Source organism: Anser anser, assembly GCF_964211835.1.
Source record: "Anser anser genome assembly, chromosome: W".
Taxonomy (NCBI): domain Eukaryota; kingdom Metazoa; phylum Chordata; class Aves; order Anseriformes; family Anatidae; genus Anser; species Anser anser.
Genome location: NC_139731.1, coordinates 8,043,707 through 8,115,562, shown reverse-complemented (window position 1 = coordinate 8,115,562; position 71,856 = coordinate 8,043,707). Strand labels below are relative to the sequence as shown.

The 71,856-nt window shown below is 45.7% G+C and overlaps 1 protein-coding gene across 4 annotated transcripts; it reads left to right on the top strand.

Moving 5' to 3' along the window:
* Positions 1-28,662: 28,662 nt before the first annotated feature.
* LOC310888736 (zinc finger protein 131-like) lies at positions 28,663-61,826 on the top strand. Of its 4 annotated transcripts, none has more exons than XM_083815724.1 (8): positions 28,663-28,802; positions 42,024-42,162; positions 43,742-43,843; positions 44,133-44,277; positions 49,352-49,715; positions 49,818-50,040; positions 54,399-54,529; positions 59,622-61,826. In XM_083815724.1, exons 2-8 carry the CDS (start codon positions 42,039-42,041, stop codon positions 60,228-60,230), a joined length of 1,698 nt encoding a protein of 565 aa, XP_083671850.1. In that variant the 5' UTR covers positions 28,663-28,802; positions 42,024-42,038; the 3' UTR covers positions 60,231-61,826. The 4 variants fall into 4 exon arrangements, with proteins under 4 accessions (XP_083671850.1, XP_083671847.1, XP_083671849.1 ...); XM_083815722.1 differs by lacking the exon at positions 28,663-28,802 and adding exons at positions 29,204-29,300; positions 29,512-29,646 and having other exon boundaries at positions 49,352-50,040; XM_083815721.1 differs by having other exon boundaries at positions 49,352-50,040.
* The last annotated feature ends 10,030 nt before the right edge of the window (positions 61,827-71,856 follow it).

The window sequence follows — 71,856 nt, the reverse complement described above, 5'->3', positions numbered from 1 at the left end:
TTGCATATTCATCAGGTCTCCGAAGAATCATTTACGTAGGTTCCCGCCCCTATTCGCATGCGTACTGGAGTCCTTGGGTGGTCGTCCGGCGTACTCTGGTGGTCTTTTGATGAAGGCCAGAAGTCTTCCTCGCTGCTAATCTTCTGGCCTTTCCTGTCTTTGACAGACTTCAGCAGTCAAGCCAGTTCTTGATGGTTCCATTATCTAAGCATACAGTCTTTTACTCCCTTATCTTTGGGGTCGTTAACACACAATTGTGCTAGCTAAGACCTAGGAATCAACATCCTTTATCTTGTTCCCTGTCTCGAGTCCCCCCTTTTCTTTATCCTAAGCAAATTCTTTTGCTTATAGCACTCCTTGATTCAAAGTTTTCATAAAATTCTTACCAGTTTCTACATGGTGCTTGATTCGGTTACACTTACAGGTTTCATAATCATCTAGTCCTTTCATACAGCACCAAAATGCACACTGTACTAATACACAGGTTAAGAATACTAGTAAAAGCAAGATCAGTATTCCTATAAACAATTGCTTAAGCCAAGAAAAGTTGGGTAACCAAGAGGTCAGTTTGTTCCATAATTCTCGAAAAACCCACAAGGTGTCATCTTGAACTACCTCATGTAAGATCTTGGTCTTTTCCAAAATTTTTTTTTTTTTTTGAGATCAGTCTCAATTTGTCTTGCCTCATTTACATACATTGTTTCGATACCTGTCTGACAATGGCATACAAATTAGGTCCTATCCATATTCTACTTAAAAACTGTTATAATATTTCAGCTCCCCAGCATGCTTTATTATGTTCTCCAATTACCATCTAATATAATATGGTATCACAATTCTCCCATCATTTATTTGTGTTAAACCTGTAGGTAACACTTTCCGTTTACATCTTCAATTAATTGCTTATCATCTTAGAACATTCTACTTCATTTTCTAAGGCTTTTGTTAATGCCTGTTTTCTGTTCCTGGTACTAGTGCCAAAAGTTTACTCTCAGATGCCCGTTCTGCCACCCCTTTGGCTTCTGCGTCAGCCAATCTATTTCCTCTTCCAATATCAGTATCCTCTGTCTGATGTCCTTTACAATGCATAATGGCAATTTCAGAAGGCAGATATACCGCTTGGAATTGATTTCCCTTGTGATGATAGGAGTCCTCTCTCCTTCCAAATTGCCCCGTGTGCATGCACCACACCAAAAGCATATTTTCAGTCTGTCCAAATGTTAACTCTTTTCCCTTTTGCCAGCTCAAGAGCTCTTATCAAGGCGATGATTTCTGCTTTTTGGGCTGGTGTTCCAAGGGAAAGAAGCTTTGCCTCAATTACCTTATTAAGTGTTGTTACTGCATACCCTGTGTGAGAAACACTCCGTAGCCAATAACTTAATACAAAAACTTCACTTTGCTACTATAATTTTCAATCCATTGTCGACAGTATCCTAACAACTCCAGCAGCTGCCTAACTAACTTGTCTTTTGCTTTTTGGCGCTTGTAGTGACAAAATCCCATTTACTCGTTCGGGGTCTAGTTTCTTAGTGCCCTTACTTAGCCAGTGTCCTAAATATTTCACCTCTTCCTCCGTAAACTGTAATTTTGACTTTGAGACTTTTAGTCCCTTTAAGCTCAAGAAGTTTAGTAGCTTGATACTTTCTGTTCTGACTGCCTCCTGACTCTCTCCTGCTAACAGCAAATCATCCACATATTGGACTAAGGTTACTTCAGGATTTGGTTCATAGTTCTCTAATACTTGTTCTAATGCCTGACCGAATAGATTTGGTGATTCCGTGAATCCTTGGGGAAGCACGGTCCATCTTAATTGTTGTTTCCGATGGGTTGCAGGATCTTCCCACTTGAGGGCGAAATAATCCCTGCATTCCCCTTTTAAAGGACATGCCCAAAACACATCTTTTAGGTCTATGACACTATACCATCTCTGCGCTGGGGACAGCTGGCTTAGCAAGGTATGTGGGTTAGCTACTACAGGAAATCTGGTTATTGTTCTTTTGTTGACCTCCCTCAAGTCTTGGACTAGTCGATAAGCGCCATCAGATTTCTTGATAGGTAATATAGGAGTGTTATGAGGTGACATGCAAGGCTCCAGTAATCCCTGTTGTAGTAGCCTCTCGATTACTGGTTGCAGCCCCTCCCTGCCTTCTTGAGACATTGGGTATTGTTTTACCCTGATAGGAGTCTCGGGATTCCTGATAGTGACTTCAAAGGGACTAATATCTAAACGGCCTACTGATTCGGGAGAATACCACACCTCAGGGTTTATTTTTGCCTCGTCCTCTACAGTGAGGGTGTATAATTTAACCTCAATTCCTTTATTTTTCACCTCTAAATTAATTTTTAGCTTAACCATTAAGTCTCTTCCCAACAGGTTATATTCAGCTTCTGGTACTAATAAAAAAGATCCTGTGCAACTTTGGGCTGGGGTCTCTATTTTCACCCCCTTTATTACTGAGACCCTAAAGGGCTCTCCTTTTGCTCCTATCACCTGTAATTTCTCCGAGGAAGGTTGACATCCCCGGGGTACCATTTGGACAGTCCATCTTTCTGCCCCAGAGTCCACAAGGAACTCCACTTCTTGATGCTGGGGACCTAACTTCAGTTTTATCAAGGGCTCCGTTATACCAGAAGTCCCCAGTAGATGGAGCCCCTGACTCCCCTAATCTTCTTTAAACATTCGCTCATCTTGTAAGCGTTTTCTGCAGTCCTTTTTCATGTGTCCCTTCTTTTGGCAATAAAAACATTCTATCTGTCTTAGATCCCTCTGATCACTCTGGCTCCTCGGAGGTCTTTTTCGTGGTAGCGGAACACCCTTCGGGCGAGGGGGGGGGCCCTTTTTGTCCTTCCCGGATCGCTGCCACTAGAATCCTGGCCTGCCTTTTATGAATCTCTTCTTCTCTTCGCACATATACCTTCTGAGCTTCTCTCAGCACTTCATCCATCCCTCTATCCTGCCAATCCTCTAATTTTTCTAATTTCCACCTGATATCCCCCCATGATTTTGCCACAAATTGCGTTTTTAACAAGGCCTGTCCCACTGGTGTACCGGGGTCCAGTCCCGAATAAAGCTGGAGGTTCTTCCTTAATCTCTCCAGCCATTCTGTGGGAGTTTCATCCTTCTTCTGATGTTCACTAAAGGCCTTATTTATATTTTGTCCTCTAGGGACTGACTCCCTTATACCTTGTACAATAATAGTCCTTAAATCCTGCATATGACCCCTATCTTGTTCATTTTGGTTATTCCAGTTAGGCCTCTGTAGGGGCCATTTAAGATCTCCCGCAGGACCCTGCTGGTGTTGCTGGTCCCAAATTCGCATTCCAGCCCTCCGGATCATGTTCCTTTCTTCTGCAGTGAATAATATACCTAAAATGGCCTGGAGTTCTTCCCAGGTGTAAACATTAGGCCCCAAGAACTGGTCTACTCGCTCAGAGACTCCAAGAGGATCTTCTAAGAGATTTCCCATTTCCTTCTTGAATTCTCTGACGTCTCCCGTATTTAGGGGGATGGAGACGTATCCCATACCGGATTGGGGCCCTCCCATTGCAACCTCTCTTAGGGGATATAGTCTACCCCCATCTTCTCGATTTCTAGTTTGGCTCCGAGTTACCCATCTAGTTCCCCGAGGGGTGTCTGTGGTCGAATCGGAGTCAGTATGGTAATTCGGAGCCGTGGGGGGGGGGTTGGAGGTTGCGGAGGAGGGGATATATAAGGGGGGGGGTGTAAGTGGGACTTCCTCCTCATTCCGTTCATTCCTTTTCCTCCCCCCTTTTTCTCTTAATGGGTATAAGTTGGCTCGGGTCTCAGATCCTATCCATAAGTGTGCATACTCACTCTCCTCTAGGCTGAAAGGCTCCTTTGAATTCACATAAAGGTTTAGAGCCTGACAGATCCATTCCTCAAAGGACCCAAACACGGGCCAGTATAATGGGTGAGCCCCTAATTTGCTTCCCACCCCAGACTTCCATACAATAATGTATCATCTTAACTTTATCCTTACCCCGCCTAGAGGGGTAATCGTTCCAATGTTTAATCATTAACCCTAACGGGCTCTCTGGTGGTATCGGAGGCAACCTAGCCTTGGGTTCCGACCCACCCATGGGACCAGAACACTTGCTCCTCTTCTGTCCCGTCTTCCAGAGTGCCTTCACACACACACACGGCCTTCACCTCCCGTTTGTGGCCCAGTCCCTCGCGGGAGGTGGGAACCGCACTACCAGGGAGTCCGCACTCGCTTCGTCCTCGATTGGACGTCTCACACAGGCACACTCTGGGCTTCCCAACCCCAACCGAATGGATAACCGGCCTATACTTACTCACTCCTGAGTCTTTGTTCGGAGCTTCATGCACAAAGATTAAGGGGTTACCGGTTATTTAATTACTCATCGCTGGAACTTTAGGTTCGTCGGTAGGGGTGCGTCGGCTTGGGGAACTCCAGACCGGGACCGCAGGATCAGCAGGGCGCGCCTCCCCTGGGAGGGATCCAGCCAAGCTACCACTATCCGAGTCACGGCACCAATTTGTTATAAATTAGTTCCGGTAGAAATCATTCCCGACACATTGTGGGTAAGGTAGATCGAATTTCAATTTATTTGAGCATTTTAGCAAGCAGCGATAAGTAAAACAGTGCTGGGCGGCCGGGGAGTCTCCTGCTCCGCCAACGGCGCGCTCCTAAGCCCACCAGAGTCTCGATTTATAGCCTAGTAGTTCCGGGTTTAGTGGCACATCCTGGTGTCTTCTACGACTGCACGGCCTGTTGCTAGGGGGTCTTCATCAGTCCTCTGGTGGTCGTGGGGATGAAGATCATCGTCTTCCTCTGCGTTGGGGTCATGACTTTGCTGCAGTATGTGTGTTCTCATGCGAGGGGGAATGCCATTTTGCCCTTATTTGGAGCTGGTTTCTACTGCAATTGTTAACTTAACAGGAAGTTCCCACACTTGTTTTTTTTCCTTCAACAGGATATTGGGGGTATAAGCAATCACCCGTTGAAACCTCCCATCAGCAACATTTAATGAACAAACAAGGCTTTACCCATTACAATATTTCTTACCTTGGTCTGCGCACAGAGTTACCGGATCAGTTCTTAAACCCGGAGTGCCTACCTTCTTCCCTTCCCCAGTACTTCATGCATCCTGCCTCTTTAATCAGTCTCGGGCCCTCTGTCAGCTCTCCTCAGAACCGCCACCGTCGATGCACAGGACCGCTGAAATCAGCAGGGCATGCCTTCCTGCTGCTGCAGTGGTGGGGCTCCCCAGTAGGTGACTGGATCCCGGACGAGCCCCCAAATTGTGAGAAGCACTCTGTAGCCAATAACATAGGCTCAGGCGAGGATCTCAGTGAAGTAGTAATTTATTCGCGATTGCAATGGCGGACGTCCCACAAGCAGGAGCGCACCTACTAGTCACACGGTACAGTTTATATACTTTCTTTCCTTGACGACCGGGACCCTCCCCTGTTTCCCCATTGACTGGGTAATCCAGGTTCACAACCTATCCGATGCTTCACAGACAATGCCTGGCCTTCAGTTGCCGGCCTGTTAAATTTCAGATTTCTTCTGACTTTTTTACTGTTTGAAGTGGTAATGTTTCTTCCCTTATCTGACTTGACTTGACACCGTGATTTTCACCTAATTGCTCTAAGGAGTCCGGTTGTCTGCATTTTACAAGGTTGTCTGCTAAGCTTTCTTATCACTGCAAGCATATCTCAGTACCATGTTCCTTCCCTCTAAACAATGCAACTCTGCAAAAACAACATTTTTATTCCCACACCTGCGAGGCAAACTCCCTGGCGGATGAAGCTGCTGCCATCTATATATCAATCCTCCACATCTTCTAGGGGTATATCCTTTAAATCTGGTCAGCTGGAGTATACCGTGTCCATAGTCTTGATGCAATCATGAATGGGTAATCTGGAAACTCTGTTACTAAGGAAAGAGGCTGGGTTCACAGTATTAGTGCCGGAAAAAAAAGTAAACTAATAGTCCATTCTACACATTCCTTTCCTTCTTCAGTAGCTATCAACAGGTCATTTACATATTGCAACAGTGTCTCCCTTTCCTGAAGGGGTTTTCCAAGCTTCAAGATCACAGGCTAGCTGGTTCCCGAATATGGTGGGTCTATTCTTGAACCCCTGTGGTAACACAGTCCAAGTAAGATGAGTTTTTCGTCCTGTATTGGGATTTTCCCATTCCAAGGCAAAGAGTTTCTGTCTTTCAGTCGCCACGGGCAGGCAGAAAAAGGCGTCCTTTAAATCTAGTACCGGGAACCAAACTTGACTGTTTTCTAATTTTGTCAAAAGGTTATAGGGGTTGGCTACTACAGGGTATAAATCTTTTGTGATACTATTGATGGCCATTAAAACCTGGACTATATGGTAGGTTCCATCTGCCTTTCTAACTGAGCCTATATAGAGTATTATAGTCTGACTCACATTCTACTAATAGTCCATATTTAAGAAAGTTATTGATTATTCCTTCCATTCCCCTTCTGTCTTCCACCTCTAGTGGGTATTGCTTTTGGCATACCTTGGGGAGCATTTTCCTTTAAACCATTTTTTTTTTCAGGTACTACATTCTTTGCTCTCCCAAGTATTCCTGTAGCCCAAACTCCCAGACGCTTGGTTCATAATTACATCCATTCAGGGAGTCCTGTCTGGAGCTTTCTCTGGACTCGCCAGGGATAGACTTAAGAGTTTAATATGTTACTTTTATTTCCATTTTCCCTTGTTCAAAAGAAATGTTTGCATCCAATTTTTCCAGCAAGTCCCTTTCTAATAAGGGCCTTGGCGAATTGGGTAAGTATAAAAATTGACGTATTCCAACCACTTGTCCCAATTTAAATTTCAAGGGTTGCAAAAAGAATGCCTTTTCTGTTGGCCAGTTGCTCCTATTACATTTACAGACTCAGCACTTTTCCAGAATCAATTCTTAGATTAACACAGAGAGAGAAGCTCCCATATCCAATAAAAAAATCCATGCCTCTCTCTTCATTCCCTAGCTTTATTTCAACCAGTGGATCTGCTAGGGTAGATGCCCCAGATTCCTGTCATTCCTGCTCTGACTGTTGCAAGTTTATCCTGAAACCTAAGGCAATCCTTTTTTTTTTTTTTCCTCAGTGTCCTTCTTTCTTGCAGTATGCACACTGTTTCTGTCCTAATGTTCCTCTAAACCCTCCTAAAGTCCTTTCTTTACCTTTTTCAATTCCCCCTTTGCCCCCCTCCTTCTCTCTTTGTGTTCTAGTGCAGCCACTGTTTGCCGTGGTTAATAACTTCTGTCCTTCGTGTCTTCCCCATTCCTAAATACTTTCCACGCTGCATTCAATAACCTTTCTGGGTCTCCCAAGTCCTGTCCCTCCAATTTCTGTAATTTCTTTCTGATATCAGGGGCCGATTGCCCTAGAAAGAGGCTAGCCAATTGCCTCTGTTTGTCTTCCGAAGCCAGGTCCAAATTGGTGTGTGTATATATATATATATATATATATATACACACACACTTTTTTTTTTCCCACTGCATTTCAAAGTTGGTCCAAAAATTCCGTAGGGGTTTCTTTTGGACCTTGTTGGAACAGATTCTCAATTCCCAATTTAACCGGATTTTGGTATTTACATAACCGTTCATAATTTCCGGGGTAATTAGGGTCTCGGTGGGGGTCGGTCAGGGGAATGCAATCGTCTACAGTTCCCTGAGCGGTCCCATTGGCAATCTGAGCTTGCACATGAACTCAGGTTGTTTTAAGAATTAGCTGCTTTTCTGTTTCCACGACAACTCTCTCGGGCTCATCATGATCCCTCTGCCCCAGAGGGCTCCCATCCATGATTTTGAAGTCTCTGCCTCAACCCTGGAACTACTAACATTCCTACAGCCTCTTTCCCTGCTCATTCAACTTCAACCATCTCTGTCAAATACTACATGCCACACCTTCAGTAACCCTTTTAACACTTCCTTTTATCTTTCTCCAGCCTGTAATGCCAGCACCAAAGGCTCAGTCAGGGGCCAACTTGATTCCCTACCATTTTCCCTCCAGGATGCTGCCTCAGTCTAAACAACATATCGGTATACAACATTTCATCCCATTTCCCTAACCTTCTCAAAAACAACATTAGTTGCAATAAAGTATTATAATTCAGTGTTCTATTAGGGGGCCACTTTTCCCCATCGTCCAATTTATAGAGGGGCCACCACTGATTACAATACTTCATTAAAATCTTCTTGTCCACTATCCCACCAGGTGCTCCTCCTATATCCTTGCAGTGAGCCAAAATACAGCCCAAGGGGCTCCTTTTCAGTATTCCACCTGCCTGTTTATTACCCATATTTATGTTTTCCTAATTAATAAGCAATTCCCGGTTAAGCTGACAACATTAAAACTTGACCCGTGGTAAATTATATAAGGGGGTGGTAGCTCCACAGCGAATATGCCAAAACTTCTGAACTGTTACTTAGATAATAGGCCCAGTCAGCATGGGTTTATGAAAGGCAGGTCCTGCTTGACGAACCTGATCTCCTTCTATGACAAAGTGACGCGCTTGGTGGATGAGGGAAAGGCTGTGGATGTGGTCTACCTTGACTTCAGTAAGGCTTTTGACACCGTTTCCCACAGCATTCTCCTGAAGAAACTGGCTGCTCATGGCTTGGACTGGCGTACGCTTTGTTGGGTTAAAATCTGGCTGGGTAGCCGGGCCCAAAGAGTCGTGGTGAATGGAGTCAAATCCAGTTGGAGGCCGGTCACTAGTGGAGTCCCCCAGGGCTCAGTACTGGGGCCAGTCCTCTTTAACATCTTTATCGATGATCTGGATGAGGGGATCGAGTGCACCCTCAGTAAGTTTGCAGATGACACCAAGTTAGGTGCATGTGTTGATCTGTTCAAGGGTAGGAAGGCTCTGCAGGAGGATCTGGATAGGCTGGACTGATGGGCTGAGGCCAACCGTATGAAGTTCAACAAGGCCAAGTGCCGGGTCCTGCACCTGGGGCACAACAACCCCAAGCAGAGCAACAGGCTGGGAGATGAGTGGTTGGAAAGCTGCCTGGCAGAGAAGGACCTGGGAGTATTGGTTGATAGTCGGCTGAATATGAGCCAGCAGTGTGCCCAGGTGGCCAAGAAGGCCAACAGCATCCTGGCTTGTATAAGAAGCAGCGTGGCCAGCAGGTCCAGGGAAGTGATTGTGCCCCTGTACTCAGCTCTGGTGAGGCCACACCTCGAGTATTGTGTTCACTTTTGGGCCCCTCACTACAAGAAGGACATGGAGGTGCTTGAGCGAGTCCAGAGAAGGGCGACGAAGCTGGTGAGGAGTCTGGAGAACAAGTCTTCTGAGGAGCGGCTGAGGGAGCTGGGATTGTTCAGCTTGGAAAAGAGGAGGCTCAGGGGCGACCTTATCGCTCTCTACAGGTACCTGAAAGGAGGCTGTAGCGAGGTGGGGGTTGGTCTATTCTCCCACGTGCCTGGTGATAGGACGAGGGGGAATGGGCTAAAGTTTTGCCAGGGGAGGTTTAGGTTGGATATTAGGAAGAACTTTTTTACTGAAAGGGTTGTTAGGCATTGGAATAGGCTGCCCAGGGAAGTGGTTGAGTTACCATCCCTGGAGGTCTTTAGAAGACGTTTAGATGTAGAGCTTAGTGATATGGTTTAGTGAAGGACTTGTTAGTGTTAGGTCAGAGGTTGGACTGGATGATCTTGGAGGTCTCTTCCAACCTAGATGTGAAGCCAGGGATAGAAGAATGGGGGCTTGCTTAATCGTATTAATGATTTCTAAATAAAACAATTGTAATTATTAAAGCCAGGAATGAAAGAATGGGGGCTTGCTTAATCGCTTTAAAATAGATGTTGCTGAGTGTCTTTGCTTACTACTGTGCAAATTAACCGAAACAAGGAGTCTCGGGGCCCCTCACAGAGGATGTTTCCTGACAAAAATGGGGAACCTGTCTCAAAAACCAGCTGAGACCGACCTTGTGGTTTGGACAAGAGCCAAGGAGCAGCTGAGTCTGTACAAAGGCAGGGGGTCAACCAGCGGTGATGAAGAGGAGTTATCGGACTTCATCCCCACGACCCCCGGAAGACCACCACCAGAAGGCACTGCGCAAGCACAGATGGGAGGAGTTTATGGAAATGACTTCTTGGAGCTAATTTTAATACAAAGCGGGGATAGGTTATGAATATGTATAGGCGTATTGGGAAACTTCATGCATATGTAACTTTTTACTGCATATAACCAAAGCAAGGTGCCGTGTTACGGCGTGCATGCCTTTGGGAGCTATCCCGCATGTGCCCGGCGCCGAAATAAACCACATACCTACTTTATAACTTATTTGCTTTGAGTTATAGAGTTCTTCCACGAATCAGATGATTCTGTGAATTCCAGAGACTGGGAAGCCCGCACAGCCCTTTATAAAGGTCCAGCAAGGGGTGTCTGAACCATACCTGCAGTTTACTGATTGGTTTCGCGATGCACTAGATAAGCAGATTGACCATCGGGAAGCAAAAGACGCCTTGCTACAAAGGCTAGCGGTAGAAAACGCAAACACCGACTGTAAAAAGGTGCTACAGACTCTGCCCGTGAATGCAGCAATAGTTCAGATGATAGAGGCGTGTAATCGAGTGGGTTCTATCGAGCATCATACCGAATCGCTAGCGTCCACTTTTGCAACAGCACTAACCATCAGTCAGGACCCCCAGGGTCAGAAAAAACGCTATCGGTGGGGAGACCCGAGCCACCTAATCTCCGCATGCCCCGGGCGGGGGGGCGGGGGGGGACAGCTCGCCCCCAGTCCCGCCCACTTTGTGTCCCGGATGTGGGAGGGGACGCCACTGGGCGAGTCAATGTCGCTCTAAATACAACGCGGAAAGACAGCCTCTGCCGCCGCGGCAGGGAAATGGGAGGAGGAGCGCGGGGCGGGGCCGCGCGACGACACAAGCACCCCCGCCTCCTGGTCAAAGGAGGAACCTCCCACAAGGGAGGGCTCCAAATGCAATGCTGACGCAGGGTCCAGCGCCACCTGCTGCCCCGTTGCCACGGTTACCACTGTGGACACCCTCTCAGCAAGAACCAGAGGGAGTGCCGGAGTGGATGTCTCCACAGTAACAGACGCCGCTTTGTGGGGTACTCACGTTCATAAAATTCCATTGAACGTCAAAGGACCAATTGGGAATGGCTGTAGTGCATTGCTGCTAGGACGATCAAGTACAACTTGACACCGTCTCCACCACTGTCAATACCAAAGGGAACTAGAATTGCTCAACTGACTCTTTTTCGAGCAGTAGTACCAATGGCTGTGGCTGCTATCAGGGGAGCAGCAGGATTCGGGTCAACCGGATTCCCCGAGATGTTTTGGGCTGCCGACATAGCCCAGCATCGGCCAATGCTTACTGTTACCCTTTGGAATAATTCTGAGCACCCACCCTCCAGTCAATGCAAGATGCCGGTGGACACTGGAGCGGACGTTACCGTCATTGCCATTGAAGACTGGCCCTCTGGGGCCCATGACTTGGCCCATGACAGCTCCCTCAGGCGGATTGGTTGGAGTGGGAGGAATGTCAAGCACCTTTCAGAGTGCCACGAAGCTTACTATAAAACCCCAAGAAGGTATTACGTGCACAGTACACCCTTACATTGCTAATATCCCCATCAGCCTGATGGGGCGAGATGTGATGGGACAATGTAAATTCACCATCTCCTCCCCTGAAAATTTTCAGTAGCGGCCATTGATGAGCGACCGACACTCTGTCTCACATGGAAAAGGGAATCACCGGTATGGGTGGATCAATGGCCGCTTACAAGAAATGAGGTCGCGGCACTGCAGGAGTTGGTTCAAGAACAACTCCAACAAGGACATATTGTTCCAACAAACAGCCCATGGAATTCACCAGTGTTTGTCATCAAGAAGAAGAGCGGGAAATGGAGATTACTGCATGATTTGCAACGAATCAACGCAGTGATCGAGGACATGGGCTCCTTGCAGCCAGGATTACCCTCACCTACAATGATACCCCGTAACTGGGACATCGTTGCTATGGACTTAAAAGACTGCTTTTTCACAATTCCTTTGCATCCTGACGACACTCCTCGTTTTGCCTTTTTGGTACCAAAGATCAGTAGGAAGGAGCCTATGGACCGATATCATTGGACCGTACTACCACTAGGCATGAAAAACTCCCCAACCATGTGCCAAACCTATATCGCAAAAGCTATCCAACCAGTATGCCAATGCTTTCCGGAGATATACATATACCACTACCTGGACGATATCCTACTAGCTGGATCTTCTAGTGATAAGGTCCAAGAGGCACTGCCTGCCTTAAAACAAGCGTTACAGACAGCAGGACTCCAAATTGCACCTGAAAAGGTGCAGACCCAAGCACCTTGGAAGTATCTGGGGTGGAAGATTTTACAGCAAACCATTCAACCACAGCAGATATCCATTAATGCAGATGTTAAGACACTGAACGATGTACAGAAATTACTAGGCAATATAAACTGGATTAGACTACAATGTGGGATAGACAATTCGATATTAGCGCCGCTCTTTGAGTTATTAAAGGGAGACACTGATATTAATGCCCCAAGGCGATGGACTGAGGAGGCTCATAAAGCATTGCAAATGGTTAATGAAAGAATCTCAGCACAGCAATGCCATCGTCGTAGTGAGAACCTCCCCCTTCAATTATATATTTGTAATCAAGAACAACAACCAGTGGCTATTATTGGGCAATGGGACCCCTCCTGTAAGGACCCCTTAGTGGTCCTGCAATGGGTCTTTTTACCCCATCAACCCTCAAAAACTATTGCAACGCGAGTGGAAATGTTTGCCGTCCTAATAAAGAAAGGACGTGAGAGAATAGTTGAATTAGCGGGAGAAGAGCCCAATCTGATTATAATTCCCGTAGTAAAAGACTATTTCACCTGGTGCTTGCAGAATAGCTTAGAGCTCCAAATAGCGTTGACGGGATTCGATGGACAGGTTGATACCCACCATCCACCTCATAAAATGTTCTCCTTTTATAATAATATAAAAATTGAAGAGCGGCCGTTGTGCCAACGGCAACCAGTGGATGGCCGGACGGTCTTTAGAGATGGGGCCAGAAAAACAGGCAAAGCTGTAGTAACTTGGGAAGGAGTTGGAAAGTGGCAACACCAGATTGAGCGGATCCAAGGTTCCCCACAGATAGTTGAATTACATGCTATTATAATGGCTTTTAAGTGCTGGCCAACAGTACCTTTGAATATTGTATCTGACTCACAATATGCTGTAGGTGTCACTCAGCGCATTGAGAGGGCACATTTGAGACATATCCCAAAGGAAAACTTGTTTCTAAAATTTAAGGAGCTGTTATTTTTGGTGGAGCAGCGAGCGCACCCATATTATATGCGGAGCCACGCCATGTTACCTGGTATATTTCCAGAGGGTAATGCACGCGCTGACCAGCTAACTAATATGACCCTGACTGCCCCGGTGCCTAAGGTGCTGGAGCAAGCACGGTTATCCCATGCCTTCTTCCATCAATCCGCCAAAGTCTTGGCGAAACAATTCGCTATATCGATCATTGATGCCAAATTGATTGTCCAAACATGTCCTGACTGTCAACAACATGTTTCAACCACGCCCTTAACGGTAAACCCTAGAGGTCTACGGTCCTTACAGTTATGGCAGACCGACGTAACAAATATTCCAGAATTTGGTCGCTTGAAATATGTTCACGTATCGGTAGACACTTTCTCTCATGCTACTTGGGCGACAGCCGTGGCGGGTAAAACTAGCCACCATATCCAGGCTCACTTCCGTGTCGCTTTCGCAGCGCTAGGCATTCCAAAGGAAATAAAAACCGGCAATGGCCCCGCCTATAGTAGTCACTCCCTTCAAACCTTTTTTCAAACTTGGGGTATCCGACACATCACAGGCATTCCTCATTCCCCCACGGGTCATGCCACTGCTGAGCGCACACATCGCACCTTGAAAGCACTGCTAAATAAACAGAAAGGGGGAGACACCCAGGAAACCTATCATTACCCTTTCCTCACAAAGAGGTACTGCCCATAGTAAAACATTACAAAAGTATGAATTCCGCGCTGTCACAGGTGCCACAATCAGAGCAGGCCTTAGTAATGGTAAAAAATTTAAATACAGGTCTTTGGGAGGGACCCCAGCCTCTAATAACCTGGGGTCGAGGGTATGCTTGTGTCTCCACAGGTCACGGACCAAGATGGGTACCAGCAAGGGGGGTAAGGCCATGGTTGGCCTCCTCCCCACAATCGCCGTTGTCATCGGTTATTGCCAGCCCTGGGTCTCCATCCAACCATGCCACAACATCTGGGTCACCCTCGCCAACATGACAGGACAAGAAGCGGTGTGCCTGTCCCTGGCTAGTGCTAACGACCTGTTCGCGACATGTTTGGTGGGGATCCCGGCAGATAACAAAGATTGGACTGTTTACTTGCCGCAAGCATCCCTAGAGCCACAGGAATTAGATATCCTGGGAAGTGTAACAGCAACTGCATGTGCAAGGTTCAATTGCTCGGGCAAAAACCAAACCATGAAACAAATGGTCAACGCCACACTTGCTCCTTATCGCAATGCATCTCTTTGGTGTAATTATACAAAACTATAATAGCATCCTTCCTTGCACCAGGAGCCGCTCTGCTCGGCTGTGGGATCGACTGTGGAGTGGACGCCCCTAGGTGCACCCCGAGCATTTTCCTCGGAGGGGCCTCCACTCTCAGCCGCTCACCGCGGGAGTAGACAAGGACCTCCTGAAGCCGCAGACACATTATTTTAAGTGATATTTTCTTGTGGTATGAATGAGAAGTGCAAGAGGCCTCTCTGCGTGATCGTGTGATTGTGCTGTGTGAGTGAGACGCAGCATCGCTGCGAAGCAACATCCCTAGCGCTTAGTGGCTTGTTGACTGATGTAGATTCTAGTAGGCATGCTACTTTACAATCGTAATTCTGCTTGTGATTTTCACCCTGTTGCTTGCTTATTGCAATGTCTGCGGTGCTTAGAAAAATCTATAGAAAGCGTTTGGTTGGTTGAAAATAAAAAAGAGGGAATTGTGGGAAAGGAATTTGCAGGTGGCTGGCTGGCTTGAAGCTCGTGTCTCTAACCAACTGTATGACTGATTCGGGTGCATGGACAGTGCATGGGGTTACAGGGAAAGTATATGTAGAGGAGAAAAAAGGGCAGTAAAGGCCTTCTGTTCAAGAGCCATCAGGAGTCCGTGTCTTTCATCCCTTCAGATACCTTTCCTTCACACCTGACAGGACACACCTCCAGAAGTTGAAGATTTGTGCTCCTTTTCCAATTGCTTTGTCAATGCCCCCTTCCCTACCGAGGGGTCCCAGCTGCCTGACTTCCCTGCCCTCTAATTCCAGACTACTGGCTCTGCTATCCCAGCATCGGAGCAACCAGCACCACATCTCTTCCCAACAAAGGGAGAGGACATTCAGGCATATATAAAAACTGGTGTGTCAAAACCTTCCCTCCCATCTCACAATCCATAGGCTGTAAAAAGGGTCTTAAAGTCCGTTTCCCGGTCACTCCTATAATTGGAACTTTTGTTTTACTTAAGGGTCCTTTGCAATCTGTTACTGCTGAATGAGTTGCTCCGCTATCTAAGAGAAAATCAATTATTTTCCCCCCAGCTTCACTGGAACCAGGGGATCTGTTGGGGAAATCAGAAATTCATCCCCTGGTCCCCTTCAGTCTGAGGCCTCTAGCATAATCAAAGACTGCTCTCGTTTCTCACTGCCTGCTGTTTTCTTTTTCTTCCTCGGTGGACATTCTTTCTTCCGGCACCCCTCCTTCTTGCAGGTAGCACACTGGTTGGGGCCCAAGAGAGTTGTTTGCTGTGCCTCCCTTGCCTTTTCTTGCCCTTGCCTCCCTGAAAATTCCTCTCGTTCACGCCTACTCCTACCTCCATCTCTCACAGCCACTGCTATCAGTGACTCCTGTACTTTCATTCTCTCCCTTTCTTTGCTTCCCGGTTGTTATAAACCTTATAGGCTTTGTCGATCAGCTGTGACATTGACATTCTTCCATCCGCCTCCTCTATCTTTTGCAGCTTTTTCCTAATGTCTGGGTGTCGCGTTAAGGAGTGTAGCCGATTAACCATTACGGGTCCGGTCGGATTCAGGGTACTGAACTATCACAATCACACATTCACCAATAACGCATTAACCGATATGGGTCTGGTTGGATTCAGAGCACTGAACTACCACGGTCACGGATTCACCAATAACGTATAACTGCCCTTACTCTAGTCGTGTTCAATGAGAACTATCATGGCTAGGAACAATGCAGTTAAGTGCAATTTATTACGGCAACAGGTACACAGGTTCTTTGGATTGCCGGTGATAGTTACTGTCTGCAAAAGCAAGCTAGCATGCATGAAATACACAGGTGCGCAGCCTGGAAATTAACGTGTTAAAAGGCACAAAGACTCTATAGAGATTTCTAAGTTTCCACGGAGACACACAGTATAACCAAGTGTTCAAATCTCACCCAAAGGCGTCCCAATGCGGGGGGGAAGAGAGGCTCAGCCCGTCGACTGATCCCAGGAGTCAGGAGGTCCTCGGGATGGTATATTCCCTCGTGATGGTATCTCCCCTGACGGTGGTATCTTAATGATAGTATCTTCCCCGACATTCCCTCTCTCTTAGGCCAATTTATATTATTTTCTATCTTTTAGGTGGAGCTTGAGTGACTCTAGTCAAGCATATCTTAGTTATGACTGATGAAAAGTTTTCCCGTCTCCATTTAAAGGAATAGGCTCCGAGAAATTCAGAGCGCGTGCTCAGTGAGGGGTGGTCGCACCTTGGAGGCGGGTAACTTTTGGGATGGAGGTGTGTTTTGGTATTATAATGAGATTATAATGAGCAAAAGTACACTAGAGTACAGCATTTGTCAAAACATGACAGGTCGTTGGCTCAGGGTAGCAAAAAGTGCGGCTTATCGGTCTCGGTGTGCACAAGAACAATCAAGTCCCCAGCCGGTCACAGAGCCTAGCCGTGGTGTCTCCACTCCACTCTACGTTCCGTAGCCAGCACACCAGGTTCCCCCAGCGCGATAGCATCTAAGGTTGGAAGCCTAGGGAACGCTCAGGTAATGCAGCTACACCCTACCCTGAAAGCCTCTTCAGTGCTGTACATCTTCTTTAAAATGTGAATATTAGTTTTATTTTCCTAGTTACTTTAGGCAATTGCACCACACTGGGTGCCCTATGAACTGATTGCCCTATGAACAGCATGGCAAACAGTCGATCATTCACCTGCTCATCTGGATCTAAATCTGTCCACTTTCTGGCTGTTTTACAGAGGAGTTCATAAAAAGCAGATGCATTCTCATCCAGGCCCTGGCGGACCTCGTATAATTTAGAGAGGTCTCTTGGTTTTGGTACTCTGTGTTGAATCCTATATAGGATTAATTGTCGCTATTGTTCTATTAATCGCTGACTCCTGCTAGTACTTGGGTCCCACTTAGGATCTTTCTTAACAGGTAACAATTCTTCTACATCCTCTCTTGGGTACAAGTTCTTCATTTCTGCCTGAGCTTTCTCTAAGACCATTCTCTTTTCTTCTACAGTCAACAATGTGTTTAACAGGGCTTGCATATCCCCCCAGTTAGGGTTATGGGAAATCATAATAATTTCTAACAACTGATGCATTTCTGCCAGATTCTCCCTATAAGGTCCAACAGAGAGTTTAACAAATCCGATGTTGTAAACAGAATATGAACAAAAATAGGTTCTCCTTCTGGTCCCACTGCCTGTCTCAACAGAGCCTGGATAACTGGCCCTACCCTTTGTCGGGTTGGAAGTGCTATTGGGCTATAATTAGAATCATCCTGGGCCTCAGGATGGGTCTTCGATGTCCCTACAGAAAAATCTGCAGGTCGAGCCTCAGGGGAGGACTCCGGTGTTTCCATAGGAATCTCTGCAGCCCGAGTCCCAGGAGTGATCTCTGTCCCTGTGGGGACCTCTACAGTCTGAGCCCCAGGAATGATTCCTGATGTCCCTGATGAAACGTCCGCCAAAATACCTGCTGCAGAAACACCCACAGACATGCCCGCAGAGATACTCGCATCCCGAGCTTCAGGAGAAACCTCTGTCCCTGCAGAAACCTCTGCAGAACCACCTAACCACCTGCAGTCTGAGTTTTGGGGAAGATTTCCGATGTCCTATTAGAGACCTCAGAAATCCAACTCCCAGGGGAAGTCTCTGGCGTCCCCACAGAAGTCCCAGAGGTAGGGGAAGCCTCTAGTCCATACTGCGGTGGTAGTGCTGAGGGTACCAAAAACTGAACTTATTCTTGTTCTAGACTTGGATAAATTTTAGTGGGTTTATCGTTCTCTTTTTTCCCTTTCTTTTCAGCGCATAACATAGCACGATCTTTCCACAATCCACACTCCATCTGATTTTGCAAGTCCCGATGCAGCAACATGAAAGGACCAACATACATCACGTCATCCCATTTTCCTTCCCACCAGCAAAATAACAGCAATTACCATATGGTATCATACTTAAAGGATCCAATTTCTGGCCATTGTTCTCCACCATCTAATTCGTACTGAGTCCACTCCTGATTACAGTAGTGCCTCATTCCTCATTTTATCCTTTATCAAATAATCACCACCAAATTTAGACCAATTTCTGAGGATGCATCCCAGGGGGAAGAATGGAGGGGGCGTTCTGGACTGACTGCTTCCCATTTCCTCTAGCACCTGGTCACACTTGGCTTTATCCTGGTAGCTCATGGGGCTATTTCCCGTTCTTGCTAAATCACAGTGTCTACATGTGAGGCTGACAATCTGCTCTCCATATACCCATAGGAAGATACAAATCGTACTCACCAGTCCAGTAACTTCCCCTTGATCCCCAGACATTTGGTGGATTCCTCAGAGCGTTGCGCGGTTGTACCACTGTGGTGGTTTTACTAGGGTGGGCAGCTGAGTTCCACCTCAGCCGCTCTCTCGCTCCCCCTCCTCAAAGAGGAACGGGGAGAAAATACGATGCAAAGGGCTCAAGGGTTGAGATAAGGATGGGGAGATCACTCAACAATTATCGTGACGGGCAAAACACTCAGCACAGGGAGATAGTAAGATTTATTGCCTATTACTAACAAGCTAGAGAAGTGAGAAACAAAGGAAAGAAACCAAAGACGCCTTCCCCCCATCCACCCTCTTCTACCTCCTCCCCCCGAGTGGCGCAGGGGAATGGGGGAATGGGGGTTGTGGTCAGTCTATAGCACTTCGTCTCCACCGCTCTTTCTCGGTCACTCTCTTCCCCTGCTCCAACGTGGGGTCCCTCCCACGGGATGCAGTCCTTCCCAAACTGATCCCACGTGGGCTTCCCGCAGGCAGAAGCTCTTCAAGAACTGCTCCAGATAGGGGTCCGTACCGTGGGGTCCATCCCTCAGGAGCACACTGCTCCAACATGGGTCCCCCACGGGCAGCAGCTCCTGCCAAGTCACCTGCTCCTGTGTGGTCTCCTCTTCATGGGCTACAGGTCTGGCCCGGAATCTGCTCCGGTGGGGGTCCTCCACAGGCCACAGCCTCCTTCAGCGCAGGTCCACCTGCTCCACCGTGGTCTCCTCCACAGGCTGTAGTGTGGAACCCTGCTCCACCGTGGTACACCATGGGCTGCAGGGGGACAGCCTGCTTCACCATGGTCCTCACCACAGGCAGCAGGGGACTTCTGCTCCAGTGCCTGGAGCACCTCTCCCCCTCCTTCTTCACTGACCTTGGTGTCTACAAGGCTATTTCTCACTCCTCTCTCTCTCCCAGCTGCTGTGTGGCAGCAGGTTTTTTTTTTTTCCCCTTTCTTTAATATGCTCTCACAGAGGCGCAAACATCACTTATTGGCTTGGCCCTGGCCAGCAGCGGGGCCCTTATCTAAAATGGGGCAGCTTCTAGATTCTTCTCACAGAATCCACCCCTATGGCCCCTGCTACCAAAACCTTGCCATGTAAACCCACTACAACCACTCGCAGGTCCCGGACTCTTGGAGGGTCGAGTCCAGACCCCAATAAAATCACCGGTGCGCGCTTGGTCTCTGGTGTGCTCCCCTCCGAAGCTGATGCCATTGAGATGGACCGGGTAAGGCTAATTTAAGGGTCCCATCTGGGTTGCCAAACTGTTGTCCGTAGGTTCGTGCCTGGTGCGCTGCGCCAATAAGCACACAGATTCGAAATCCACACAAAGGTCTTTTAATTAAATAATTAATTACATAACTCTGCAGAGTCAGGTGCTTGGCAATCTTTCACAAAGCAAGCACACCTCTGACTCGAGTCACCGTCATTTATACACAGCAAACTTGTGAAAACTATCTCTTTGGCTACTTTTGATTGGCTATTACAGCTCACCTAACTTATCTCTACTGAGTTTGCACATTACAGAGGAACCGCGGGGGGGGGGGGGGGGGGAGAGAACACCAAATCCCACATTAGCATACATTAGCATTTTGATGGGTGTAGATTTTAATATGTTAATGCCATTAATGAGCAAAAGGTTACTATAGGCCAGTCTGGAGCTGTTTTTCTCCTTCTTGTTTTTTACCTTTTATCCCTTATTTTCCTTGCTTCTGCTAGCTCAAGGCTACCTGTCTCTCTCTTTCCTTATTTTCTCAGCTAAAAGACTACACAAGCTATTGAAAGACTACACAAGCTACAGGCCTCCCTATTTTCTTCAAGGTTTCCTTGTTTTTTCCCAGCTTTGGGACTACAATTTCCCCCCTTTGAGACTATTCACCTCACTTTTAGGCTTCATAGTTCTCACTACATAGTTCTTGTCCATTTCTGCTAACTTGAAGAAATACTCTATATTACCTATATCTTGTTTCACTAACATTACTTGGTGAGGTTTGCGTTTGCAAAGCGGGTTAAATTTAAAGCTAACTGAACTATAGAGTTCTGTGTCCAAGCATCGGAACTATAAGTCAACCCTGTTAAGGAAATTCTAATCAGAACAGAAATCATTTTGTCCTTTTAAACAGCAATTTCAAGTCCTCGGTCGGTTCTACTTGCCACAAAGTCTCTTTTGCTTCTTTTGATGGTAGGTCTTGCTTCTCCTCTTCTGGTGGTGGTGCTGCCTTCACACGAGTGTAGAGAATCCACGATTTGATCCCTTCCACCTTGATTGCAGTGTAGGTATGGAGCAAGACGGTGTAGGGTCCTTTCCACTTCTCCTTTAGAGGCTCGTCTTTCCAGATTTGAATCAGTACCTGATGTCCAGGTCAGAATGGGTGTACCGGAACATCCAATGGAACTGGTAATCGCTCCTGTACATATCTATGGAGAGAAGACAACATGGCAGACAAAGACAGCAAATATTGTCTGACCTAACCCTCCCCCCCGACATGCATTTGACTCCCTTCTGTCACCAATCGTGACAGGGCCGTATCGTACCAGGGCCGGACCTGTAGCCTGTGGAGAGGAGACCATGCAGGAGCAGGTGACCTGGCAGGAGCTGCTGCCCGTGGGGGACCCATGTTGAAGCAGTGTGCTCCTGAGGGATGGACCCCACGGTACGGACCCCTATCTGGAGCAGTTCTTGAAGAGCTTCTGCCTGTGGGAAGCCCACACGGGATCAGTTCGGGAAGGACTGCATCCCGTGGGAGGGACCCCACGTTGGAGCAGGGGAAGAGAGTGACTGAGAAAGAGCGGTGGAGACGAAGTGCTATAGACTGACCGCAACCCCCATTCACCCATTCCCCTGCACCGCTTGGGGGGAGGACGTGGAAGAGGGTGGATGGGGGGAAGGCGTCTTTGGTTTCTTTCCTTTGTTTCTCACTTCTCTAGCTCTTAGTATTAGGCAATAAATCTTACTGTCTCCCTACTCTGAGTCTGTTTTGCCTGTCACGATAATTGTTGAGTGATCTCCCCGTCCTTATCTCAACCCTTGAGCCCTTTGCATCGTATTTTCTCTCCCTTCCCCTTTGAGGAGGGGGAGTGAGAGAGCGGTTGTGCTGGAGCTTGGCTGCCCACCTGAGTAAAACCACTACAAATACACGTAGCCGGTGTTTGGGAGGATAGACGTTTTCATAACGAGAGCCCACCCCTCCCCTCTCCTTCCCTTTTTCCACCTTTTAGTGCTGAGCGTGACATCATATGGTATGGAATATCCCTTTGGTTGGTTTAGGTCAGCTGCCCTGGTGATGTCCTCTCTCCACCTCTTGGCCACCCCCAGCCTGTTGGCTCTTGCGAGGGGGCGGTTAGAGGGAGTTCTGATGCTGTGCCAGTATTGCTCAGCAGTAGACAAAACACTGGTGTGATACCAGTGCTGTTCTAGCTACACATGCAGAGCACAGCACTGTATGGGCTGCTGCAGGGAAAGTTAATTCCATCCCAGCCAGACCCAGTACAGTTGCTGAGGGTCGAAGAACAGCAGATGCCAATCGCTACTACAAGAGTGTACCGGCAGGAATATCACACCAACCGAGACTCCCTGATTCTCATTCATAAGCTAATTCGTCAACTGGACAACCAAGGAGTGATCAGCAAGAATCACTCACCCTTTAATAGTCCCATATGGACAGTGTGAAAGTCTAATGGCGAGTGGAAGCTAACGGTGGACTATCGGGGCCTGAACAAAGTCACGCCAGCGCTGACTGCTGCAGTACCAGACATGCTAGAACTCCAATATGAACTGGAATCAAAGGCAGCCAAGTAGTACCCCACAGTTGATATTGCTAATGCATTTTTCTCGATCCCTTTGACAGCAGGATGCAGGCCACAGTTTGCTTTCACTTGGAGGGGCATCCAATACACCTGGAATCAACTGCCCCAGGGGTGGAAACACAGCCCTACCGTTGCAACGGACTGATCCAGGCAGCACTGGAAGAGGGTGAAGCTCCTGAACACCTGCAGTATACTGACGACATCCTTGTGTGGGATGACACAGCAGAAGAAGTTTTTGAGAAAGGGAAGAAAATAATCCAAATTCTCCTGAAAGCTGGTTTTGCCATTAAGCAGAGTAAGGTCAAGAGACCTGCACAGGAAATACAGTTCTTGGGGGTAAAATAGCAAGATGGACATCACCGCATCCCAATGGATGTGATCAACAAAATAACTGCTATGTTTCCACCAACTAGCAAAAAGGAAACGCAAGCTTTCCTAGGCCTTGTGGGATTCTGAAGAATGCATGTTCCTGGCTATAGTCAGCTTGCGAGTCCTCTATATCGAGTGACTTGAAAGACAAACTATTTCGAGTGGGGCCTGGTGGCTATTTTTTCAATATGGTGTATGGTGAGGCCTGGCAAACTGAGTATACTGGACCACTCCCACAGACACTCCAAGGCAAGCGTTACATGCCACTACAGGAAACACCATCTTGGGCCTGGAAAGGCAAGTTTTTGTTTGTAACAATCTTTCAGGGCAGAACAGATGGTGTTGGACTGTCGCATGCTGAAGTCCCTTCTGATTCTATCACACCACTCTGCTTGTCCGGTTCTATCAAAATTAATTCGTCATTATCTGCATGTCTGTTACTGTGATACCACTAATAGGACATTGTCCTGGTTTCAGCTAGAACAGTTAATTTTCCTCCTACTAGCTGGTATTATGCTGCGTTTTGGATTTAGGATAAGAATAATGTTGATAACACGCTGATGTTTTAATTGTTGCAGAACAGTGCTTACACTAAGCCAAGGACTTTTCAACTACCATTGGTGCAACGTTTTCTCGCTTTCGTTTAAAGGTCTAAGCTCCGAGAAATTCAGAGCGCGTGCTCAGTGAGGGGTGGTCGCACCTTGGAGGCGGGTAGCTTTTGGGATGGAGGTGTGTTTTGGTATTATAATGATATTATAATGAGCAGAAGTTCACTGGAGTACAGCATTTTGTCAAAAACACGACAGGTTGTTGGCTCAGGGTAGCAAATATGCAGCTTATTGGTCTCGGTGTGCACAAGAACAATCAAGTTCCCAGCCGGTCACAGAGCCTAGCCACGGTGTCTCCACTCCGCTCTGCACTCCGTACTGTTCCTTAGAGTCAGCACACCAGGCTCCCCCAGCACAATAGCATCTAAGGTTGGAGGCCTAGGGAACGCTTAGGTAGTGCGGCTACACTCCACCCTTAAAGCTTCTTCAGTGCTGTACGTTTTCTTTAAAATGTGAATATCAGTTTAATTTCCAAGTCACCTTAGGCAATTATTCCACACAAGCCCTGACAGCAAGCTCCGCAAAAGGTTCCGACCGCGACTACTCATTCACAGATTCACAGATTTCTCTAGGTTGGAAGAGACGTCAAGATCATCGAGTCCAACCTCCGACCTAACACTAAGTACTCCACTAAACCATATCCCTAAGCTCTACATCTAAACGTCTTTTAAAGACCTCCAGGGATGGTGACTCCACCACCTCCCTGGGCAGCCTGTTCCAATGCTTAATAACCCTTTCGGTAAAGAAGTACTTCCTAACATCCAACCTAAAACTCCCCTGTCGCAACTTTAGCCCATTCCCCCTCGTCCTGTCACTAGGCACGTGGGAGAATAGACCAACCCCCACCTCTCTACAGCCTCCTTTCAGGTAACTGTAGAGAGCGATGAGGTCGCCCCTGAGCCTCCTCTTCTCCAGGCTGAACAATCCCAGCTCCCTCAGCCGCTCCTCGTAAGACTTGTTCTCCAGACCCCTCACCAGCTTGGTCGCCCTTCTCTGGACTCGCTCGAGCACGTCCATGTCCTTCCTGTAGCGAGGGGCCCAAAACTGAACACAGTACTCGAGGTGCGGCCTCACCAGAGCCGAGTACAGGGGCACAATCACTTCCCTCGACCTGCTGGCCACACTGCTTCTTATACAGGCCAGGATGCCGTTGGCCTTCTTGGCCACCTGAGCACACTGCTGGCTCATATTCAGCCGACTATCCACCAATACTCCCAGGTCCTTCTCGGCCAGGCAGCTTTCCAGCCACTCATCTCCCAGCCTGTAGCTCTGCTTGGGGTTGTTGCAGCCCAGGTGCAGGACCCGGCACTTGGCCTTGTTGAACTTCATACAGTTGACCTCAGCCCATCGCTCCAGCCTATCCAGATCCTCCTGCAGAGCCTTCCTGCCCTCGAGCAGATCGACACACGTACTTAGCTTGGTGTCATCTGCAAACTTACTGAGGGTGCACTGGACGCCCTCATCCAGATCATCGATAAAGATATTAAAGAGGACCGGCCCCAGTACCGAGCCCTGGGGGACTCCACTAGTGACCGGCCTCCAACCAGATTTGACTCCATTCACCACAACTCTCTGGGCCCGGCCATCCAGCCAGTTTCTAACCCAGCGAAGCGTACGCCAGTCCAAGCCACGAGCAGCCAGTTTCTTGAGGAGAATGTTGTGGGGAACGGTGTCAAAAGCCTTACTTAGGTCAAGGTAGACCACGTCCACAGCCTTTCCCTCATCCACCAAGCGCGTCACTTGGTCATAGAAGGAGATCAGGTTCGTCAAGCAGGACCTGCCTTTCATAAACCCATGCTGACTGGGCCTGATCGCCTGCTTGCCCTGCAAGTGCCGCGTGATGACCCTCAAGATAATCTGCTCCATGAGCTTCCCCGGCACTGAGGTCAAACTGACAGGCCTATAGTTCCCCGGGTCTGCCCTCCGGCCCTTCTTATAGATGGGCGTCACATTGGCTAGCCGCCAGTCAACCGGGACCTCCCCCGATAGCCAGGACTGCCGATAAATGATGGAAAGCGGCTCGGCCAGCTCCTCCGCCAGTTCTCGCAGTACCCTTGGGTGGATCCCATCAGGCCCCATCGACTTGCGCACATCCAAGCTCCGTAGCAGGTCGCCAACCATTTCCTCATGGATAGCGAAGGCCACATCCTGCTCCCCATCCCCTTCCACCAGCTCAGGGCACTGGGTGTCCGGAGAACAACCGGTATTGCCGCTAAAGACTGAGGCAAAGGCGGCATTAAGCACCTCAGCCTTTTCCTCATCCTTAGTAACTAGGTTTCCCCTCGCATCCAGTAGAGGATGGAGATTCTCCCTAGTCCTCCGTTTCGCGTTGATGTATTTGTAAAAGGATTTTTTGTTGTCTTTAACGGCAGTAGCCAGATTGAGCTCCAGATGAGCTTTGGCCTTTCTAATTTTCTCCCTGCACAGCCTCGCTACATCCTTGCAGTCCTCCTCAGTGGCCCGCCCTTTTTTCCAAAGATTATAAACCCTCTTTTTTCTGCTAAGCTCCAGCCGCAACTCTCTGTTGAGCCAGGCCGGTCTTCTTCCACGCTGGCTCATCTTTGGGCACGTGGGGACGGACCGCTCCTGTGCCATCACGATTTCCTTCTTGAGGAGCGCCCAGCCTTCCTGGACTCCTCTGCCCTTCAGAACCGCCTCCCAAGGGACTCGGCCAACCAGCGTCCTGAGCAGCTCAAAGTCAGCCCTCCGGAAGTCCAAGACAGCAGTTTTACTGGTCCCCTTCCTGGCCTCGCCAAGAATAGAGAACTCTACCATTTCGTGGTCACTCTGCCCCAGACAGCTTCCGACCACCACATCTCCCACCAGTCCTTCTCTGTTTGTGAAGAGAAGGTCTAGCGGGGCACCACCCCTGGTAGGTTCACTGACCAGCTGCGTCAGGAAGCTATCTCCCACGCTCTCCAGAAACCTCCTAGACTGCTTTCTCTGTGCCGTGTTGTGTTTCCAGGATATGTCCGGGAAGTTGAAGTCCCCCACGAGGACAAGCGCCGACGATTTTGCAACTTCTGTCAGTTGCCTATAAAACTCCTCATCCGTCTCCGCATCCTGGTTCGGCGGTCTATAGCAGACCCCCACCAGGATGCTAGCCTTGCCGGCCTTCCCACGGATCCTAACCCACAGGGATTCAACCTTATCATTCCCAGCCTGGAGTTCCACAACATCAAAAGATTCTCTAATGTAGAGAGCCACGCCACCACCCCTTTTGTGCTGCCTGTCCCTCCTGAAGAGCCGATAGCCAGGCATTGCAGCACTCCAGTCGTGGGAGCGGTCCCACCACGTCTCCGTGATGGCAACCAAGTCGTAGCCTGCCTGCTGCACAATGGCTTCCAGCTCCTCCTGTTTGTTACCCATGCTGCGTGCATTAGTGTAGATGCACTTCAGCTGGGCCATCGCCTTCTTCCCCGGCCTAGCCATTGTTTCCCCCGGCACAGCTCCAACAGGCCTTGTTTGAGCCCCGTCCCCCTTCTTACCTAGTTTAAAGCTCTCTCTATGAGCCCCGCCAGCTCCTGGCCTAGGATCCGTTTTCCCCTTGGAGATAGAGACCCGTCTGGGGCCATCAGGCCGGGTGCCGAGTAAAGCTCCCCATGGTGAAAAAACCCAAAATTTCTATGCTGGCACCAGCCTCTGAGCCACCTATTAACCACATGAGCTTTCCGCGTCCTCTCCGTGCCTCTCCCTTCCCCCGTAGGGATAGACGAAAACACCACCTGCACTCCCGCTCCCTCCACCAATCGTCCCAGCCCCCTATAGTCCTGTTTGATGGCCCTGAGGCTTCTCTTTTCAACATCATCGCTGCCAGCCTGGACTATCAAAAGCGGGTAATAGTCAGAGGGGCGAACCAGGTTTGGAAGCTTCCTGGTAACGTCTCTGACCCTGGCCCCAGGGAGGCAGCAGACTTCCCTATGTGTGGGGTCAGGCCGACAAATAGGGCCCTCCGTTCCCCTGAGGAGGGAGCCGCCCACAACAATCACCCTTCTTTCTTTCTTGGTGGAGGCAGTCCTGAGGCGTGGAGTCAACTTCCTCACCTCAGGCATCCTCCTGGGTAGGCTTCCTACCTCATCCTCACCCACGGGTCTCTCGAGCCCCAGGGCCTCAAACCTATTGTTCAAGGGCACCTGGGAAGGCGGTGCCGGCAGGGGAGGGCATCTCCTGCGAGGTCGAGCAGGGACCTGTCTCCATTCCTCCTCAACTCGCAGGTCCCCTCCCTCTGCCCGATGGCAACAGGGCAGGGGGTCCACCCCCCTTTGGGGCGTCTCACCCTGGTCCCTCTCCCTCCGGTCCTGCAGGGAGTCGCTCCACCAGTCTATCTCCCGCTCGCACTCCCTGATATCCCTCAGTCTCTGCACCTCTTCCTTGAGTTCCGCCACCATGCGGACCAGGTCGTCCACCTGCTCGCACCTCACGCAAGCAGTCTCCCTGCCTCCCGCCGATGGCAGCAAGAGGCTCATACACTCCCCGCATCCGGAGACCTGAACTGCCGCATGTTTGGACGGGCAGTCGGTCTGGGTGTGCACTGACTTCCTAGAGAAGGCACCGTGCCTGGTGGAGACCATTGTAGCCCAGCTGACAGGAGAGTGCCGTTAGAGGAATTGTCCCTAAGGGCGGGTGTGAGCGCTCCGCCCTGCCTGCCCGCCCTGCCTGCGCCAACTGCCTCGCTAACTGCCGCGTCACTCCCCCCGCGTCACTCCCTGGTCGCCGCGCTCCTGGTCGCTCGCGCTCCCTAAGGGCTGCCTTTGAACGGCCGGGGGGAGGAGCTGTCGCTGTCGCTGCTGGCCCCGCCTACGCCTCGTCAGCCTCCCTCACGAGGGCTGCCGGTGCCTGGCGGCTCCCTCACGTAGGCTCGATGCCCGAAAAATAGCCCTGCCTGTCCCGATCCCGCGCTCCGCTGCAGCACGCGTCTGCCCCGGAGCCGGTCGCCTCGGCAAGTCTCATGGCAGTGCCCCTCTCAGACTACACCTACAATAATGCACCAGGCCAGCGAGCCCCACCTCCTCGCCCTCTGTTGTGTGAAAGGTGGTTATGCCGTCACTTCCACCGCATGGTGCAGGCTGGGAATACGAGTCGGGATTAGCCAGCGCCTGCCCCGCTTTCCAGCGAGCCGAGGAGCACGAAGTGGTAACGAGCAGGAACGGCAGGGCGAAAGTTCTTTGTGGTGAGTACTGAGAGGACCGCGCGAAGCGCGTGAGCGCTATTACAGCGTAACCTGGCCGGGAATTGAAAACGGATCGATTTAATGCGCGCTTTGATGACGTAATAACGACTAACGAGGTGGTGGTGTTGCCAGGCGCATGGTTCGGGCCGACACCGGTCGGTTGGGTCTCCGCCTCAGGGGCGCCCCCATGAGATACTCGCGCTTGCCGGTGGCCGTCCGCACTGTTATCGGAGCGACCGTGCCTTGCGGGCGCTCGGTGCAGTGTAGGCCTTCCGCTTTCTCCTGTTCCTGGGACTTGGCGGGCGCTCATTGGCTTTTCTGCCTGGGGCGGGCTCTGCCGCCGCCTTGCCATTGACTGGGCTTGCGCTGACTGCCATCAGTGTTCGCCAATGGGGCTGTGGCTGGGCACGGGGCGCGCGGACTGAAGCTCAGAGGAGGCAGGCGCAGCTGCTAGTTGGTTTTGTGGAGCCTCTGCGAGCGGTGTCGGTCGCCTGTGGGGTACTTCTCGGCGCGTCGGCTGGGCTGGGGTGGCTTGGCATGGCAGCGAGCTGAAATGTGGTACCGGGAGGGGGTGTATGGGTCTCTGTTCCAGCAAGGGGAAGGCACTGCCTGTGATTTAGTGGGGATGTGTTGGTTGGTGTTGTTATTTTTTAAAGACAAGAATGCGACAAAGTGCACAAAAAGTTTTTGTTTTTGTGTTGTCTTGAAGCAGCCCAAAGCCTCCTGTCTTGAGAGGGCAACAAGGAGGTGGCAGTGGTTGGGTCAGTGCTTGGTTGGCTGACCTGGTTCATCTGAGTTGCTGTACCACGGCTCTGCCTGCCTGCCTGCCTACCTGATCATATAGGTAAAGGGAAAAACGGTGCACCAAATTAAGAGGAATTGCTGTTGTAGTTCAGGAGTATAGTAATAATAATATTATAGTAATAGAAGACTCCAGGGAGACCTTATAGCAGTATCCCAGTACCTAAAGGGGGCCTAGAGGAAAGCTGGAGAGGGACGGTTTCTCAGGGGGCGTAGTGATAGGACAAGGGAAAATGGCTTTAAGCTAAAAGAAGATGAATTTCCTCCTTATAACCAATCTAAATATTTTACTATGGGGGTGCTAAGACACTAGAACAGGTTGGCCGGAGAAGTTGTGGAGGTCAATAAAGAGTGATGTTCCTTAGGCGTCAGTATTGGGACCAGTGCTGTTTAACATCTTTGATGCTGACACGAACGGTGGGATTGAATGCACCCTCAGCAAGTTGGCTGATGACACCAAGCTCTGTGGTGCAGTAGACGCGCTGGAAAGAAGGGATGCCATGCAGAGGGACCTGGACAGGCTTGAGAAGGGGGCCTGTGCAAACCTTGCGAAGTTCAAAAACGCCAAGTACAAGGTCCTGCATCTGGGTTGGGGCAGTCCCAAGCGCAAATACAGGCTGAGTGGAGAATGGACTGAGAGCAGCTCTGAGGAGAAGGACTTGGGGGTGTTAATTAATGAGAAGCTCAACACGAATCAAAATGAATGCGGAGAAGGACTTGGGGGTCCTGCTGGATGGGAAGCTGGTCATGAGCTAGCAGTGTGCGCTTTCAGCCCCGAAGGCCAACTGTGTCCTGGGCTGCATTAAAAAAGGGGTGGCCAGCAGGGAGAGGGAGGTGACTGTCCCCCTCTACTTTGCTCTTGTGAGACCCCACCTGGAATACCGCATGCAGGCCTGGGGCCCCCAGCACAAGAAGGATGTGGAGCTCTTGGAACGGGTCCAGAGGAGGGCCGCTAAGATGATCAGAGGGCTGGAGCGCCTCTATGAAGAAAGGTTGAGGGAACTGGACTTGTTTAGCTTGGAGAAGAGAAGGCTCTGGGGAGACCTCATTGCAGCCTTCCAGTACTTGAAGGGAGCATATAAACAGGAGGGGGAACGCCTGTTTACATGTGTTGGTAGTGATAGGACAAAGGGGAATGGTTTTAAACTAAGACAGGGAGATTTAGGTTAGATATTAGGAGAAAGTTTTTCACTCAGAGGGTGGTGAGGCACTGGAACAGGTAGCCCAGAGAGGTTGTGAATACCCCATCCCTGGAGGCATTCAAGGCCAGGCTGGATGCAGCTCTGGGCAGCCTGCTCTAGCGGTTGGCAACCCTGCCCAGAGCAGGGGGGTTGAAACTAGATGATTTTCAAGGGCCTTTTCAACCCAGGCCATTCTATGATTATGTGAATCAGCAATGTGAGCTTGCAGCCCAGAAAGCAAACCGTATCCTGGGCTGCATCAAAAGAACCATGACCAGCAGGATGAGGGAGGTGATTCCCTCTACTCTGCTCTTGTGAGACCCTACCTGGAGTACTGTGCTCAACTCTGAGGTGCCCAGCACAAGAGGGATGTGAAAGTATTAGAAAAAGTCCAGAGGAGGGCCATGAAGATGATGAAGGGGCTGGAACACTTCTCCTGTGAAGACAGGCTGAGGGAGTTGGGGTTGTTCAGCCTGGAGAAGAGAAAGCACCAGGGAGACCTTAGAGCAGCATTCCAGTGCCTAAAGGAGGCCTACAGGAAAGCTGGGGAGGGACTCTTTGTCAGGGAGTGTAGCGATAGGACAAGAGTTAATGATTTTAAACTAAAAGAGGATAGATTTAGATTAGATGTTAAGAGAAAATTCTTTAGAGTGAGGGTGAAGTGGTCATTTTGCTCAGGTGGGTAGCTGAGCTCCTTCACAACCGCTCTCTCAGTCCCCCTCGTCAAAGGGAAAGGGGACAATATATGATGAAAAGGGCTCAAGGGTTGAGAGAAGGACAGGAAGATCACTCAACAGTTATCATCATGGGAAAACCAGACTCAGCATAGGGAGATTAACATAATTTATTACATATTACTAACAAGCTAGAGCAGTGAGAAACAAAACAAAGAAACCAAAAATGCCTTCCCCCCATCCACCCTCTTCCACCTCCTCCCCCTGAGTGACACAGGGGAATGGGAAAGGGGGGTTGTGGTCAGTCTATGATGCTTCTACTCTGCTGCTCCTTCTCGGTCACTCTCTTCCCCTGCTCCAATGTGGGGTCCCTCCCATGGGATGCAGTCCTTCCCAAACTGATCCTGCATGGGCTTCCCACAGGCAGCAGCTCTTCAAGAACTGCTCAAAATAGGGGTCTGCACCTGTGGTGGTTTTACTGTGCTGGGCAGCTGAACACCACAACCGCTCTCTCACTCCCCTTCCTTAGATGAGGAGGGGAAGAAGTAAAGGAAAGAGCAACTCACAGGTTGAGATAAGGATGATTTAATTAAAGGGGGAAAAAAAAGAAATAATTATTAAGGAAAGATTATTATTAATTAAACAATTTAACTAAACAAATAACCATTTAACTAAAGGGGAAAAAAGGAAAGGGGAAAAGGGAGGGGGAAAGGGAAAACTAAACAAAACAAGTAAAGGCTATGTGGGAGTGCAGAGGAAAGAAATTACTCTCTACTTCCCACAAATGAGCGATGCTTGACCACGTCCTTGAAGCAGGGCCTCAACGCACGTAGCCGGCGTTCGGGAGGAGGACAGACGTTTTCGCAACGAGAGCCCACCCCTCCCCTCTTCCTCCTTTTTCCACCTTTTATTGCTGAGTGTGACATCATATGGTATGGAATATCCCTTTGGTTGGTTTAGGTCAGCTGCCCTGGTGATGTTTCTTTTCTCACTTTTTTTGCCCACCCCCTAGGAGGGTTAGAGAGAGTGCTGATGCTGTGCCAGCACTGCTCAGCAGCAGACACAACACTGGTGTGATACCATTGCTGTTTTAGCTACGAGTGCAGAGCACAGCACTGTATGGGCTGCTGCAGGGAAAGTTAACATCCCAGCCCGACCCAGTACAACCTCCACCCCTTATTCCATAACATTTGTGTCACTCTCAGGTCCCCCATACTTTAGCATATAAGTATTCTCATCACCGTTGTCCCTTGTCCTTTAACAGATTGATGGGTAGGTATGTCTTTTCATTCTATAGGTCTTTCTTGGAAAATGTTCATAAGAACTGTTGATGATTTGGTCTTCATCTGCCAAAATGGTCACTCACAGCAGGCGGAGTTAGATGTCTGGACGCCAGCACCAGCTTAGCTCAAGTCCTTGTTGCACTTGCCCAGTTCCTTGCAAAGTTGACCTGTCATCGATCCTGCAGTGTCTTCCTACAACATATAACTTAGATTACAGATTAGTTTTCTCTCAAGGTTAAATCTCCTTGAGGCACACACTTGATATCCCCAAACTTTTGCATGACCCACCGGGTATACCCTGGTCCTTGGGCGAAGACAATCCCATGAGTGGGTTTGCCTTTTCCCGAGGCAGGAGCAACCCACACCGCCTTCCCCATCCACTTCCCTACATGCACTACGGGGACTTTAGCTCCTTTCACTGTGTGTAGGGGTTTTGTTTTGGCAGGACCAGCACGGCTGTCAGACTCCCTGTTGTTAAATAGCCAAGTGGCTTCTGGTAGATTTATGTCCCATTGTTTCCATGTCCCATCACCCAACACTCGTAACATAGTCTTTAACAGTCCATTGTACCTCTCAACCTTCCCAGAGGCTTGTGGGTGAAAAGGGATGTGATATACCCACTCAATACCATGCCTCTTGGCCCAGGAGGTGACCAAATTGTTTCAGAAGTGACTCCCATTGTCAGACTCCACTCTCTCTGGTGTACCATGACGCCACAGCACTTGCCTTTCTAAGCCCAAGATAGTGTTTCGGGCCGTGGCATGTTTTACGGGGTATGTTTCCAGCCACCCAGTAGTTGCTTCTACCATGGTGAGTATGTACCGTTTGCCTTGGCGGGTTTGTGGGAGTGGTCCGATATAGTCAATTTGCCAGGCCTCACCATATTGAAACCCTAGACACCTCCCCCTGTTCCAGGGAGATTTTGCCTTCATGGCTCTCTTAATTGCAGCACAGGTCTCACACTCATGGGTAACCTGTGTGATGGCCTCAATGGTCAAGTCCACCCCTCGATCACGAGCCCATCTGTATGTGGCATCCCTCCCCAGATGTCCTGATGTTTCATGGGCCCGTCGAGCTACAAACAGCTCACCCTTACATCCCCAGTCCAGATCCACCTGAGCCACATCAATTTTTGAAGCTCGATCCACTTCTTCGTTGTTCTGATGTTCTTCGGTTGCGCGGCTCTTGGGCATGTGGGCATCTACATGATGTACTTTTACATCCAGGTTTTCTACCTGAGCAGTAATATCTTGCCACAGGGTGGCAGCCCAGATAGGTTTACCTCTGCGCTGCCAGTTGCTCTGTTTCCATTGCTGCAGCCACCCCCACAGAGCATTTGCCACCATCCATGACTCAGTGTAGAGATACAGTACTGGCCACTTTTCTCTTTCAGCAATTTAAGGGCCAGTTGTATGGCTTTTACTTCTGCATACTGACTTGACTCACCTTCCCCTTCCATGGCCTCCACGACTCGTCGTGTGGGACTCCACACAGCAGCTTTCCATTTCCGATGGCACCCTACCACACGGCAGGATCTGTCAGTGAACAACACATACTGCTTTCTGTCTTCTGGCAACTCATTATATGGTGGTGCCTCTTCAGCACGGGTTACCTCTTCTGTCGGCACTCCAAAATCTCTGCCTTCCGGCCAGTCCATGATCTCTTCCAGGATTCCTGGGCGGTTGGGTTTCCCCATTCGAGCCGGCTGTGTAATTAACACTATCCACTTACTCCACGTAGCGTCAGTTGCATGGTGTGTAGTGGGAATTTTCCCTTTGAACATCCAGTGTAACACAGGTAGCCGTGGTGCCAAGAGGAGCTGTGCTTCTGTACCCACAACTTCTGAAGCAGCTCGAACATCCTCATATGCTGTTAGTATCTCTTTTTCAGTTCGGGTGTAATTGGCTTCTGATCCTCGATAGCCCCGGCTCCAGAACCCCAGAGGTCGACCTCGAGTTTCTTCTGGGGTTTTCTGCCAGAGGCTCCAGGTGAGGCCATGCTCCCTGGCTGCAGTGTAAGTTATGTTTTGCACAGCTGGTCCGGTACGGACAGGCCCAAGGGCTACTGCACGAGCTATTTCTTGTTTGATTTGTTCAAAAGCCTGTTGTTGCTCAGGGCCCCACTCGAAATAGTTTCTCTTTCGAGTCACTTGATATAGAGGACTCACAAGCTGACTATAGCCTGGAACATGCATTCTCCAGAATCCCACAAGGCCTAGGAAAGCTTGCGTTTCTTTTTTGCTAGTTGGCGGAGACATTGCTGTTATGTTATTGATCACATCCATCGGAATATGGCGACGTCCATCCTGCCATTTTACCCCCAAGAACTGGATTTCCTGTGCAGGTCCCTTGACCTTACTCTGTTTAATGGCAAAACCAGCTTTCAGGAGAATTTGGATTGCTTTCTTCCCTTTCTCAAAAACAACTTCTGCTGTGTCACCCCACACGAGGATGTCATCAATGTACTGCAGGTGTTCAGGAGCTCCCCCTTGTTCCCGTGCAGACTGCATCAGTCCATGGCAAATGGTAGGGCTGTGTTTCCACCCCTGGGGCAGTCGATTCCAGGTGTATTGGATGCCCCTCCAAGTGAATGCAAACTGTGGCCTGCATGCTGCTGCCAGAGGGATGGAGAAAAATGCATTAGCAATATCGATTGTGGCGTACTACTTGGCTGCCTTTGACTCTAGTTCATACTGGAGTTCTAGCATGTCCGGCACTGCAGCACTCAGTGGTGGCGTGACTTCGTTCAGGCCGCGATAGTCCACTGTTAGCCTCCACTCGCCATTAGACTTTCACACTGTCCATATAAGACTATTTAAGTGTGAGCGAGTCTTGCTGATCACTCCTTGGCTCTCCAGCCGATGAACTAACTCATGGATGGGAATCAGGGAGTCTCGGTTGGTGCGATATAGCTGTCAGTGCACCGTTGTGGTAGCGATTGGTACCTGCTGTTCTTCAACCTTCAGCAATCCTACAATGGAAGAGTCTTCTGAAAGGCCCGGCAGGGTAGACAGCTGCCTAATCTTCTCTGTGCTCAAAGCAGCTATGCTGAAAGCCCACCGGTACCCTTTTGGATCCTTGAAGTACCCTCTCTTAAGGTAGTCTATGCCAAGGATGCATGGAGCCTTGGGGCCAGTCACAATGGGATGCTTTTGCTACTCATTCCCAGTTAGACTCACTTCAGCCTCCAATACAGTTAATTGTTGGGATCCCCCTCTCACTCCAGAGATACAGATGGGTTCTGTCCCTTGGTAGCCTGATGGCATTAAGGTACATTGTGCGCCAGTGTCCACTAAAGCTTTGTATTCTTGTGGTTCCAATATGCCAGGCCATTGGATCCACACAGTCCAATAAATTCGGTTATCCCTCTCCTCTACCTGGCCAGAGGCAGGGCCCCTCTAGTCCTGGTTGGAGTATCTGCCACTTAATTCTTGCAAATGAGAAGCAGAGGTCCCTTCATCAGGGTCAAGAATAACATCAGCTCTTCTACTGCCTCTGGGGAACTGCCCAACAGACACTGGAGCAGCATTTTTCTTAGGAGCCCCTCTTCTTTCTGCTGTACTTCCTTTCAGTTCACGTACCCGAGCAGCTAGGGTTGAAGTAGGTACACCATCCCATTTCCTCATATATTCCCCGTGGTCACGCAGATAAAACCACAAGGTGCCACGTGGTGTGCATCTTGGATACTCTCTCTCTCGAGCAGGAAAATACTGATTCTTAGTGGCTGAAATATCACTCCGTCTGGATGAGGAGGGATATGCTCGTTCTACGAGGTTGTCACGTCTTTCAGACAGTTTCTCCACAGCTGAGACACAGGCCCGTAGCAGAGCAGAGAGGTTGTCTTCATATTTTTGAAGCTGGCAGGACATAGTATACACTGTTGGTCCCATCCCCTCATCCCAATGAATTCCTGCCAGCGTACTGGCATGTGATGATGGTGCGTTCCGCACAAATTTACGCCACATGGATGTTGTGCACTGGACTTCATCGGGATCTTGAGGTGTCTGGGCATTGTCCAAATCACTATAAATCATCTCCAGCACAGCTAATTCCCACAGATGCTGGAGACCTTTATCCATAGTGGCCCACTTGCCAACTTGATAGACAGTATCTTCCTTATGGGGATACCTTTCTTTCACAGCTGCCAGGAGTCGCCTCCAGAGGCTGAGAACCTGTGCCCCTCTCCCAATTACTTTGTCAATGACCCTTTCTCTAGAGAGGGATCCCAGCTGCTTGGCTTCATTGCCTTCTAATTGTTGGCTATTGGCCCCAGCATCAAACCAGCCAGGTGAGGATGTGCTCACCTGGGTGTCGACCAAAATCCTTTCGTATTTCTCGCAACTCACTCAGGGATAGGGATCGAGTGGTTTCTGATTCCTTTATGATTTCCATCTCTTCTTCCTTCTGTTTTTGTGATGGCTCTGCTTTAGAGGTGCCTGCCTTTTCCCCTTCTCCCTCCTTCTTAGGAGAGGCTTCTTCCCTTACTAAACGAGCTGACTTCTGTTTCCATTGTTTTGACTTGACTATGGGGGCGACTGATACCATAGTTGGTTGATCCTCTGGGTCAGTCACAGCATGTGTTATCTGGTCATCAGGTTCAGAGACTTCCTCCCTCTCTTCAAGGTGCTGGATGATGTTAAACAGTGTTTGATAGGAGTAAGCCAGGACCCAGCAGGGTGCTGCAAGCTGTCGTTCTCCGGCATTATCAGGGTCAGGGCATACGACTCTCAAACATTCTATCAGGTTTTTAGGATTTTGCACTAGTTCAGGGGTGAAGTTCAAAACTATTGGAGGAGACACCCGTGACAGGTACCTGCCGATATCCTCCCACACACCTTGCCACCTGCCACAAGACTGTTTCGGGACAGATTCCCGGGTAAGCTTTCTAAACAATCGACTAATCTTAGAGAGAAGAGGAAACCCGTTATTCAGAATTAGAAATAGTAATATATGGGTTACACATGGATATCCAAAATACTCAGAGACTGTTGTAATTAGCCCACTGTGAAAGAAGGAGGAGGCACCATTCCTGATATTATTCATAAACTGACTTCCAGATGAGGAAAGGAAGGCAGTGTAATTCTGAACATTCTCTAAAAGATAGTTTCCATGAGACCCAAGTGATAACAGTGCAGAGCCTGAATGCCAGATTAAACTCAAGGCCAGTGCTTGGCAGCACAGCGAATTAAAAAAAAAAACAAACACAGACTGTAGCACATTCTCGGATCGGATATAGAGGAGAAAGGAGAACATGACAGGGATTGCATGACACATGATCAAACATGCCAATATTAAAAGGACACTGAACATGGTGACTAGCAAGTAAGTGTGTTAGTTGTAAGCGTTTTAATCAATTCTACTGTTATCTCAACCCTTCGAGCCCCACGTTGGGCGCCAAAAAGGACTGTGGTGGTTTTACCGTGCTAGGCAGCTGAACACCACAACCGCTCTCTCCCTCCCCCTCCTTAGAAGAGGAGGGGAAGAAGTAAAGGTATGAACAACTCACGGGTTGAGATAAGGATGATTTAATTAAAGGGGAAAAAAAAGGAAATAATTATAAAGGAAAGATTATTAATTAATTTAACTAAAGGGGGGGAAAAAAAGGAAAGGGGGAAAGGGAAAACTAAACAAAACAAGTAAAGGCTATGTGGAAGTGCAGAGGAAAGAAATTACTCTCTACTTCCCACAAATGAGCGATGCTTGACCACGTCCTTGAAGCAGGGCCTCAACGCACGTAGCCGGTGTTCGGGAGGAGGACAGATGTTTTCGCAACGAGAGCCCACCCCTCCCCTCTTCCTCCTTTTTCCACCTTTTATTGCTGAGTGTGACATCATATGGTATGGAATATCCCTTTGGTTGGTTTAGGTCAGCTGCCCTGGTGATGTTTCTTTTCTCACTTTTTTTGCCCACCCCCTAGGAGGGTTAGAGAGAGTGCTGATGCTGTGCCAGCACTGCTCAGCAGCAGACACAACACTGGTGTGATACCATTGCTGTTTTAGCTACGAGTGCAGAGCACAGCACTGTATGGGCTGCTGCTGGGAAAGTTAACATCCCTCAGGGGGATGGGGTCCATCCCTCAGGAGCACACTGCTCCAACCTGGGTCCCCCATGGGCAGCAGCTCCTGCCAGGTCACCTGCTCCTTTGTGGTCTCCTCTTCATGGGCTACAGGTCTGGCACAGAATCTGCTCCGGTGGGGGTCCTCCACAGGCCGCAGCCTCCTTCAGTGCAGGTCCACCTGCTCTACTGTGGTCTCCTTCACGGGCTGCAGTGTGGAAATTGGCTTCACTGTGGTACTCCATGGGCTGCAGGGGGACAGCCTGCTCCACCATGGTCCTCTCTACAGGCCCCATGGGAACTTTGGCTCCGGTGCATGGGGCACCTCCTCCCTCTCCTTCTTCACTGACCTTGGCGTCTGCAAGGCTGTTTCTCACTCCCCAGCTGCTGTTGTTTTTTTCCCTTTCTTTAATATGCTCTCACAGAAATGCAAGCAAAATCACTTATTGGCCCAGCTCTGGGCAGCATCGGGTCGCTTTGGAGCCCTATGGAACTGTCCCTTCTCTAACATGTGGCAGCTTCTGTATTCTTCTCACAGAAGCTACCCCTTCAGCTCCCCCCCCCAGCTACCAAAACCTTGCTATGAAAACCCACTACAGTTGATGAGGCACTGGAACAGGTTGCCCAGAGAAGGTGTGGATGCCCCATCTCTGGAAGTGATTAAGGCCAAGTTGGATGGGGCATTGAGCAACCTGGTCTAGTGGAAGGTGTTCCTGCTTATAGCGGGGCCTGGAATTAGATGGTTTTTAAGGTGTCCCTTACAAACTAACATTTCTATGATTCTATGGATCACATAGTTTCACTGAGGTACATTTATAAGGATAGATCTGTGATTTGTATGCTTATCATGGGAGATGCATATTGTTTCACAAGTTGGTAAGGTTAAGTCAATAGTTGACCGAGTCTTCCAAGAAAATCCAGGTAAACAGCTTAAGCAGTCAGTTTTCCCTTGCTGATCTATGAGCTTGCATGTAACCATCAGCTTGGATCACTTCTGTCTGCCTTCTTTGGCTTCTTGTTTTCTTAGTGTTTTCTGTTTTTTTTTTCTTTGAGTACTGTGCCTTTCACTTCTTGCTCAAGAGTATTCATGCTCTCAATGAACATATGCTGTTATGTTGGGCTTTTTTTTTTTTTTTTTGCAGTATCACTGAGTTTCATGTTAATTCAGGACAATGATTTACCTATCGTAAGTTGTATGTTTTCCATGTGTGTTTTTTTTTTTAAATATATTTTGGGGGGTCAAAATTGGTTTGGTTTAATTTTTAGGGAATTATATTTTTAACTGTAAGTCATCTATCCTCGTACGACTTCTCAAAAGTGGGTAGGAAGAATTAAACAGTGAAGTAAATAGCTGATAAAATCTAATGTGAAATAGCAGATAAGAGATGACTAGCAGTTCCTGCCTTTGTTCTAAGACTCATTACAGATGAGGTGAAGTGAAGGTAGCAGCAGTGCCCTTCCCCTTTCACCTCACCTTCCCCCTGACCCCAACAGACTGGTCTCCTCTGTCCCCTTTAAGAGCCTGATATGTATTTCAGCATCCACTTGGCAAAGCACGGGTAGTAGCAGGTAGAACTAGACTTTCATAAGCAGTTGTTTTTTTCCTTTCCCTTTTCATGGGACAGTTTTTCTGAGATGCAAGGAAGAGTGTGTTTTGTCGAATTTGTATTTTAATCACAATTTTCCTTACTTGATATATTAGTCATAAGAAAATTTTTGCCTTCATCATAACCAGGTCATTCTTTTCCTCTCTGCTTCTGTCAAACACCATGTACCAGTATGTGCATTTGTTGGAAGTAAGGTAGAATTCATGTAGTCACACAGGGGAGTTAGTACACATGGTGGCATCAGCTCAGATGTAGTTAATACACGTCAAGACAGGTTTATACTCGGGACTTTCCAATTCCAATCACACACAAAAATCTGTACCAGGAGTCAGGGAGCAAGAGGTGGTTCTGCATAAGCAGCAGACTAACATCTGCATCTTCTCCATGGGCACAGTTTTATGTAACCTCTTCAGGTCTGAGAACCTCTGCAACTCCCACCCCTAGCTATTTTTATTATATTAGTAAGGGAGGAAGGGCCATCAAATTACAAGCCTATGTGTCTCTTTCAAAAGGTTGGCAACAAATATTCCACCTTGCAGGGGAGAAGCGTAAGTAGGCTGGGTGAATAAGAAGCTTCTTGCTGTTGGGTGTAGTAACACTTTAAATCCCTGGCAACTTCTATGTATTCAGAAGCTGAACAGTACTGCCTTATTACATCCTGTGAGAAATATTGCAATAATTTTCTCAGACAGGGTCTTCTGTGAAGCGAATTTATTCACAATTGCAATGGCGGGCGTCCCTCAAACAGGAGTGCACAGTAAAAGTATATCATAACCTTATATTCCCTGTTACCTGACACTTAATTCCTCCCCCATTTCTTCATTGGCTGAGTAATACAGGCTCACAAACTACTCAACGCTTTTCTATACCATATATGTACAATTTTATTTGACCAACCTTTAATTTCTCCTTTTCTTTTCCCCTTCTTCTCTCATGACTAGAGAGCCCATGAATTTTGTTTTTACTGTTTTTGCAGTGCTCGTCCTGTTTTTCTTAGCTATCCTCCTTATTTTGGAACAGTGGGACCTTCTACTGTCCCCTTATCTGCTTAACATTCCCCTTTGTTACGATTGTACAATTACTTTTAAATATACATGGTTAGTTTTCTACTGCAAAAACACAACTTTGATTCTCACAGTCCTTACTTAAAGTAAACATCTTGTGTTCGCTAGATACAAAATGTGAGTTAAATAAGGAAGAAATTTTAAGAACTGTTCTTCCACTAAGTGGATTGGTAGAATTGTAGGAAGTGACTGCATAAAGATTTTGATGTTATGCTGATGAGATGCTGTTAAATAGTTAGCTGTGCAGATGTTACATCCCTACTTTATTTACTTTGAGGCAGGTGGGTCCTTGCTGAATCTGTAGAATAAAGAAATACACAGCTTGACTGTTCTTTGATGTGTACATATAGAAGGCCATACTCTACTTCATTAACCCTGATGTTTCCTACCTGTTAGCTAAAATTAGATAAACCAGTTACCATGACGTTTTGGTGCTTCTACTGTTTTTTGTAGTCCCTGAGAAGTGCCACTTAATTTGTGTTTGTATGCTAACTTGACTGTGCGTAGTGTTTACTGAGTGACTCAGTATTTTGACTTTGCTAATGCATCTTTCCCAGACTACTGCTTCGGCCATGGAAGCTGAAGAAATGATGGAATGTATCCAGGAATTCCCAGAACACTATAAAGTTATTTTGGATAGACTGAATGAACAACGTGAGCAGGACCAGTTCACAGACATCACTCTGATTGTGGATGGTATGTATAGGCCTGTGGACCAGTTGGTATACAGAGAATTCTGAAAGCTGTGCTGGGAAGATGTTGGGTTTGTCATGGGTCAGCTGTCAAACTGGGCTGCTAACGAGTTCTTTGTTCTGTACTGGTCTGTGAGTTGCTTGCAGATTTTCTTTTAAAGTCTTGGGATAAACAGTCTCCAGCAGTGATTAATAATTGTGCTTCTGCTTTTCCAAACAAGTGGCTAAATGTTTTCAGATAGTATACCACTTTGTAACTGCTGTACTTATTTAATGTTATCTAAGTATTTCCAAAACACTGCAAAAAATGTTTTTCTCTAACTTAACCTGTTTGCATGCAGAGAACATGTATACATACTATTTAAAAAGCAAAAGCTTGCTTCTGTAGTATCTGCTTACTATTTTTAATACATAGTATACATAGTTAAAACAAGGTAGAACTCACTTTTCTTTTTCTGTGTTCTAGAGATATAAGTATTAGTTTAAAAGGAAGACAGAGATAAGTGCTTATTATCCCATTAGAAAAGGGTGTATCTGATTGCCTGAGATTGCTTCTTCTCTCAAATGTGTCTTACAATGAATGAGTGCTTCAAGGAAGATAGGCAGTGTCCAGTAGGACAGACTTAGCTAAAGGAATACCACCTGACCCTTGAAAGGATAGCAGTAACTCATTTGAAGGAAAAGAGTCATATAGAGTCTGGATTAGAAAACAGGAAGCAAATGAAGAGAAGACTGCTCTTCTGGAATTGCCATAGTTTCACTGACAGTGCTTGCACAAAACGTAGCCTGAATGTTTCTATCCCGTGGAGACTTATGAATGTTCATGCCTGTGCCAAGGAGAAGGCAACGCAGTTATGGGGAATACACAGCCTGGAAAACAGGAAGAGCAGAGCAGAGCAGAACTACTTTTGTTCTGCTGGGATGTTTATGCTAGCTGAAGTGGTGATAAAATAGATCAGTCTTTAAGAGTGGCAAAAAGCACAGCTAACTTGGATAAAACCTAGCAGTTGAGTTCAAGACATACAGGAAAAAAGTTCATGCAAAGATTTGCCATAACTTAAATATCTGAAAAGAGAAACACTCCGGAGTGAATGAGTTCTCCAGCTGATTGAGTTGCAGAGGAAATCCACATGCAGTACCATTCCCAGGAAAGACCTTAATTCGTGAACATTCAGAGGTTCTGGGAGTTGGCAAATAGCTTCCTTCCTTTCAGTACTTAACTGTCTGCCCCTTTAGAATTTCAAAACCTTAATGTTACCACTTCTTGTGCAATTTGAGCCTTCTACTTCGATATTCGATACCCATTGGGTCTAAGGAAATTTAGTAGTCTAATTGTCAGTTCCAGACATTCTTCCTGGGAGTTCAGCAAGGTCAGTGATGTCAGCAAGGGTCTGTATGGGAATGAGATAGGCTAGCTGCAGTAGCATCCCATGTTACAGGGAGATATTAAGTGACTGTATGCTGCTAGAGTAGATTTGTAGACTGGGTTTTACAGCTGTTTTCTTTTGTGCATTGGCACTTATTCTGCAGTATAAGTAAGGAAAGTGTTATCCTAAACCAAAGTTTTTTCTCTGTCTTTGCAGGTCACCATTTCAAAGCTCATAAGGCTGTTCTTGCTGCCTGTAGCCAGTTCTTCTACAAATTCTTCCAAGATTTCACTCAGGAGCCCTTGGTGGAGATTGAAGGTAAATATGATTGATGCAGTTAAAAAATAATAAAAAAAAATTGTATATCAAAGCTTGAAATGAATGTGGTATCCTTGGTACAGGCTGACATGCATGCTTGGTCATATCAGATAATTTTTTAGGTCTCAGCTCTTGAATTGTTCTGAGGCAGCTGTTGCTACTGGAAAAAGCTTCCCTTGAAATAAAATCAAAAAGAAAAATAAGTCTTGAATTAAGCCTTTTAGAAGGGGGAGAGTGTGAGGTTCTGAGGTTTCTGGGGTGCTAACTTGCTTTCCTTGCTTATAAACAGGTGTAAGTAATATGGCATTTCGTCACCTAATAGAGTTCACCTATACAGCAAAACTAATGGTCCAAGGTGAGGAGGAAGCAAATGATGTTTGGAAAGCAGCTGAGTATTTACAGATGTTAGAAGCTATCAAAGCACTTGAAATCAGGTAAACACATAAGCCTCTTTTTCTTCCCAACACTTAAATGTAGTCTTAAGAATCCTTTTACCAGAGCTGGCTGCAAGTATTTTGCAGTGCTGTTCCTTATCCTGGAACCTCCTGAACTTGTGGGGGGCCGTATAATTCTGATCCATATCTTATAGTAGAAGAGTATAAAGGCTAAAAAAAAAAAAAAAAAAAAAGGAATGTCACATTATTTGGGCTGGAACTTGGTGGCAAGTGACATGGCTGGTAAACACCACAAATTCACAGCCCTATAATGTCTGCGGTAACTAATACCAGGTCTGTGCTATCTGACTGCCCGCACCTGATTGAAAGCTGGATGTACAGGTGACAAGGTGCCTTAGGTAATTAGACCACATTAACAAGTATGGGCTAGTATTTGATTTCATGCAGCTTTATGCTGCTTCTGAGAGAATAGGCAGTGATTTTGAAGCTTCTCAGTAGAAAATACAAAATATCAAACCTCTTGAGTAAATCATATCATAGAATGGCTTGGGTTGGAAGGGACCTTAAAGATCATCTAGTTCCAACCCCCCTGCCATAGGCAGGGATGCCACCCACTAGATCAGGTTTGCCAGGGTCCCATCCAGCCTGGCCTTGAACACCTCCAGGGATGGGGCATCCACAGCCTCTCTGGGCAACCTGTTCCAGTGCCTCACCACCCTCTGAGTAAAGAACTTCTTCTTAACATCCAATCTAAATCTCCCCTCTTTCAGTTTAAAATCGTTCCCCCTTGTCCTGTCATTATCTACACAAGTAAAGAGTCCCTCTCCATCTTTTTTAAAAGTCCCCTTTAATACTGAAAGGTCACAATGAGGTCTCCCTGGAGCCTTCTCTTCTCCAGGCTGAACATCCCCAGCTCTCTCAGCCTTTCTTCGTAGGAGAGGTGTTCCAGCCCTCTGATCATCTTTGTGGCCCTCCTCTGGACCTGTTCCAACAGGTCCACATCCTTCTTGTGCTGGGGGCCCCAGACCTGGATGCGGTACTCCAAGTGGGGCCTCACAAGGGCAGAGTAGAGGGGGAAAATCACCCCCCTTGACCTACTGGCCACACCTCTTTTAATGCAGCCCAGGATGCAGTTGGCCTTCTGGGCTGCAAGCGCACACTGCCGGCTCGTGTCGAGCTTCTCATCCACCAGAACCCACAAATCCCTCTCCGTGGGGCTGCTCTCAATGAGTTCTTCTCCCAGTCTGTACTCATGTCTGGGATTGCTCCGATCTAGGTGCAGCACTTTGCACTTGGACTTGTTGAACCTCATTTTGGTTCATGTGGGCCCACTTCTCAAGCTTATCCAGGTCCCTTTGGATGGCATCTCTTCCTTCTGTTGTATCAACTGCATCACTCAGCTTGGTGTCATCGGCAAACTTGCTGAGGGTGCACTTGATCCCTTCATCTGTGTCATTCATGAAGATATTGAAAAGCACCAGTCCCAAGACAGACCCCTGAGGGACACCACTCGTCACCAGCTTCCACCTGGACATAGAACCATTGACCACTGCTCTCTGGGTGCATCCATCAAGCCACTTCCTTATCCACCGAATGGTCCACCCTTCTAATCCATATCTCTCCACTGTAGAAATCAGGATGTCATGTGGGACAGTGTCAAAAGCCTTACAGAAGTCCAGGTAGATGACATCGGTCGGTCTTGCCTTGTCAACTGAAATATAATTGTTATAACAAGTTTTATACTGAATTAGTACTTAATCAGATGTTGATGTGGCACTTTTTATCCAGTACCTGTAACTGTATGCCATCATAGAACTCCAGCCTGAGAAAAGTAGGTGCCATTCCCATCATGCTTTTTTTTTTTTCTTGCCCTTCTTTCCCTTTTACTTTCACAGAGTGCTGTTATGTTATCATTCCTTTTGTATTCTCCTCTGTTCTTTCATCATGAAGCAGAGGGAGGGGCAATAAATGCCTCCTGGTCTTATGGTTATCCTTGCTTTCTCTTCTAGACTTCCTGACCTACTGGTCTTTGCATCAAGGCTAAGATTCCTCTTTATCTTCCCATAAATGCGTTAGCCAAGGGGAGTGACATTGGCCCAGAGTTCTCCTAGTAGCCAGTTAGCATTTTGTTTTTAAAAATAAGCAAAAAAAAAAAAACCACAACCCACCTCCATGACACGATACGGGAAACTTGGTTTTCAACATCAGTGTTGATTTTTTTTTGATTTTTTGAATGAACTTATTCTGTGCTTATTCTGGGGATTGGCAATGGAGCTGAGCTGAAAATGAGTAATTTTTTTAATAGGTGAGAGATGGGATTGCGCATTTCTGGTCCTACCCTCCAACAACACCAACACATCTTTTTGACATTAAGATTAAGCATGGTAGAATCAAAAGAACCTTTTTTTTTTTCCAGATTTGATAGAAAAAGCAGACCTTTGCAGTCTGCTTGAGAAATTGAAAAGAAACTTGAAACTGAAAAAGTGTGTTCTAATTGGTATTGCTTTGAGTTGGTATGTACCAATAGAGCTGTTGAAACAAGGTTCGGATCAACCCATCAAGCTAAACTGTCCAGCCTGCAATTATTCCACACTACTACATAATGTTATGTAGTTTATTGGTTATCTGTCTCTAGTAAACATTGTATTTCCTTCTAACATAAGAATTAAATGTTTTGCTTAACAGACACATGCAAGCCAGTATATGCTTAGTTATTTCCATTGTTCATAGACTGCAAAGTTTGTGGGGGTTTTATTTTGTTTGTTTGTTGTTGTTTTGGTAGAAAAACAAACTTGAGTATCACTGTCAGTCTCTTCCACAGTAGAAAGAGGGGGGGATTGCAATACAGTGTCTTGGTCTAAACTCTGACTGAAAAGGATAAGCTTCAGAAACCAGCTGAAGTAGAAATGATAATTGAACTAACCATTTTGGTTTAACCTATTAGGCATCTGAGTACCACACAGCTATTTGCTCACTCTCCAGCCCCAGCAGTGGGATGGGGGAGAGAATCTGTGGGGGAGAAGCAAGGGAAAATAACATTGATAAATTATGATAAAGGAATATACAAAGCAAGTGATGCTCAATGCAATCGTTTGCCACCTGCTGACTGATGCCTAGCCAGACCCTAAGCAGTGGTCTTAGCTGTGTCCCCTCCCAGCTTCTTGTGTACCCCAAACCTCCTCCTTGGCAGGGTAATATGAGAAGCTGAAAAGCCCTTGACTTAGTTGTTGCAGAGCAGTGCTTACACTAAAACATCAGTGTGTTATCAGCATTATTCTCATCCTAAATCTAAAACACAGCACCGCACCAGCTACTAGGAAGAAAATTAAATCCCGGCCAAAACCAGGGCACTAATCTCTCGTATAATGTATCCAAGAGTTGGACATCACGACCTAGACTAGAAAGAAAACAACCATCTGTTATTCCTTAAAATGCAGTTGTATGGTGTGTATCCTTATACAAAGCTTCACACCTGAACCACACAATGTGCTCAAGAATAGTAGTCTCCTCTTTCCTGAGCAGCGGATTATTTTGGTATATAATTCTGGAGCTACTTGTGGTAATGTGCAAAGTAACTTGTCACTTTCTAGACTTCAGAAATACAGGGTATATGAAACTACAAGTTTAACTGTTCTGTCTTCCTGTATCTGAATATTGTAAGGTGTAATTTGATAAGCTGTATCCTGCATTAGGTCATTAGCCACATATTTCTGGCATATGACATACAAATACTTGAAGCCATATTTGCCTATTACTAGATGACCCAGAAGTGATAGGGACTAGATTACATGAAAGGATTCATCAGGCTGCAGAGGAAAGTAAAAGCATACTCTCCTCAGTCTGATTTGAGGGGAAGATCATCTGCCCGTTTTTGAAACTGAAACTGAATACTAAAATGTAAGTGCTGTGGATAATCTTGAGGGTCTGACTTGAAAGCACTGGCTCGCTCAGCTCTGCCTATCCCTGACATCTTGGAGGAAGAGGGTTGTGTGTGCCTGGTGCAGGGGCAAAAGGAACAGATCTGGAGGAAACATAGGAGAGATTTTTGGTAGAAAAGCGAACTTAAGTATCACTGTCAGTCTCTTCTCCAAAGTATAAGGGGGAGGAATTGTAATACAGTGCCTCAGTCTTAATCTTATTTTTGAGTTGGAACTCCTCCCTTTGGGGAAATTTTTTTCCCAAGTATAGAATTTCACAAGTTTCTTAGATAAACCTATACCATTCGCCTAAACTGGTCTTTCTTATGTGTTTTGCGTCATTCAAGCAAGAGTGTTGTGGTTTAACGCTGGCAGGCAGATAAGTACCATACAGCTGCTTTTTTGCTCTCCCCAGGTAGGATGGGGGAGAGAATTGGGAAGGTAAAAGTGGAAGAACTTATAGGTTGAGATAAAAGCTTACTAAGTAAAACAAAAGCCACGCACACAAGCAAAACAAGGAATTCATTTGTTACTTCTCATTGGCAGGCAGGTGTTCAGATGCTTCCAGGAAAGCAGAGCTCATCACACATAACGGCTTCTTGGGAAGACAAATGCCATCACTTCAACTACAACCCCCTCCCCCCCTTCCTCCTTTGTTCCAGCTTTTATTACTGAGTATGATGTCATATGGCATAGAATATCTATTTTGTCAGTCTGGGTCAGTTGTCCTGGCTGTGTCCCCTCTACCATTCTGGTACACCCCAGTCTTCTTGCTAGCAGGGCAGCATAAGAAGCAGAAAAGTCCTTGGCTCTGTGTAAGCACTGCTCTTCAACAACTAAAAATATTGGTGTGTTATCACCATTATTTTCATCTGAAATCCAAAACACAGCATTGTGTGAGCCTATACGGAGAAAATTAACTCCATCCCAGCCAAAATCATGACACAGCACTTTAAAACACTTCAGTAACCTTATGTAAAAGGCTCTACAGCTTTAACCTTACTATTTTACAGCTCTAAGGAGTATCAACTAAGGACAGATTAGCTTCTGAAATGCACACAGGTTATGTGGTCATTCATTATTCAGTTTCTTTGAGAAATACCTAGAAAATGTTTAATGCAGAAGCTCAGTATCAGGCAGGAATTATTATGTAAGTGCTTGTGGATCTTAACCATATTTATGCAAATGCTTTACAGGAACAAAGAAAATTCATCACCCTTAGAATCAAATCAAATACAAGGTAAAGATAAACTGAAAAAGAGGAAGATAGCTGAAACCTCTAATGTTATAACAGAAACACTGCCATCTGCAGAATCGGAGCCTATTGAAATTGAGGTTGAGATTGCTGAAGGGACAATTGAAATGGAAGATGATAGCGTCGAGACACTTGAAGAAGTAGCTTCTGCAGAGCAATCCATAAAGTACGTACAGACAACGGGTACATCAGATGAATCTGCTTTGGCTCTTTTGGCAGATATTACCAGCAAGTATCGTCAGGGAGAACGAAAATGCCAGATCCAAGAAGAAGGTGACAGTGCAACTGATCCCTTATGCAAACAGGTAGAAGGTATTGAAATTGTGGAACTTCAGCTATCACACATGAACAATTTATTCCACTGTGAGAAATGTAACCGTTCATTTAAATTGTTTTACCATTTTAAGGAACACATGAAAATACACTCTACTGAGAGTTACAAGTGTGACATATGCAATAAAAGGTACCTACGAGAGAGTGCTTTGAAACAGCACCTCACGTGTTACCACATTGATGAAGGTGGTGCCAGCAAGAAGCAAAGACCTGGCAAAAAAATACATATATGCCAGTACTGTGAAAAACAGTTTGACCACTTTGGACATTTTAAAGAGCACCTCCGGAAGCACACAGGTAAGAGTACTACTATAGGCACGTACATGTCGCTTTGACTCTAGCACTTTGGATTTCTGCATGTTTTGGGGAAGTAGAGAATATGCTAAAGAGAACACGCAAGTCCCAAGTGCTAGAAATACTTGGCTTCTAGTTACAACTAAAATCATAGAATCTTGTTGTTGATTCTATGCTGATTTTTTTTCCCATTGATATAAACTGTGAGGAATCGAGGTTGTTTTTTTTTTAAATGGTTAAAAATAGGCACCTAAAACCAGAAAATCCTAATGAAGCTTCTCTCAAGTGTGTTAAACTTTTTTCTAAAAAATACTTTGTAAGGCATGTTTACTTCTTCAAAAGTGCCAAACTGAGTAGCTACTTTTATTTTCGCAACTGTGATTTTGTCAGGGTGAAATACTACCCCTATCTTTGCTCTTGACGTCTCATCTCATGATTTGATTTTGTTTGTTAACTAACACAGCAAAGTATTTCTATTGACTATAGTAGACTCTTGTTATCCAGTTTTCATAAAGGCAGATTTTACAATAGCATCTTCTGAGTACAAAATTATTTGTGCTCCTTTCTTATAATATGGGAGGTTAACATGCTACTTGATCTCATTGAAAAGTCTTTACTGTCTGTACAGATACTGAGTGTTATATAGCTAACTCTTTGAATGTAAAATATATGGTCCTGATCCTTCTATATGTTTTTGTTTAATATGTCAGTCATGAGTCATCAGTAAGAATTTAATGGAGGGTAGTAGCCCTCTTCTTTCTCAGCTTGTTGTTGTTAAAGTCTTTTATTTGAACTTCTTTGCATCTGTGTATGGGACTCCTGATTATTGATACATGACACTGTATCCAGTCTAATCCCAGTAGCCCCTTAAAAGTTGCATTTGTAAAAAGTCTTTGGCAAATCCTTATTCCCTATAAAGTAGGAAGTGTTTCTTCAATATAGCTAAGCCAACTACGAGCTATGTAATGAAAGTGTTTTCAGAGAAAAGTTTATGGCAGATTAACAGAGTAAACCAAATATCACCATATGGTGGTGGTTGTTTGTTGTGACAAAGAACTTTGGGGACCAAGCAACTTAGCATATCACAGACGATGCATAGTACTTTATCAATATTTATTGATACAAGTATAACACATGGAATGTAATTACTTTTGGTTTAGCATTTTGAAAGCCTTAAGCTTAAAATCAGACCTGATACTACCATTTCACTGTGGTCTCCTAAGATCAGTGGAAAAACTCCCGTTGAGCCCAAAGGCTTTCTAAACTCTGATTTCTGTATAGCATTAGTTGAATACTAAAACGAAAAATGAAGAGTCCAAGAAGAAAACTTCCTACAAACTATCTCATCCTGTTGCTGTTTAATCACAACACCAGCAATAACATTCAAGTAGCAAGTGCAGAAGAAATAGACACCTTATTAATTTTGGTAATTGTTTTTGATGTAGGAATTTGATATCAGCAAAAGCTGTTCTCTTGTTTCAAGAAAAGAAATTAGGAAGGGTAACCTTGGAGCTTCTTTCTTGCACACTTATACAGTGCCTTAAGAATCCTCAGAATCTATTAAGAAACTAAAAAAAAAAAAACCACTCAAAATTGTCTTGCATGTCATGTGCCCATGAACATACTAACAAAGTCATCTCCAGAATTTATAAACAGGGAGTTTTTTTGCATGATGTAATGATTCTTTTTTTACTGCATGAGAATCAATGCAAATTTGCTTGCCAATTGTAGGTAACTCACAGGACAGAAATTCTGCTAGGCTTAATGTATATCCTTTGAAGTTAATAACTCTAATTTGTCTTGCACAAGAAGAGCAACTTCCTCATACAGAAGTCAATCTTAGAAGGAAGCTATCGCTCTCAATATGCTTGTCTAATCCTGGTATTTTGCAAAGCTTATATCCCCTAGCAGAAAGAGACACTGAACAGCTTTGATTTCCTCTGATTTTACTGGGAATTTTGACTGCTAAATATTTCTCAAATTTATTTATTTATTTTAACTTTTACGGAGTGTGTGTTTGCTCACATGAGTGAAGATGGAAGTGAGGGAGTTTTGATGTGCTCCAAGCAGCTAAACGTCTGAAAACTCTGTAAGTGAAGTAATTTGTATACAGATTATACGAACTTGTTAGGAAAAAAATAATCAAGGGCTTTGCCATTCTGTGGTAAATCTAAAATATGATTTTACAGGAAGTGTACTTTAAACTTTAAATAACATCTTCCATAGTTGTGAATAAGTGGACTCTGAATACCTTGAATAAATAATTGCAAAGAGTTCGTTTGATAAATACCTGCCTTTGGGGTACTTGTGGGGGGAAAAACAATAAAAAGCTGGGTTTATTCTTTCTTTCTAAACACAAATAATGATGTGGTAGCTTTATAGTTAGGGATGTATTCCTTTGTATTTCTTACACATTAGGCAAATAAAAATCAGTGTTGTTAGACATTTCTTTGGGTTAACAATATTTATTTTGGACCATCTCCTTCCTGTGGCTATAGGTTTACAAAGGAACCGGCACAATATCAGACTGTCTTCTGTCAGAATTTCTGTCCTGTGAGTTACTCACTATTGGTGAGGGAAATCTCATTCTTTTTCATACAGTGAAAAAAAGATCAACACTAGATCCAGTCAAAAACCTCCCTCTTTAGAAAATCTCAGTTAGATGAGGCTAAACTTGCAGCTGAATCATACGCAGGGGAAGAGAAACAGGCTGTCATCTTTAGTAGAGGTGTTCAGCCCCCTGCTCACATTGCCAATGCCTCTCTCAAGGTAACGGTGGCCTGGCATGCCATGCATGCTTTCCATCCCCCTTGTGAGCTGTACAACTTGGGTCACAGTGCTGATTTGTGCTGTGCAAGAAGTCGCGTGACTTCTTTTGGCCCTTGGATATTGCTAGCATTATCATTGAATTGTCACTTTCAGTTACTTTTGTCAGAATATGGTGAAGATTACTGAACAATTTCAGTAAGAACAGAATAAATCTGTCCCTTACTGTGTGGTGGCTTACTTCAAGTAACTATTTAAATGTGGCCAAATCACAGGGCAGGTGAAGGTCTGTGGTGTGAGTTTTGTGTTGTTTTATCTTCTTGGCTTGCCATTGTATGTGGTTGCTCATGCAAAGTCTGTAATTTTTGACATTAGAGACTGGTGGCAGTTCAGTATCCTCTGTATTACCTTACAACAGTCTCTGAAAACATAGCCTTCTGTAATCATTAAGGGGAATATTCGTACCATTTAACTTTTTTTGGTAGCCTTTAGGTGTGTAAGCCAGAATTATAGGCTACTTGTGGATTTCTGTTGAAAAGCTAGTTGGGTATTTCTGAAAATATAGGTTTATTGGCTTTCCATTCCAGTTGGTAACTACCATCTTCCTAAAAATGTAGGCTTTTAAACTTTATCTAGCTAGAATATATTCTTACATTATTCACTGAAATAATCCTCATTTGGAATTCATCCTCTTTTGGAATTCATTAAGCAGTTTGTTTCAGTAGTTACATTGATGCCAGTACCTTCACAGATTAATTATCAGACTTTTAGAAGAAACATACTGTTCCTAATTTTTTGTACTTTAATTTCCTTGAATTTCATTGCGTTTGTACGTGAATAAATTAGTAAATAGACACCGGTTGTACTTGGCTACTACTTGATGGCAGTAATAACAATATACTACTCTGGATGAAAAAAGAAAACAGGACCTATTTTCAGCCTTCCCTGCTGTTGTCCTTAGCCGGCTTCCCAGTGGAAAATGTTCTTCTTTTTGGTACCAGGTTTGAAAGAAAGTGACTAAATAGAAAGAATTATCTTGCTTGTGCCCATCTATGTCCCTCCGTGCTTTCTCTTCACATTTTTTTTAAATGCTGATGCATTTTTACTTCATGGTCAGGTCATTCTGTGCCAGCTTCTTTGTCTGGAGCTCAGTTTCAGCTCTTGAGCATAAGCTGTTTTTGTTCTTGAAAACTTTGTATTTTTTTAATACTTCCTTTAATGTGTGACTTTGTATAATTTCTAATGTTGAGTCTTTAACTATAAATATTATCAGGTGAAAAGGCTATATAGCTGCTATTTCATTAAGATATTTTGACAGGATAGCAATCTAACTTCCATAGAAAAATAAATGTACTTTAAACAGCACTAACAATTATATTAGATTGTCATTTTCTAAATTTACATAATTTAAATTTACATAATCTATTTACATAAATGAAGTTTGCATGCAATGTCTTTCTCTTCTGTAGAATAATCCAGTTGGCCAAGTTTTTACAGCATATCTATCAATCTATGCAAAATGAAGAGAGGACAAAGGAAGAGCTGACAGAAAACCACTTTTTTATACACTTAAATCCCTGTGTTTGTCTTAATAGGTGAAAAACCATTTGAATGTCCAAATTGCCGTGAACGTTTTGCTAGGAATAGCACACTCAAGTGTCACTTGACAGCCTGTCAGTCTGGAGTTGGAGCTAAAAAGGGAAGAAAGAAGCTATATGAATGTCAGGTGGGTAATGGAAGTTGCAGTCTGAGGTTAGACACCTCCTTCCTGTGTTGAGGGAATGAATACTAAGCAGGAAAGACAACAAGAGTGGGCTCATATCTCCAAGAACTACTTTTAGTAAAACAAATATAAGGATCACATTCAACCACAACATGCAGATAAATTATTTTGTCCAAGTAGTTCCATTTAAAACATGGAATTACTGATATGGATCTTCATAATACTTCGTTAATCTTTCTGCTTCCTTTTCATGATGCACTGACCTAGGCCTTTCCCTCTTGTGAGCATGCTTCACTAAAGTCCAAATTACAAAGTACTATTTTATTTTCCTATTTTTTTATTCTTCTGTTTGATATCCAATATATTGACTTGATCTATAAAGTCTTTCTATCTTATGATGACAATTCATATCTTTTAAGCAAATATAAATGCTGTAGATAGACATATAAGGTACTTGGTCACTATATGTAACAGGTTCAAAAAGCTGTTCAGAAGAAAGTTACTTAACTTTTAAGAATCAGCTTTTAAAAGCTAGATAATATGAGAACTAAGGTTGGCTGTAGCATTTTTTTTTATTTGCCATTTTGCTGCTTCAGTTCTGCAACAGTCTCAAATACACTTCTCTCCCCACCCCCCAAGACTCTCATCCTATTCAGTTGACAGATAGGCTGTGGTTTGAAGTTAATTTGGCTTGTGTAGTGAAGAAAACTGCTGGACATGGGTTTTATTTGTTCCAAAACAGAACATTTTTTTACTTACAGAAAGCAGCGAATACTGCAGGAGATGAATGAATGAATTCTGTGTGTTGCTAATCGCACTTTAATTGGAAGTTTCACTGATGCTGTTGCATCATTTAGTTTTTATGCTAGTCTGAAGTTAATTTCTGTGGGCATAGCTATGTTTTAAAGATGTTTGTTTTGAGCATGAGAACTGCTGTTAACACAAAGTTGTATCTAGTAGCATCAGACTCAATATACTGTTTTGTCTTTGCAACCCTTTGGTTTAATTGCATTGTGTCATAGCTTTCTCTTTCTAAATTGATACCATGTTCTCTTACAGATGTTGTGAATGTGAATTAGTGTTACTTCAGCCCACAGCAACAGCAGTAATTCCTGGATATTTTTTCCTTGATTTTTTTTTTTATCTTTAGAACTAAATTTGAATAGTATTCAATAAATAAAATCTTGGCTCACTGCAGAACGAGGAGAAAAAATTGTACTTCCTTGATGAGCACTTCTGTTGCTTTTCAGTGTATGTCTTGAGGACTGAATTAGGCTACATGTGGCAAGAGCGGTAATTATGTGCTTGGGCATTACTAATAGTTATTACCTTTATATATGACTAAGTAATTTTGTGTCTTTATTTATAAGGTTAATATTTTAAACACTTGTACAACATCTTTCTAAAGCATTAGTCTGGGCGGAAGAAAGCCTGGCACTAGCATCATAAACCTGTTTTTAACAGACTTCAACAGTAAAATGGGGATATTCAGACCCATTACATGACCTGTTCCTTGAGTTAATTCCTGTCAGTTACTCCATCATCCTTCTGTGCTGTTGTCAAAAATTAAGAGGAGATAGAACACTGTTTCAAAAATGCTTGCTGACAGTGAAGGAGTGTTGAAACATGTTCTTTGCTTCTTTCTGCAACTGAGAACAGTTCTATGGAAAAAGACTCCTGAGCCTGTTTCTTTACTCCAAGTGCGACTCTACCCCATTCTTCTCTCTGGCACCTTATTCGTTTCTGCAGTGTTTCTGTGTATTATTTTCAGGCTACTCACCTCAGTCAGTGTCAGCTGAAGGGAAGAAATGAAAGTGTGCTCAAGTGCTTTGTGAAAATAGTGCCTCTGCAGTCTAGGCAGTACTTCTAGGTGGAGAAGACTTAAAGGGATGGAGTTTTTAAGATATTTTTATCTACTGAGATTTTTTTTTTTTTAATAGCAAAATGGGAGAGTTTACTCTAGCTGGTTAAACCTCACATTGCTGTGAACAAAATAAAGATAATGAGGAAAAGGGGGCTAGTAGTACTGCATCTAGAACTTCAGTAACAGGACAATTTGTATCACACTTTCATCATGCAATATTATTGCACAAATATAGTTTTCTGCTCAAAATTCTAGTACCAGATCTTCATTGGGGCATGCTTCTGTATGTGAATTTCACATAAGGTTGAAATAAGAAAAATTTCAAAATCTGTACTGACTCATAAATTCAGTAAGTATCCTGTTTATGTATAAATAGAAGGGCTACAAAGCTGGTGAAGGGCTTGGAACACATGTCCTATGAGGAGTGGCTGAGGGAATGGGGGTTGTTTAGTCTGGAGAAGAGGAGGCTCAGGGGAGACCTTATTGCTCTCTACAACTACCTGAAAGTAAGTTGTGGGGAGCTGGGGGTTAGTCTCTTCTCACAGGTAACTAGTGATAGAACTAGAGGGAATGGCCTCAAGTTGCGCCAGGTGAGGTTTAGGTTGAAAATTCTGAGACATTTCTTCTCAGAAAGAGTGGTCAGGCACTGGAACGGTTTGCCCAGGGAGGTGTTGGCATCACTGTCCCTGGGGGTATTCAAGGAAAGGTTGGACCTGGTGCTTAGGGACATAGTTTAGTGGGCAACATTTGTAGTAGGGTGATGGTTGGACCAGATGATCTTAAAGGTCTCTTCCAACCTTAATGATTCTATGAAATGGCACGGTTTCTTAAATAGTAATAACAGACGCTCTTTTCATCTGAATCATAGAATGGTTTAGGTTGGAAGGGACCTTAAAGATCATCTAATTCCATGGGCAGGGACACCTCCCACTAGACCAGGTTGCTCAAAGCCCCCATCCGACCTGGTCTTGCCTCATCCCTGGAAGAGTTCATCCACAACTTCTCTGGGCAACCAGTTCCAGTGCCTCACCAACCTCATAGTAAAGAATTTCCTCCTAATGTCTGATCTAAATCTACCCTCTTTTAGTTTAAAATCATTAACCCTTGTCCTATTGCTACACTGCCTTTTAAAGAGACCCTCCCCAGCTTTCTTGTAGGCTCCCTTTAGGTACTGGAAGGTTGCTCTAAGGTCTCCCTGGAGCCTTCTCTTCTCCAGGCTGAACAACCCCAACTCCCTCAGCCTGTCTTCACAGGAGAAGTGTTCCAGACCTCTGATCAACCTTATGTTGTGGGGCCCCAGCGTCGAATGTAGTACTCCAGGTGGGGTCGGGTCTCATGAGAGCAGAGTAGAGGTGGAGAATCACCTCCCTCAACCTGCTGGTCATGGTTCTTTTGATGCAGCCCAGGATGCAGTTCACTTTCTGGGCTGCAAGCTCACATTGCTGATTCATGTTGAGCTTCTCGTTAATTAACACCCCCAAGTCCTTCTCCTCGGAGCTGCTCTCAGTCCATTTTCCACCCAGCCTGTATTTGTGCTTGGGATTGCCCCAACCCAGATGCAGGACCTTGTACTTGGCCTTTTTGAACTTCGTGAGGTTTGCACAGGCCCTCCTCTCAAGCCTGTCTAGGTCCCTCTGCATGGCATCCCTTCCTTCCAGCATGTCTACTGCACATGACACCACAGAGCTTGGTGTCAGCAACCAACTTGCTGAGGGTGCATTCAATCCCACTGTCCGTGTCAGCATCAAAGATGTTAAAGAGCACTGGCCCCAATATCGACCCCTAAGGAACACTGCTCTTTACTGATCTCCACTTGGATGTCGAGCAGTTGATCACAACTCTTGGAGCGCGACCGTTCAGCCAATTCCTTGTCCACTGAGTGGCCTATTCACATCAAATCCATGTCTCTCCAATTTAGAGACAAGGATATCAAGTGGGACAGTGTCAAATGCTTTGCATAGGTCCAGGTAGGTGATGTCAGTTGCTCTTCCCCTATACACCAATGCTGTAACCCCATTGTAGAAAGCCACCAGATTTGTCAGGTGTGATCTGCCCTTACTCAAGTTATGTTAGCCGTCACTGATCGTCACCTTATTTTCCATGCTTTAGCATAGTTCCCAGGAGTATCTGCTCCATAATCTTGCTAGGCACAGAGGTGAGACTGACTGGCCTGTAGTTCCCTGGGTCTTCCTTTTTTCCCTTTTTAAAAATGTGGGTTATGTTTCCCCTCTTCCAGTCAGTGGGAGCTTCACTGGACTGCCATGACTTCTCAGATATGATGGACAGTGACTTAGCACCTTAGAGGTGGAGAATAACCTCTCTCAACCTGCTGGTCACGCATCTTTTCATAGAATCACTTAGGTTGGAAAAAAACTTCCAAGATCATCAAGTCCAACCATTAACGTAGCACTGCCAAGTCTACCACTAAACCATGTCCCTAAGCACCACATCTACATGTCTTTTAAATACCTCCAGGGATGGTGACTCAACTTCCCTGTACAGACTGTTTCAATGCCTCACAACCCTTTCGGTGAAGAAAGGGTTTTTTCCTAATTTTTCCTAATATCCAACCTAAACCTCCTCTGGCACAACTTAAGGCCATTTGCTCTTGTCCTGTCGCTTCTTGCTTAGGAGACCAACCCCCAACCTGCTATAACCTCCTTTGAGGTAGTTGTAGAGAGGTCTCCGTGAGCATCTTTTTCTCTAGACTAAATAACCCCGGCTTCCTTGGCTGCTCTTCATAAAACTTGTTCTCTAGACCCTTCACCAGTTTCGTTGCCCTTCTTTGGACGCACTGTAGCACCTCAGTGTCCTTGTAGTGAGGGGCCCAAAACTGAACACAGTATTTAAGGTGTGTTCTCGCTAGAGGTTTTGATGCAACGCAGGATATGGTTGACTTTCTGGGCTGCAAGCACACATTGCCAGCTCATGTTGAGTTTTTCATCCATCAACACCCCCTAGTTCCCACAGGGCTGCTCTCTATCCACTCATCACCTAGCCTGTATTCGTGTTTAGGATTGCCCCAACCCAAGTGCAGGACACTGCACTGACTTCTGAACTTTTACCTCTAACATGTTTGTTTTGTTGTTGGTGGTTTTGTTTGCTTGTTTGTTTTTGTTTTTAATTTAAGTAGCAAGAAGCTACACTATGTGAAGCTATGGTCTTAAATAGACACTATGGTTTCTCATATTTCTATTGGCACTGTTTAACATACTGTATCTTTTGTTTTAGGTTTGTAACAGCGTGTTTAACAGCTGGGATCAATTTAAAGATCACTTGGTGATACACACTGGTGACAAACCCAACCACTGTACCTTATGTGATTTGTGGTTTATGCAAGGCAGTGAGCTGAGAAGACATCTCAAAGACATGCATGATATTTCAGAACGACTAGTGACAGAAGAGGTTCTTCCAGTGGAAGCTGTGGATATTGAACCAGTAACATCAATGACTATAATAGAGCAGGTGGAGCAAGTCCACGTCCTACCAGTAATTCAGGTACAAGTGGATCCTGCGCAGGTAACTGTGGAACAGATGCACCAGGATCTCATACAGGACAATCAAGTGAAAGGTATGCAGATGGATGAACTGCAAGAACAGGTGCAAATTAGTTACTTGGAAGTTGAGCACATTCAGACTGAACAAGTTCATGCGGAGCAGTTGCATGTTGAGCATGTAAATCAAATACAGATGGAAGAAGTACGGGCAGAACTTATAGATGGAACAAACCTTGAACAAGCAGAATATGAAAGTGTTGATCAAGGAGAAGCAGAAAAAAAGAAACCTAGTCACATAGATGATGTAGATAAGGAAGATCATGAACAAGCTGAAGACAATTAGTGGACACTGAATGAAAAGGTAGATGACTAGGACAATTAACCACACTGTGCAGGTTTACAAATGAAATGCCAAATTATATTTGTTAACTTTTACATTGGCTTTTGAACCATCAGTGGTCATCTTTCCAATATTATTTCCTTAGAAATCCGGACAAGTGGACCAAAGTTAGTTTTCTTTGTGTACAACTAAATTTCTCTCATATGTGAAAAATAATTCATTCATGTAATAACACAGAGCAAACTACCATAGAGATGGACAGCTTTGTGAGGATTTTGATAATCCTCACAAATCACTGTTATACCATTCTTGGGTATATGTAAGAGTAACCTCTTTTCTTCTTGCCATAGAAGCAAACTCTTGTTATAGATTTGCAGAGTGTCTGTGGCAGAAGAATTAGTAAAATCTGGTGGGTTCTAATATAAATGACCAATGGGGTACCTGTGAGTTTTCTGGGCAGACTGTTTGCCATCCAACTGCAGTGTTGTATCTAACAGCAGTCCCTGCATTTCTTTAATCTGAGCAGCTTTATATCAAGCTGGAACTTCTGAACTTTCAGGGTGGGAGAAAACCATTTTTGCTGGAGGTCTCGGAGCACAAAAATCTTGTGCCTTTTCAACACTGACTGGTTAAATTTCCACAAAGGTCCTAGTGTGTTCAAGAACCTAGTTCAGTAAAAGGCAATGTAAGTAATGTTATAATGCTTTATATATTTGCTTAAAATTAATTGTCAACTACTGGTTTTTTTTTTTTGCATTAAATTTAGAATGGGGCAGGTTGAGGGAGGAAACATTCCATATGGAGGCAATGGGACATTCTAAAAGGAACACATTAAAATAGGAAAAGCTCAGTAGAATCTGTGCTAAAAATGAGCTGGAAGAAAGCTATCAGCATACTCTTTTATAAATCTTCATTTTTTAAAATGAATATGTTTAAACAAATTGAGAAGACTCATCTCTATGGTATCAGGTTCCTGTTTTTTTGAAATTAAGTTCTGACACTTGACACAAAGATGACATGCTAAAAATAGAAGTAAAAGCCATAGGCATGAGTGCTAAACTGTGGATTAAAAGTAGGAGTAAATATTTTAATCGATATTAGACAGTAAGTCAATACCAACCATGAAATGTTCATTATTTGCTTCATCCAATAAACTAGGAACAATTGAGTGACTGGCAATTACAGTGTCAGATCCCAGCGTTAAGAGTCAATCTTATTTTAATAAGATAAATAGTTCGTTAGTGTGAAGTTTGTTTAGAAAATATTGGTCTGGCTCTGTGTTCAGCCATGCTAAGGACTTCTAATTCTCAATTATTACCTTGAGATTAGAGTCATTACATTCTTATGAAAAACTTTCTTTTCAAAGCCTTAACTGAAGGGAGGAATTCTTGCAAGGAAGTTTCCTAATGCACTTAGTAATCCTGTAGATCTTAGTTAAAATCAAGCTTTTCTATTCAGTCTTCTCCTAAGGTAGAAATATTTCCTCAAATCTGTGCTTCTGTTTAGTCTCATTCAAAATGATTCTTGTGTTTCATCTTACCCTTTGAGAAATTGTAGCAAAACAAACATGGATCTCAATTAAAATTTTTAACAATGTGATTAATGTAACTTGCATTCTTTTTTAATGATGTGTTGTGTTTCCTGAGATTCAAGTAGTATGTGATGAAATTCTGTGCTAAGGACAGGGTGAAAGGCTTTCTTCAAGTAATAACTCCACTGGAAAGTTTTTCCCTTTGCAAACCCCAATTCCCTACCTATAATTTCATTCCCAAATGTCTGAAGCCCAAATTGATCCTACCTCATGAGTCAGTCCAGTGGAGGCCCCCATGTCTCCATGCTGCAACTGATACTGGGGGGGGAGTTTCTGAGAATCAGAAGTTGTGGCTGCTTTCTGTAGTGGTCTCTTTGCTACGGTCTTTCTACCCCAAACGTCTGTATAGACACACAGACCTCTCCAAACTACCTAGCACCATAGGTGTTCTTCCCTCTAAATATGTATATACTGTTGATCCTCGGAGACCTATATTGTTCTATAGCTTGCAACGGGGCAGCATACAGCAGCACTTGATGCTTGCAGTCTGCAGTATGTCTTGGCATATAGAGTCAATAGTTGAATTTATGCAGAATGAAACTAATGAGATAAAGCAATGGGGTTCAGGCAGTGAGAAATGGAAAAGACGGAATGAACAGAAACACATGTGAGGTTGTGGAGAATAGACTTGTTAGTGTGACTGATAAGCATCAGCTTTGGGCAAAGGGGAGTTGAGCAGCCTGTTCTTGTCTCTCTCTTATACAAACTTTGTGGATGGAAGCCCTTAAGATTGGTATGAGAGTCTTGTGTTGGTGGGACGGCCCTGTTTTGGAGGCAGAACAGAATCTTGAGGACCACGGTGCCCAAGTGAAACCTTTTGCTTCGTTATGTGTAAAATGAATATTAAGTTCGCACCCCTGAATATGATAACGAGCTTAAAGAAGTAGATGCTAAACATATACGACTATAGTACTCAACTCTTCATCCGAATCATGCAAAACGTCACCCCAGGGAGGGAGCAGATAAGGTTAGGATATAAAAGACTGTTAGGAGTCAGTGCTAAAAATAGGGGAAGAAGAAAGAAAAAAAAAAGAGAAGTAGAAAGAGAAGAAGATGAATTTAGTGAGGAAAAAAAAAGAGCTGGGGGGGGAGGAAAAAAAAATTGGAAAACTAAAAGGGGCTGTGCCCTTTCTCCACCAAAACAGGGGTGTCTTGGTAAGCTCCGTGCCTTCATCATTTGGTGAGAAATACCTGGGATAGCATTCTGCTAGCACTATTATCATATATTAGCGCTATTGCAGTAAGTGTGTTTATCAACAGCAATTCCAAATCTGTTATATCTGTCACCTTATTAAATATGTTCAACTTTGTGAAACTGTCTCAGTGAAAGTCCTTGGCAGGACTTTGAAACAGGCAAGCACTGGACTCTGAAAAGTCCCTTTTTAATGAGGCAGAGGTGTGTTTTGTTATAAAATGTGAGCATTAAATTCAGACTGAGGTTACAGGTAGACTTCAGGATTTATATGTGATACTCATGAAAAGCCAAAAACTATTTCTGAAAGTAGGGCAAGGAAGGGAAAGGGAGCTGATCAACAGTTTGAGAGCTGCTGAATTATTCAGACAATATAAGAAAGGATTGGTTGTTTTTTTGGAAAACAGTTTTCTTGAGCCAAAGAAAGCTTAATCTGCAGACTTATGAGGATGAAATCAGATGTCATTCTTGTGCAAAACAGTCACTAGAAGAGGATCTTGCAGCCTCTGCTTTTGTTTGTGAATCTGCAGTAGAACTTTTACTTAGCTAATGGTGGGGAATATGGTACTGTTACAGAGATTCTGTAATTGATTATTATGTCAAATGATTTTTTATATTACATTTATAATAGATGTTTTGGCTGTTTATTTTTAAGGATTGAAGCATCTCCTCAACAGGGACTATCATATGAAAATGTAATATGCAGTTGGATTTTTGTTGTTGCTGTTTCTAACAGCTTTGTTCTTAGACTTGTGTTTGCTGCTATACGTACAAATATTTTGTAACTTTGGAGCTACACTTTTTTTGTAGCAATTGTTTTTGTCAACCAGTTGCCAGCTCAGGCAGTTCTCACAGACGATGGAACCTTTTTCTGATCCACCAGCTCAAATTGTGAGAATTACGTTGTGTTCTTTGCAGTGGAAAACTCCAGTAACCTTGCATGTTCAAAAGTGATTGTGCAGGCATAACAGTGGCATAACAGTGGGGAGTATGTTAAGCACATAAGAGGAAGGTCCCACTGTCCCAAAATAAGGAGGATAGCTAAGAAAAACAAGACAAGCAATGCCAAATCAGTAAAAAAAAAAAAAATCAAGGGCCCTCTAGTCACGAGAGAAGAAGGAAAAAAAATGAAAAGGAGAAATTAAAGGTTGGTCAAATAAAATTGTATATATATGGTATAGTAATAAGCATCGAATAGGTTGTGAACCTGTAGTACTCCTCCAATGAGGAAATGGGAGGAATCAAGTATTGGTAATAGGGGATATAAGGTTATGATACACTTCTGCTCTGTGCTTCTGCTTGCAGGATGCCCACCATTGAAATTGTGAATAAAAATGCTACTTTAAAGCCTTTGACACCGTCTCCCACAGCATCCTTGCAGCTAAACTGAGGAAGTGCAGTCTGGACGATTGGGTAGTGAGGTGGACTGTAAACTGGCTGAAGGGAAGAAGCCAGAGGGTTGTGGTCAATGGGACGGAGTCGAGTTGGAGTCTTGTATCTAGTGGAGTCCCTCAAGGGTCGGTACTGGGACCAGTGTTGTTCAATATGTTCATCAGTGACTTGGATGAGGGAATGGAGTGCACCATCAGCAAGTTCGCTGATGACACTAAACTGGGAGGAGTGGATGACACGCCGGAAGGCTGTGCTGCCATCCAGCGGGACCTCGACAGGTTGGAGAATTGGGCGGGGAGAAACTTAATGAAATATAATGAGGGCAGGTGTAGAGAGTCCTGCATCTGGGTAAGAAGAACCGCAGACACCAGTATAAGTTGGGGACTGCCCTGCTGGAGAGCAGTGAAGGGGAGAGGGACCTGGAGGTCCTGGTGGACAGCCGGATGACCATGAGCCAGCACTGTGCCCTTGTGGCCAAGAAGGCCAATGGCATCCTGGGGTGTATCAGGAGGGGGTGAGGTTAGTAGGTTTAAAGAGAGGTTCTCCTACCCCTCTACTCTGCCCTAGTGAAACCACATCTAGAATACTGCATCCAGTTCTGGGCCCCTCAGTTCAAGAAGGACAGGGAACTGCTTGAGAGCATCCATCTCAGAGCCACAAGGATGATTAAGGGAGTGGAGCATCTCCCTTATGAGGAAAGGCTGAGGGAGCTGAGTCTCTTTAGCTTGGAGAAGAGGAGACTGAGGGGTGACCTTATTAATGTTTATAAATATGTAAAGGGTGAGTGTCAGGAGGACGGAGCCAGGCTCTTCTCGGTGACATCTAATGATAGGACAAGGGGCAATGGGTGCAAGCTGGAACATAGGAGGTTCCGCTTAAATATGAGACAAAACTTTTTTACGGTGAGGGTGACAGAATACTGGAACAGGCTTCCCAGGGGGGTTGTGGAGTCTCCTTCTCTGGAGACATTCAAAACCTGCCTAGACGCGTTCCTGTGTGATGTGATTTAGGTGTTCCTGCTCCAGCAGGAGGATTGGACTAGATGATCTTTCAGGGTCCCTTCCAATCCCTAACATTCTGTGATTCTGTGTGATACTTCACTGAGATCCTTGCCTGAGCCTGTGTTATTGGCTACAGATTGTTTCTCACAAACTGGGGACTCGTCCGGGTTCCAGTCGCCTTCTGGGGAGCCCCGTTATCCCTGCAGCCGGAAGGCATGCCCCACTGATTTCAGCGGTCCTGTGCCTTGGTGACGGTGGTTCTGCAGAGAGCTGATGAAGGAACCGAGACTGGTTAAGAAGGCTGGATTGGTAAAGAATTAGAGAAGAAAGGAAGGTAGGAACTACAGTTTTGAGAATTGACCTGGTAACTGTGCATAGACTAAGGTAAGAAATATTAAGAATTGCCTTGGGGGTTGGGTAAGACTTGTGTAATGTGTGATTGAGACATACTTTTGTGCAAAGCGACTGTGGAGTCCCAATCCACAGTTCAGTAGCTCCGCGAGGGGCACGGCCAGAGACAAACGAAGCGGTAGGTAGAAGGGAGAAAGGAAGAGTCTTGGGAAAATCTGGTATATGGTACCCCCCTTGCATGGTGAAGTGCTTGGCAGTATGCCAGGGAATCTGGTTAACCCATAGGTGTACGGTACCCTGTACATGGTAAAGTGCTCGGCAGTACACCCCCATTTTCTAGAACTGGAACGTTAGTGTATGGTACCCTGCAGGAGGAAAAATTTCTGTAGCATCACAGTGACAAGGGCTAGGAAAAATGGGAAATAAGGATTCCATGGGAAAGGGAGATATCCCTGGGGCAGTACCATGTAGTCGATCAAGGATAGCCAGTTGATGTAATCTTTTTGGATTCCAGTAAAGCTTTTGATATGGTTTCTCATAGGATCCTAGTGGACAAAATGTCCAGCGTACAGCTAGATAAAAACATCATCCAATGGGTGAACAATTGGCTGATGGGTAGGGCTCAAAGGGTTATGGTAAATAGGTTTACATCAGGCTGGCAGCCAGTCACCAGTGGGGTTCCCCAGGGCTCCATTTTAGGGCCAGTTCTTCTCCATTTAGGGCCAGTGTTCTCATAAATGATTTGGATGTAGGACGAGAAGGTGTTTTGAGCAAATTTGCTGATGATACTAAACTGGGAGGAGCTGTTGACTCTCTTGAGGGTGGAAAGGCCTTGCAGAGAGATCTGGACAAACTGGAAAGCTGGGCAATCACCAACTGCATGAAGTTTAACAAGAGCGAGTGCCGGGTCCTGCACCTGGGACAGGGCAACCCTTGCTATACATACAGGGGGACAAGACGCTGGAGAGCAGCCCTGCAGAGAGGGATCTGGGGGTTGTGGTTGACAGCAAGCTGAATATGAGCCAGCAGTGTGCCCTGGCAGCCAGGAGGGCCAACCGTATCCTGGGGTGCATCAAGCACGGCATTGCTAGCCAGTCAAGGGAAGTGATTGTCCCGCTCTACTCTGCGCTGGTGCGGCCTCACCTTGAGTACTGTGTGCAGTTCTGGGCACCACAGTACAAAAAGGATGTGAAACTGTTGGAGAGTGTCCAGAGGAGGGCTACGAAGATGATGAAGGGCCTAGAGGGGAAGACATATGAGGAGCGGCTGAGGTCACTTGGTTTGTTCAGCCTGGAGAAGAGGAGGCTGAGGGGGGACCTCATCACGGTCTACAGCTTCCTCACGAGGGGGAGTGGAGGGGCAGGCGCCGATCTCTTCTCTTTAGCGACCAGTGATAGGACCCGAGGGAATGGAGTCATGCTGTGACGGGGGGGGTGTCAGGTTGGATATCATGAAAAGGTTCTTCACTGAGGGAGTGGTCATGCACTGGAACAGGCTCCCCAGGGAAGTAGTCATGGCACCGAGTCTGTCAGAGTTAAAGAAGCATTTGGACTATGCTCTTAGTCATATGCTCTGAATTCTGATTTTTGGGTAGACCTGTGTGGAGCCAGGAGCTGGACTCGATGATCCTTGTGGGTCCCTTCCAACTCGGGAAATTCTATGATTCTATACTTGGGGCAGTGTCTACCAGCAGTCCTTTAGGGAGAATGATAAGAAATTGGAAAAATAATCCCAAAATTAGAGGAAATGATAAAAAGAAAATGATTAAATACTGCATATTAATCTGGACAAAGGAACCAATTAAGGGAACAACAGTATTTTGGCCAAAATACGGGTCTGATGAATTCAGGCTTTAAATTTATATGTAAACAATAAGACTCCTTTTTTAGAGGAGGGGTCAAGTTACGCTGATTGCTGGGTGCAGGGGGTAAGTCAGTTTTTATTGAAAAAGGGTCAGGACCAGGAGAAAGAGGAGTCAGAGGGAAGGACAGGTCGATGGGAACCCTTGGGTAATTTACCCCCTCCCTGTAATCCCAATACTGCACCAGTGGCAGCAGCAGTCGCTCCAGGAAGGGAGACAGGGACTGCAATTAACACTGTCCCTAGAGAAGGAGCGTACTCTAGGCTCTGGCAAGAATTAGAACAAGGTAGAAGAGAGATTGAGAATTTCCCCTTCCCTGATACTAACAGTACTAACACTCCTATTTATCCTCTTAGGGAGGTCCCAGTGGAACAAGAACAAATACGTTATGTGGACTGCCCACCCTACCAGCGGGGAAGTTAGGAGTTTTCAGAAAGAAATGGAAGTCTTTAATTGAGGAACCTATAGGACTAGGAGAACAGTCAGATCGGTTTCTAGGGCCTGATTGATATTCCTGGGGGGGGAAACGATATCAATCTTATGTTATTCACTGGAGAAGAGTGGGGAATGATTAGGTGGGCAGCTATGCAGGAATGGGAAAGAACCAATCCCACCCCCCCCCCCCCCCCCGGGACCGGGAGTAATTCCTATAGAGCAGAAATATCCACTTGCTGACCCCAACTGGGATAATAACAGCCCACAACATAGAAATCATATGAGAGACTTGAGGTCAGACTGAGAAAGTACTTGGTGATGATTCCTCAGGGCCTAGTAATGCAAGGGCTCTTGAAAGTTCATTTTGTGACTAAAGCCTGGCCGGATACACGGAAGAAGATCCAGAAGGTGGGAGGATGGGGTGAACAGTCACTGGAGACCCTCCTGCAGGAGGCCCAGAAGGTGTATGTCAGGAGGGGAGTTGAGAAGGAAAAGCAGAGTGCGAAACTAATGGTATTCACAGTGGACCATGTAGTGAGGCAGAGGGCTGGAGATAGAGGAAGAAAACTTTCAGGGGAAGTTGGGCCATGGATGGAAGGGAGAGCAAGAGAGATGAAGGAGGGGCAGGCAAGGAAAGCCACCTATGTTGCAGCCTAAATCCTAGCAAGGACAGGCTTTGAGAAGATGTTTTAAGTGTGGCCGGGACGGCCACTTCAAACAGGAGTGTCCGAAGTGGAAGAAGGAGCGGAGATTGCTGTTATTAAATCAGAATAGGGGAGTCAGGGCTTCTCAGAATGCTGGTCTATCTGAGAGCCTTTGATAAATATAGTGGTGGGACCTAATGAAGAAGAAGTTGTATTTCTAGTAGATACTGGGTATGATGGTTTTACCCAGCTGGGCAGCTGAGCTCCACCACAGCCTCTCTCTCACTCCCCCTCTTCAAAGGGAAAGGGGAAGAAAATATGATGAAAAGAGCGCAAGGGTTGAGATAAGGACAGGTAGATCACTATAATTATCATCACAGGCATAACCGACTTAGCATAGGGAGATTAATAAAATTTATTACTGATTGCTGACGGTCTGGAGCAGTGAGAAACAAAGAAACAAGCTGGGGGCACCTTCCCCTATCCACTCTCTTCCACCTCCTCCCCGCTCCGAGCGGCGTGGGGGGACAGGGAGTGGGGGCTGAGTGGGTCCATGGTGCTTCGTTTCCTCTGCTTCTTCATGGTCGCTCTTATCCCCTGCTTCGGCATGAGGTCCCTCCTGCGGGGTTCCATCCTTCCTGGGCTGGTCCTGCATGGGCTTCTCCACGGGTGGTGTCTCTTTGGGAGCTGCTCCAGGTGTGGGTTCGTTTCGTGGGGTCCATCCATTGGGAGCGGGCTGCTCTGGCTTGGGTCCCCCACAGGTGACAAATCCCTCCAGATCACCTGCTCCTGTGTGGGCTCCTCTCAATGGTCTGCAGTTCTGGCCCTGAGTCTCCTCCTGTGGTTTCTCTCCATGGGCCGCAGCCTCTTTCAGGACACATCTACCTGCCCTACCGTGGACTCCTCCATGGGCTGCAGCATGGAGATCTGCTCTGCCGCGGAGCCCATGGGCTGCAGGGGGACAGCCTGCTCCACCATGGGCCTCTCCGCAGGCTGCAGGGGAACTTCAGCTCCGGCACCTGGAGCACCTCCTCCCCATCCTTCTTCACTGACCTTGGTGTCTGCAGGGCTGTTTCTCACTCCTCACTCTCCCAGCTGCTGTTGTGCAGCATTTTTTGTTGTTGTTTGTTTTTTTCCATTTCTTGGATGTGCTCTCACAGAGGCACAAACAGCGTCACTTATGGCTCAGCTCTGGGCAACAGTGGGTCCCTTTGGAGCCGGCTGAAACTGGCCCTTATCTAACATGGGGCAGCTGCTGGATTCTTCTCACAGGGGGCCACTTCTGCAGCCCCCCCGCTGCCAGAACCTTGCTACGTAAACCCAGTACACTCTGATGGCTAGGTCAATGCTGGCCCATAAAGTATCAGGGCTTAAATTAACTAGTGAAACCATAAAGGTAATGGGGATAGAAGGGACTGGGATAAGAGTGCCACTTTTGGGGGCACCGAGCTGAGACCAGGGGATAAAATGATCACTGGGCAATTATTGTATGTACCCGAGGCAGGGACTAACTTGTTGAGAAGGGATTTGATGATGAAATTGGGCATTTGAATAGTAAATTGTTAGACTGGAATAATGGTGTCAATTAAGTTATTGAGAGAGGTTGATGAAAAAGAGAGAGACCCCATGGTATGAGTCAGGGAAGGAAAATGGAGGAGAGCTTAATATCGCTCCCCTGAAGACAGGTATGTGGGAAGGATATGAGGCAATAAAGCAGAAGCAATACCCTATCTCAATTGAAGGACAAATTAGTCTTAAACCAGTGATAAACGGGCTGATTAAAGATGGGTTATTGGAGCCATGCATGTCTCTCTTTAACATTCCTATCCTGTCAGTAAGGAAAGCTGACGGAAAAATTAATGAATACCACGTGTAATTGGGGAAAAGCCTAAACTTACCAAATACGATAATTATGGGAGTGCTAATTTATATAATGCACACCAAACACAGCTCGGGAAGCATTCAGTAACCGGATGGCCAGTCCCGTATGGCAAAAGGTGGTATTAGCTATGTGGCAATAGGGCCAGGAAACATTGCCCCCAGGATGGAAGTGAGCTTGCACCTTGGGGGCAATCATTCTGAACATAACCATTACTGAGGATATGTAAATCCAAAGCACCGGCCTCCTTGGGACCTACCTACGCAGAATCAAGAGGACTTCAATTAATCCTCTAGTGGAGAGAGGAATGGTGTTTCACAGTTTTGCGAGGTGGTTTATCCCTTCATTAGAGGTGAGTGAATTAGAAAAAGCTATTGTGAAAAGCTATCTTAGCCATAATTGAAGAATTAGAAAATAACACTCTAGATGTGATCCGGACACTGCAAGAAAAGGTGACAAGTCTGTCAAAGATAGTATTCCAGAATCTAATGGTACTGGATTTATTACTTGCCTTGCAAGGAGGGGTTTGCACTATAATTAATGCCAGTTGCTGTATGTATGTAGGCCAAACGGGGTGAATTGAGACTGATGTCAAAAATATTTGGGAAAAAAACAAGATCTTACATGAGGTGGCCCAAGACGACACTTCCAGGGGATTTAGAGACATTTGTGAAAAATTGACCTCGTGGTTGCCTGGGTGGGATTGGCTCAAGCAACTATTTGTTAGTATTCTAGTATTAATGGCATTGTGTATCTGTCATCCCCCATGGTATCCGAAGAAAAATACTGTGCCCTAATGTTGGAAAAAACTCAAGAGTGGGGGGTGTGAAGAGGTGCAAAAACAACAACAGGAGTAAGAATAGAAAAGGGGGGAATTGTGAGAAACAAACTTGTGTTTTTACAATGGAAAATTTCACTGACCTTGATTATTCAAAAGTAATTCTGTAGGCATAACAGTGGGGAGTGTGTTAAGCATATAAGGGGAAGGTCCCACTGTCCCAAAATAAGGAGGATAGCTAAGAAAAACAAGACAAGCAATGCCAAATCAGTAAAAACAAAAATCACGGGCTCTCTAGTCACGAGAGAAGAAGGGGAAAAAGGAAAAGGAAAAATTAAGGGTTGGTCAAATAAAATTGTACATATATGGTATAGTAATAAGCATCGAATAGGTTGTGAACCTGTAGTACTCAGCCAATGAGGAAGCAGGGGAGGAATCAAGCGTCAGGTAATAGAGAATATAAGGTTATGATATACTTTTGCTCTGCGCTCCTGCTTGCAGGACG

Coding starts and splice junctions, on each gene's coding strand:
- LOC310888736 (XM_083815721.1), top strand. CDS start 42,039: ATGGAAGCTGAAGAAATGATGGAATGTATCCAGGAATTCCCAGAACAC. Junction 42,163..43,741: donor CATCACTCTGATTGTGGATG/GTATGTATAGGC, acceptor CTGTCTTTGCAG/GTCACCATTTCAAAGCTCAT. Junction 44,278..49,351: donor ATCAAAGCACTTGAAATCAG/GTAAACACATAA, acceptor AATGCTTTACAG/GAACAAAGAAAATTCATCAC.